This window comes from Rutidosis leptorrhynchoides, chromosome 1 (assembly GCF_046630445.1).
Source record: "Rutidosis leptorrhynchoides isolate AG116_Rl617_1_P2 chromosome 1, CSIRO_AGI_Rlap_v1, whole genome shotgun sequence".
NCBI classification, from domain to species: domain Eukaryota; kingdom Viridiplantae; phylum Streptophyta; class Magnoliopsida; order Asterales; family Asteraceae; genus Rutidosis; species Rutidosis leptorrhynchoides.
The window spans coordinates 602,589,622-602,661,710 of record NC_092333.1 but is presented as its reverse complement, the minus strand read 5'-3'; the positions used below and the strand labels follow the sequence as shown (position 1 = coordinate 602,661,710).

The following is a 72,089-nucleotide window of genomic DNA, read 5'->3' as shown; positions in this document are numbered from 1 at the left end:
ATATCCTATTTCGTCTGCTCTTCTTCTTCTTCAAGCTTCCATCATACATCATCACTAAACATCATAGTTATGATCGTTGTTTTAATATCATCACCCTAATTCGTGAACATCATCATCTTATCAACTATATCATCATGACCTCAACAATCATTATCATCACTATCTATCATCGTTTCCTTGTTATAACCGTATCCAACAGAAATAAAAAAAATAAATAAAATAAATAAATAAATATAAAGCAGTAGCATCATCATCGCTATTGTATCAACTAAAAAGAAAACCGTAGGTATGACAGGAGCTGCACCATTGTGTGATGATAAAAGATTATAGAACGTGAATGAATCATTCCCGTCACTCGATTTGAAGAAAAAAATTAAATAAATAAATATATATATAACCGTAGCTCTTGACGGTATCAGTTGGTGTTTAAATAAGGTTGGGTTGTCTTGTTCACTTAATAACCGGAACGAAAAGTGATTGTTTTAGTGGGTTCACCAAAAAAATATATGAGAGAGATATGGTGGCGACTTTGATGGGTGGTGAATGGTAATCGGGCGAAGGTTGTGAATGGTGGTTCGAAAAAGAATCGTAGGTGGGTTTTAGTTATTCAAGACCGGATAAACTGAAACGATGGTTAGCGAGAGGTGGTGGTTCTCGTGGTTGAAGTTAATGGTGATGATTACGATGGGTGTTCAAACTTGGTGGTGTTCGGTTGTGGTAGTTTATGGTGGTGATGGTTGAAGATTTCCGGGGGTTGAAGATCAAGCGAAGGTTGGGGTGAAGAAGGAAGTTCAAGTGTATATGCTCGTTGATCATAAGCATGTATGTGTATAGATATTCTGTAAACTTAATATTATTAATATCATAGTAATAATTATAATATATTTTAATAATAATCATTGATTTGAATGAACTCAACACAGTATCTCCAATGATAGTTTCAATTATCGCTGGTACATATGACTATTAACTGCCGACACTTTTAGCTCGAATATATATCGTGTCTATTGCTAAACAGTTAACGTATAAAAGTGTTCCTAAAACTCCCAAACTTTTAGATTAAGTGTATTTAATTATTTCACTCATTAACTGTTTGAAACCTGATCAAAAAGGTCCTATGATTATTTATTTTCTGTTCCAATTAATATGTACGGAGTACTAATATTTAAACTAAAAAATGTAAAAATATTTTTAACAAATCTAAAATCTTCGTAATCAAATTACAGTTCAAGTTTTATCTTAATTTTTCATGTACATATATTATATCAATCTTAAAACTAACGAAACGTCAACCGAGTGTCACTGACGTTTACTAATTAGGCTCGAAATCAATTGTTTTTAATATATTCACTTTCTATATGCAAACAGTCTTAAATAGCAAGTTTTAATTACTAAAACAAATATATTATATATATATTTTTAAACAAATAGTTTTAGTATAACTTTATAGATATACAAGTAATATTTATATATATATAATTATATATATCTATATATTTATAAATATAGTTCCCATTACATCGCATATTATTTTACATATTTAATTCTAACAATTAACTCATATATTATTTTAATTAATATTTCAAATTATTATTTATATATATATATATATATATATATATATATATATATATATATATATATATATATATATATATATATATATATATATATATATATATATAAATATACATGTATCTGTTTACAATTAGTTGTTCGTGAATCGTCGGGAATAGTCACAGGGTATTTTAATATATAAAAGAGTTCAAAATCATGAGACTTTAACAATACAGACTTTGCTTATTGTGTCGGATTTATAATGAGATTAAGTTTAAATTTGGTCAAAAATTTTTGGGTCGTCACAGTACCTACCCGTTAAAGAAATTTCGTCCCGAAATTTGAGAAATGTGGTCATGGCTAACAATAAAAATGTATTCATGACGAATATGAGCTGATAAATAGAGTTTTATCATTATTGATTAATATCGATAAAACGATCCGATTATTGTGAAGCGTACGAGTGAAGTTATCGCAAAAGAGTGAAATGAAAAAATAAAGTTCGTCATAACTTTCGACGTATACGTGGTTGAATTTAGAAAATAAGGTGCGTCTTAACTTTTGACGTAGAGGGCTGAATTCCAGAATTTAAGGAATTTAAAGAAAATCTTCGAAATCTAAAAGATTTGATTCTTCGGCGAATAAGAAAATTAAAATCTCTTTAATTAAGTACGGTAATCTGCCTCGATTACTCCTTCTGATATTTCCATTATAAATTAAACTCTTCCGTTCCATTATTCTCATCATTCCTATACTTTCTTTCTTAGTTGATACATCCAAAAGATTGTGAAAATGCTTAATCCCGTTCTGATTCTTGATATTTTCCTAATTATCATTTTTGTCATCCTTCTTTTCAATCTTTCACCAGAAAAATCTGTTTACTTTTACTATTACCTTGGGGTTATAGTATTTCTAATTCTCCCGTGTTTTTATCTTGTTATTCGCATAGATATACACGGTTTGTAATTTCTTGTTTGATGTTGCTCCTATTCTTATTTATATTCCGAAGCTACATGTTTTTGTTTTTCTCTTCCCGACTTCAAGTCAAGCGAATAATGGTCCAGAATTCGTATGTATGAAGTTTCGAATGAACATGACTAATGTTCTAAGAGAGAGATTGTAATAGCACGATCTTGAGTGGTTAAGTTACCAGAATTCAAGAGAAAATATAGAACTATCAAGAAAATGTGTTCTTAATATGTTTATAGATTATATAGAATGTAAGAGTCGTGTAACATAGTACATGATGACGTTATAATCTGTGAATCATCACGTTCCATTTAGAAACTCAGCATGACTTACTGTAATATAATTACGTTGATCAAGTGTCATTATATTATACTAACTCATGCATTAGCTCCCAACATTACTTCAATAATACTCATATTTTAAGCTCGAAAGTTTACAGATTATAGAAACTAACAGTTTCTATATGATGTAACACTGATAGCACTAAGAGATTAATGATTTCAGATAAGAATAGTTATGGAAATATCTTCAGAAATATCGAAGATATTTATGATGATATTTTGGAATTTCTAAGTTCGATGGTTGATGAAGAAAGATTTTCCGCAAGATTTTAACATGGGTACGGAGTAAGATATTCGTTGAAGGTTTCATCGGATCCAGAATTACTTGGGTTCTTTGAATATATGGTATGGTCCTTGTATTTGTCCTTGGTCTCCTTCGTGGTTAGCTCAATCCGTTTTCCAGTTCCAACTTTTCTGAGTTTTTCCAACATACTATTCTTTATCATCAAACTTTCGATGATTAAAGTCGTTTACGGTTGTCTATGATTTCCGCTGCTTCATTCAGCTTTTTCAGCATTCAGAGTATTGATTTGTGACTGAGTGCTTTTCAGAATTTTAGAATGAGAGATCATAATTCTAAGAGATAAATGTCATACATATAACTGTTGATGTAGATATGCTGTGAGTTTTCAAAGTACTGATTGCTGATTCCCGGTAATTGTTATGGAAGTTCTCGTTACAAGATGCGGATGAGTATATGATAGGGTTTCAATGAATAAATATAATGATTTGTCAGAGAGATTTAAGCCAAGAAACAATGAGGTTGCTGATACATCTACTGGTAATATGGTGGAATATAAAAGAATTCTCCGGTATTAAAAGGGTAATTGCATATATATCAGGATTATAGTAAGACTACCTCGAATGAAAAGTCGAAGTTGACTTGCTGGAGCTGTGACAAAATGGGCTAATTTGGAGAGAGATTGTAAAGCTATTTTCGGTAATAATAACGCTAAAGGAATCAGTACATCTACGTGTTAAACGTTTACTCAGGTTCTGATTGTTTTCTGATGTATAACTATACGCATCAATCTTTTCTTCCGTAGATGAAGTGCGGTTGGTTCATCCTCTCGATTGAGGTGTTTTCAAGAATCATGAAAGGTTTGAACGCAGATTGTAATCGTCAAGATACAAATGAAGTTTAGGATAAAATCAAGTGGCAAACTTGAAGAATCGTTTAGTTTCATATGTTATAATCAATATTTTAATTCATTTTAATTATCCAATATTATCAGTCCACAGTCGATAGTCCACAGTTGACAGTCCAATAATTCATATAAAGTTTAATATATAATATTCGAATTAATTAATTCATATCGTGACCCGTGTACATGTCTCAGACTCGATCACAACTCAAACTATATATATTATTGTAGAATTAACCTCAACCCTGTATAGAGAACTCGATCATTACAGCATATAGAGTGTCTATGGTTATTCCAAATAATATATATAGATACGTCGATATGATATGTCGAAACCTTGTATACGTGTCCCGATATTTGAAGTGCGTAAAATAAACAACAGAAATTAAATAACGATAAATAAAATTGCGAGAATTAAAATTGCGATAAATAAAATGCGATAAATAAATTGTAATACGGAATTAACAGTTAGCTAGGAATAGTTAGCTAGGATTTTGTTAGCGTGGATTCTTAGCGAAATTTCTCATAGTTAATTAGTCTGTTTCTAACAAATTTTATTTTATTAAATGTTTTCTTCATTTTGCCACTTGTTGGATTCTGATAGGTCAAAATCCAAATTTAAAATTGAATGAAAATGGTTATTCTGCGGTGAACGGATACGGATACCGGTGGATGTAAGTAGGATAGTGAATGACTGTTGAATCAGATTCGAAGAATGTACAGTGTAACTTATTAATGCGAAATCTAAATATTCCTCGAGTATTACCTACCCGTTAAAATATTTTCACAATTAACACTTTATACGAAAGAATTTTTAATTACAATCTTTATGAAAAACATATATACATACATATTTTCTTCAGATGTAATCATGGATTCATTGAGTTAATATGATATTAAACTCATTTAGTTTTCGGTTGGAACTAGAATAAAAAATCTCTAAAACTTTAGAGATTACATATTCGCCATGTCGAACGAAGATAAATGAGGTAGAACGATACGTAGAACGAAGATCATACTCGAAGTACAGATAGTGATATTGAAGCATGGATTGTTGATGGTACTGTTGGTGCCGGTGATGTTGCTGAAGCTGGTACATTTTGCACCATATTCTCCGAATTGATTTTTCGATCGCGAAGTTCGTTGATTTATTACTCCAGGATGATTTTCGGTCATAACGAGCGGATGAATAAGGTTCAGAATTGTAGATAGAATATAATCTTGTTGAGTTACCCTGGAAATGAGACTGAAAATGGTGTCTCGAACAGGTTCGCCGGTAAACACTTCAGGTTCATTGTCAAGAGGTGAATTCGGTTGGTGGAAGGGATCGTCTTCTTCGCGTCTCCATTGTTTAAGTTGACTACAAACTCATCAAATGAATTGGGGATGACTGATTGATTGATTCATTTCGGTGACACCGCTTTCGGAATTTAGGTGAATATCCATGTCGGAATAGCTGTCGAAATAACTATCAGAATAGCTATCAAAATCTGTGGGACTCGAACTGGTTGTGGGATTCATCTCGTACGATCAGATGAAGGATTTTCGATAAGAAATAGATTATAGGATGTAGATTAGTACCCTGCAATACATAATTTACATATGCATATATAATACTAAAATCCCATAAGTTATGGAGGAATCTACGGAAGCTGTCAGGCAAAGTCTACAGTAACGGATATGCTAAGATATGAATTAGCAGATACGCTAAGATACGAATTTTGTTTATACACTATTCATGCAATCATTGCAGTAAGATGTGTCTAGACTAGGAATGATAAGCAGGTAATATCCTAAGGATGATAAGCAGACGATTTCCGACAAAAATGGTAAGCAAAACTTTTGACATGTAGACACGGTCGAAGTCCAGACTCACTAATGCATCCTAACGACTATCAGTTAGACATACTAATGCAAGACCTGGTTCACTAAGACCACCGCTCTGATACCAACTGCAAAGACCCGTCCTAATCCATCCGGACGAAGTCCATATCGATTATAAACGATTCACAACAGTTGATTTCATCGCGAGGTACTTGACCTCTATATGATACATTTTACAAACATTGCATTCGTTTTTGAAAAGACAATCTTTCATTACATCGAAAGTTGACAACATGCATACCATTTCGTAATATATCTTACTATAATTGACTTAATAATAATCTTGATGAACTCAACGACTCGAATGCAACATCTTTTGAAATATGTCATGAATGACTCCAAGTAATATCTCTAAGATGAGCAAATGCACAGCGGAAGATTTCTTTCGTACCTGAGAATAAACATGCTTTAAAGTGTCAACCAAAAGGTTGGTAAGTTCATTAGTTTAACATAAATAATCATTTCATAATTTTAATAGACCACAAGATTTCATATTTCCATTTCTCATAAACATACGTCCCATGCATAGAGACAAAAATATCATTCATATGGATTGAACACCTAGTAACCAACATTCACAATATACATATAAGAATATCTCCATCATTCCGGGATCCTCCTTCGGACATGATATAAATTTCGAAGTACTAAAACATCCGGTACTTTGGATGGGGCTTGTTGGGCCCGATAGATCTATCTTTAGGATTCGCGTCAATTAGGGTGTCTGTTCCCTAATTCTTAGATTACCAGACTAAAAAGGGTGATATTCGATTCGATAATCTAACCATAGAATGTAGTTTCGATTACTTGTGTCTATTTCGTAAAACATTTATAAAAGCAGCGCATGTATTCTCAGCACAAAAATATAAAGGGTAAAAAGGAAAATGAAACTCACCATACTGTATTTTGTAGTAAAAATACATATGACGATATTAAACAATGCAGGGTTGACCTCGGATTCACGAACCTATATCATTTGCATATATATTAAAACATATAATCGTCATCGAACAAGTTTATATATATATAACTTTATTAGTTATATTATTCTTATATTGAATGTATATATATATATATATATATATGTGTGTCATTTATTCACTTTGTTGTATAAAAATATTAATTTTCATTATGTTATATGTATTAGATATATTTTTAATATATATATATATATATATATATATATATATATATATATATATATATATATATATATATATCATTTGTATATTAATAATAGTAGTTATAATAATACCAAAATAATATTAATAGTGGTAAAAATGATAATAATTATAATATTAATAATAGTAATAATATTAATATAATTATGGTAATGTTAGAAATAATAAATTTGATATTAATTATAATAAAGTTTTAATAATAAAAGATGTGTTATACATAATTATACAATCCATAAATTTATTTAGATTTCCTACGCATTCATATTATTATTTATTGTCATTACTAACGATTTCATCTCTATTTATATCATACTTATCGTACTCATGTTCATAATATCATCCATAATCTTTAATGTTAATAATAACACTAATAATAATAATGATAATAATAATAATATAATGATATTAAATATAATAATATTTCATTTTAACTCATTATTCAATTACAAGTATAATCATTGTTATATATTATCTTATACTAATAATTTTATCATTTTTTCTTTAAATCATAAAACTAATAATTTCGTAATTATTTTATTATGTTATATTTCTATTATCTTTTATATCCTAATTATAATTTTATTCATAAGCATAATAATAATATCAATAATCAATAATGGTAACAATAATAATTATAACAATAATAAAAGTAAAAGAAATAATAAGGTATACCCTTTTAAAGTTCGTTCTAAAAAGAATTGCCCACGACCAGGCTCGAACCCGAGACCTCTCGCTCAAACGAAATCACCCCAACCAGTGGACCATCAGTTTGTTTTTGTATTAAACTTCACTTTTAATTGTTTTAAGACATTAATGCATGAAGCCCCAAATGCCGAGCCCAATTATAGAAACAAAGTCTAGCAGCCCAACAAGCAGTTCGGCCCAATAGCAATTCGATCCAACAGCAAATTAGTTGGCCCAACTTCTATTCAATTGATAATTAAAAAAAAACGCAGCTTGTTAGAATCGAACCCGGGACCTTTTGTCTAAACACAACACGTCCAACCATCCCTCTGCCGTCTCATTTCTGTTTTAAACCCGAATTATAACTACATATCCTATTTTGTCTGCTCTTCTTCTTCTTCAAGCTTCCATCATACATCATCACTAAACATCATAGTTATGATCGTTGTTTTAATATCATCACCCTAATTCGTGAACATCATCATCTTATCAACTATATCATCATGACCTCAACAATCATTATCATCACTATCTATCATCGTTTCCTTGTTATAACCGTATCCAACAGAAATAAAAAATACATAAATAAATAAATATAAAGCAGTAGCATCGTCATCGCTATTGTATCAACTAAAAAGAAAACCGTAGGTATGACAGGAGCTGCACCATTGTGTGATGATAAAAGATTATAGAATGTGAATGAATCATTCCCGTCACTTTGTTTGAAGAAAAAAAATTAAATAAATAAAATAAATAAATATATATATATATAACCGTAGTTCTTGACGGTATCAGTTGGTGTTTAAATAAGGTTGGGTTGTCTTGTTCACTTAATAACCGGAATGAAAAGTGATTGTTTTAGTGGGTTCACCAAAAAAATATAAGAGAGAGATATGGTGGCGACTTTGATGGGTGGTGAATGGTAATCGGGCGAAGGTTGTGAATGGTGGTTCGAAAAAGAATCGTAGGTGGGTTTTAGTTATTCAAGACCGGATAAACTGAAACGATGGTTAGCGAGAGGTGGTGGTTCTCGTGGTTGAAGTGAATGGTGATGATTACGATGGGTGTTCAAACTTGGTGGTGTTCGGTTGTGGTAGTTTATGGTGGTGATGGTTGAAGATTTCCGGGGGTTGAAGATCAAGCGAAGGTTGGGGTGAAGAAGGAAGTTCAAGTGTATATGCTCGTTGATCATAAGCATGTATGTGTATATATATTCTGTAAACTTAATATTATTAATATCATAGTAATAATTATAATATATTTTAATAATAATCATTGATTTGAATGAACTCAACACAGTATCTCCAATGATAGTTTCAATTATCGCTGGTACATATGACTATTAACTGCCGACACTTTTAGCTCGAATACATATCGTGTCTATTGCTAAACAGTTAACGTATAAAAGTGTTCCTAAAACTCCCAAACTTTTAGATTAAGTGTATTTAATTATTTCACTCATTAACTGTTTGAAACCTGATCAAAAAGGTCCTATGATTATTTATTTTCTGTTCCAATTAATATGTACGGAGTACTAATATTTAAACTAAAAAATGTAAAAATATTTTTAACAAATCTAAAATCTTCGTAATCAAATTACAGTTCAAGTTTTATCTTAATTTTTCATGTACATATATTATATCAATCTTAAAACTAACGAAACGTCAACCGAGTGTCACTGACGTTTACTAATTAGGCTCGAAATCAATTGTTTTTAATATATTCACTTTCTATATGCAAACAGTCTTAAATAGCAAGTTTTAATTACTAAAACAAATATATTATATTTATATTTTTAAACAAATAGTTTTAGTATAACTTTATAGATATACAAGTAATATTTATATATATATATATATATATATATATATATAATTATATATATCTATATATTTATAAATATAGTTCCCATTACATCGCATATTATTTTACATATTTAATTCTAACAATTAACTCATATATTATTTTAATTAATATTTCAAATTATTATATATATATATATATATATATATATATATATATATATATATATATAAATATACATGTATCTGTTTACAATTAGTTGTTCGTGAATCGTCGGGAATAGTCACAGGGTATTTTAATATATAAAAGAGTTCAAAATCATGAGACTTTAACAATACAGACTTTGCTTATTGTGTCGGATTTATAATGAGATTAAGTTTAAATTTGGTCAGAAATTTCCTGGTCGTCACAATCCTAATGCTCGAGATCGACATACAAAAGTTATCAAAAGTCATTTCAAAAAGTCAATCTGATTCAATACAATAGTTGAATGATTATGGCAATCGAAACATTTTAGCATTCCACATAGTTTCTTGTAAAATTAAACTATAGTTTTTATAAGGCTTTAAAATATGATAAAACAATAAGTTTTGACAATTGTTCAACAAAGCGAGACGTGCCTTATATAAGGAGTCATTTACTCGGTTGGTAATATTCAAAAATCCATTTTATCAATCTCGTAAACAAGTTGTTTAAATCTTAATTGCAGATTCAAAAGCAATTTCAATTAACGTCAATCATAATTCAGTTGATCATATCTCTTAATCCGTTCATCGAAACTATTCGATATCTAAATGAAAAGTCATTGATTTTTCTCCAGCTTTCCAAAAACATGCATATCATATACCTTTTACTAGTAACATATGTATTTAATTCGTGATTCATCATAAACTGTTTAACGACGAAATTTAGCATACAAGCATGTATAAATATATATACTCGAGCACTAGACATGGATACACAATTAATATATAAAAGATAAAATATGAGTGCTTACGTATCAATATTGAGATTCAATATTGTAGGAAAGTACGTAGACGCAACAGAGATGATAAACACTAGGTTTGATTCACAAATATACCCCCGAACATTACCCATAACCTCCTTGGCAATAACCCATAATTTTCTTAGCTCTATCCCGCTTGAAAACCATTTTAAAAGTGACACGCTCATATCCTCGTAGTAGTATTTTATATATAATACTAATTAATAATATTAATAATAATAAGATTAATAATAATATTAATAATAATAATAATAATAATAATAATAATAATAATAATAATAATAATAATAATAATAATAATAATAATAATAATAATATAAATACGGAGTATGATATATGTGTGTGTGAAGACAGAGACCAGAATGCTCGAGCTTTATAGTGTGACCAGATTTCAGACTTCATGCGATCGCATGGTTTCTGTGTGTTATGGTCATGCGATCGCATGGCCTAGGAATCCAGCTCACATCTGATTTGTAATCTAGTTCGTCGACATATTAATTTATTATATATATAATATATTTAATTTATATAATTAATTATATATTATATTAAATTCACGTGCATAGTTGACTTGTAATTTTTGTTCCGATAAGTCGTATGTTGTCACTCGACTTATGTCCTGGTTCCGGTTTTTCGAACGCCCTTTCGTACGCTGAGAAAACTAGTACTTTTCTTTTCGTGACTCGTACCTTTGTTAAAATATAGTCTTAAATTATCAATAAACTGTATCACTCAAAGTGTATCTTAAACTTTTGAGTGTTTTGGTCATTTACTTCTATAAATCATTGTCTCGTAGTATATACATATACATATATACATTTTCATTTTGAAATAGTGTTTACTGTAGCAAAGTTACTGTAGCAAAGTTTTTTACTGTAGCAAATAGTGATTTTCGAAAACACTGTAGCTTTTCGGGTACTGTAGTAATTCAAAAATACTGTAGCAAATTAGTGTTTTACTGGTTCATCTTAAACGTTTTAGTTAACTTATCTAAATATCAATCGAATCAATAATCGAATGTTACTATCGTTTACTAATAACTTGAAATCATATATATATATATATATATATATATATATATATATATATATATATATATATATATATATATATATATATATGCACATTAAGTTATATATATATATATATATATATATATATATATATATATATATATATATATATATATATTGTTCGTGAATCTTCGAGAACAGTCAAAGAATAATTGATTACATGAATATAGTTCCAAAACTTTCGTGACTCAACATTACACACTTTGCTTATCGTGTCGAAAACATTAAATCATTTAAAGATAAAGTTTAAATTTGGTCAAAAATTTCTGGGTTGTCACAGTACCTACCCGTTAAAGAAATTTCGTCCCGAAATTTGGTTGGGATGGTCATGGATGACAATAAGTATGTTTTCATGACTCATACGAGTTGAAAATTAGAGTTTTATCATCATTGAGTAATATAGATAAAACAATTCGATTTTGTGAAGAGTACGAGTGAAGTTATCACAAAAGAGTGAAATGAATAAATATAGATTCGTCATATCTTTTGATGTAGTCACGATTGATTTCCAGAATTTAAGGAATAGAAAATTTTCATAATCTGAATAAGATTTGATTCTTCGGTAATTGCGGAAATTAGGATTTTCTTTGATTAAATGCGTAATCTGTCTTGATTGCTATGTCTGATATTTTGCTATAAATTGACCTTATCCGTTTCATTTATTTTCACCACTCCTATAATCTTCTTCCTTATTTCATACTTCCTAATAGATTGTGAAAATGCTTAATCCAGTTCTGATTCTTGATATTTTCCTGACTATCGTATCCTTCATTCTTCTTTTTCATCTGCCACCAGAAGAAGTTATTTTCTTCTACTATTACCTTGGGGTTATAATGTTTTTCATTCTCCCGTGTCTTTATATTGCTATACGCATTGATATACAAGGTTTGTAATTTCGGGGTTGTTATCGGGCTTTATATTTTCTATTATATTTCGGAGATTCATGCTTTCATTTTCTCTTCCCAACCTTAAGTCAAGCGAATAATGGTTCAGAATTCGTAGCTATACATTTCGGAATGAACATAGCTAATGTTCTAAGAAAGAAATTGTAATGGCACGATCTTGATTTGTCAAATTACCAAAATATCTGAAAAAGACCGAATCATCAAGAAAAATATTTTATTGATATGTTTAGAGATTAGATAGAATGAAAGAGTTATGTAACATGGTTCATGATGAGGGTGGGATCTGTGAACCTTTATCACGTTCCATTAGAAACTCAGCATGACTTACTGTAATATAATCACGATGATCAAGTGTCATTATATTATACTAACTCATGCTTCAGTTCCCAACACTACTTCAAAAACATCCATTTTTCAAGATTTTCAGAATTTAGAAACTAAAATAGTTTCTTTTATGATGTAACGCAGATAGCACGAATAGGGAATGATTTCAGATAAGAATGGTTTCGAAAAATATCTTCAGAAATATGGAGGATATTTATAATGGAAGATACGATAATATCTTAGAATATTTAAGATAAGATGATGATGAAGAATATTATCCGCAAAGGTTTTAGAGTAAGGAGTAAGATATTTGCTAAGGTTTTCAGTAGACATTGAATCATTTGTATTCTTTGAAGGCAGGTTCAGTCTTTGTGATTTATCCACAACCTCCTTCATACTTTGCTCAATTCATTTTTCAGTACCAAACTTTCTCTTTTTCTGTGCTTTTCCAACACACTACTCTTTATCATCAAACTTTTGACTGTTAAAGTCGTTTACAGTTTTTGCTGCTTCATTAGCATTTTTCCAAAATTCAGAGAACTAGTTTCGCAGTTTGGGGTGTTTTTCAGAAACTTCATATTCGAAGTATGTAAGTCTAGGAGATAGACATTATCTATATATAACTGTTGTCGTAGAAAATGCTGCGAGATTCAAAATACTGATTGCTAATTCCCGGTAGTTGGTATGGCAATTACCGTTACAAGATGTAGATGAGTACATGATAGGGTTTCAATGAGTATAATGATTTTTCGGAAGGTCAAGGATCAATGAAGTTGTTGGTAAATTTACTACTAATGTGGTGGAACATGAAAGATTCCCCAGTAACAAAAACGTATATGTCAAGGTTATAATAAGGCTAATCTGAAAAGTCGAAGTTGACTGGTTGGAAGTGTGATAAAACTGGATACTTTGAAAAGGGATTGCAAGGTTATTTTCGGTAAAAACAACGCTAAAGGATCTTGCACAGTTTTGAAGTCAAAGTATAGCTTTGAAAGATATAGAGATCTAAGAATGATGTCACCGATTCAGAGTTATGACTTGGATTCTGATCCGTCAATATCAGAATATGTAATCGATTTTGCATGAAAATGATTGTATATCATTGTGAAGATAGTGAGTATAGTTAATGATTTTTTTTTTTTGAATCTAAGTTGAAGAATGTACAGTATAATATATTAATTTTGAACTTATATATTTTCCGAGTATTACCTACCCGTTAAAGATTTCACAATTAATACTTTGTACAAAAGAATTTTTATTACCGTCTTTATGAAAATATATGTATGTATATTTTCTTCATATGTAATACAGATTTAATGAGTTAATATCATATTAAGCTCATTTGATTTTCAGCTTGACGTAGAAATGATTAATCTTTAAAATATTAAAGATTACATAATCTTTGCAGAGTATTTCGCTAATATAATCGATACTTCATTATTTATTCTTATTCCTCGGTGAAGGATGTTGATGCTCGTGGAATTTTTGTGAACCTTACAAGGCACAGATGATGTTTTCTGTCGAAAATGAAAATGTAAAATCAATTATGTAATTGAATAATACACTTGGTTTATTATGAAATGGAATTCATTTAGTTGAAACAAAGATTGTAGTTAATGAAGGTTAAGTTGTTATCGAAAGATGTACATTATAGCATATTAGTAATATGAATTATCCGAGTAATATTTACCCCTTAAAATTCATACGTAATAGCTTAGTACGAAAAGATTTATGATAGTTTTAAAATTTATATATAAGATATACATATAAATTCTTTAGAGGAATTGAGTTATTACTTCATAACTCATTGATAGAATATACTCGTTGTTGACTCGTAATAATGTCCACGGTGCTTTCTTGAACTGACGGAGCTTGAGCACTGACTGTGCTGGTGAGGCTAAGGGTTCTATTGATGCTGTTGGTAAAACAAGTCTAGCTTGTACCTTACGCACCATTCTTGTCAGGGTTTCTATTCTTCCTTCTATCATCTCTATTCATCTGATTTACGGTTAGAACTGGGATAAATAATCTCTAAGATTTTAGAGATTACCTAATCGCCGTAGAATATTTCTCCGATGAAGTTATGAATCAATACTTCATCGTTTATTGTTGTTGGTACTCCTTGGTACCTATGGTGCGTATGATGTTGATATCCGAGATGCAGATTGTGATGTTGAGGCGTGTGATAGGGATGTTGTTGTTGGTGGTGGTAATGGTATTGTTGGTGTTGATGATGGTGATACTGGTTATGCTGCTGGTGCTGCTGCTGGTGTTTGTAATCCTTGCACCATATTCTCCAAAGCCACTACCCGAGCGCGAAGCTCGTTAACTTCTTCTATTATACTGGAATGATTGGCGGTTCGGACAAGCGAATGAATAAGATTTAGAATATTGGATATTACGTAGTCATTGCGAGCTATTCTGGAAATGAGGGTGAAAATGGTGTTACGAACGGGTTCGCCGGTAAGTGCTTCAGGTTCTTCGCCAAGAGGTGAATGTGGTGGATGGAAGGGATCACCTTCTTCTTGTCTCCAATGATTAAGTAGATTACGAACCCATCCCAAATTCATCCAGAATAGATGATGACTAATTGGTTGATCCATTCCGGTTACGCTGCTTTCGGAGCTCGAGTGGAAATCCATATCGAAATAGCTGTCGGAATCTGAGGAATTCGAACTAGATGCGAAATTCATCTTACACGGTTTGGATAAAGGATTTTTGATATGAAATGATTTTTGGATATCGGATAATATTCTAATTACATAGAATACCTATATATAATACAAGGGATCCGTAAATTACGGAGGAACTTTCGAAAGTTGTCAGGCAAAGTTTATAGTAACATACATGCTAAGATATGAATTAGCTGATACGCTAAGATACGAATTTTGTCTATACACTATTCATGCAATCAATGCAGTAAGACGTGTCTAGACTAAGAATGATAAGCAGGTAATTTCTGACAAGAAATGATAAGCAAAACTTTTGACATGCAGACACAGTCGAAGTCCAGACTTACGAATGTATCCTAACAACTATCAGTTAGACACACTAATGCAAGACCTGGTTCACTAGGACCAATGCTCTGATACCAACTGTGACGATCGCTCCAAATCCATATAGACGAACACGTCATTCATCGATTTCATTGCGAGGTATTTGACCTCTATATGACACGTTTTGTAAACATTGCATTCTTTTAAAAAGGCACACCATAAATGAATATTTAAATCAAAGGTTTTCGACATCTGATGATTTCTACATATAGACAATCACCGTAAATAATAGTTTACAATAGTACTTCCGTTGACAATGCAGTCAAAATAAGATACATGGTGATGATTTGGTGAATGCAACGTTTCCTTGAAAAATATGCCATGTAAGACTCCATGCACATAGCTTGTCTAACATATAAGCAAACAGCGGAAGACTTCTAGGAAACCTGAGAATAAACATGCTAACAAGTGTCAACACAAATGTTGGTGAATTCATAGTTTTAATGTATCGTATAATCTGTACATAAAGGTGGATCACAAGATTTCAGTTGTTTTATCCAGAAACGTTTATCAAAATATTCTACGAAATTGAGCACCCTGGTAACTAAATTTAACGTATATAATTTATACCCTTTGTATAATCATCTTAATAATACATGCAAACCAACGTGTACGCTTCTCAAATAGCATACGTCCGTTAAAAGGCTAGCGCTCTAGCTCGGACGGGGATATCAAGCCCTATGGATCCATATACTACTACTCGCGCCCACCAGTTCTTATAATTGGCAGTTACTAGTTACCAAAGCTAAGGGATTTTTGGTTCAAACTCAGTATAGAATTTAGTATGTACTTGTATCCATTGTGTTTAAAATAAAGTGCATGTATTCTCAGCCCAAAAATATATATTGCAAAAGCAATTAAAAAGAGAGCAAATGAAACTCACCTTAGCAGCACATAAAGTCATTCACCAAAATGTGACTGAAACTCGGATTACCAAATAATCATAGATCTCAACCTAGAGAACATATGTTGGTCAATAAATGTCTATCAAGCTAGGTCAGATCATAGTGTATCACAATCCTAATGCTCGAGATCGACATACAAAAGTTATCAAAAGTCATTTCAAAAAGTCAATCTGATTCAATACAATAGTTGAATGATTATGGCAATCGAAACATTTTAGCATTCCACATAGTTTCTTGTAAAATTAAACTATAGTTTTTATAAGGCTTTAAAATATGATAAAACAATCAGTTTTGACAATTGTTCAACAAAGCGAGACGTGCCTTATATAAGGAGTCATTTACTCGGTTGGTAATATTCAAAAATCCATTTTATCAATCTCGTAAACAAGTTGTTTAAATCTTAATTGCAGATTCAAAAGCAATTTCAATTAACGTCAATCATAATTCAGTTGATCATATCTCTTAATCCGTTCATCGAAACTATTCGATATCTAAATGAAAAGTCATTGATTTTTCGCCAGCTTTCCAAAAACATGCATATCATATACCTTTTACCAGTAACATATGTATTTAATTCGTGATTCGTCATAAACTATTTAACGACGAAATTTAGCATACAAGCATGTATAAATATATATACTCGAGCACTAGACATGGATACACAATTAATATATAAAAGATAAAATATGAGTGCTTACGTATCAATATTGAGATTCAATATTGTAGAAAAGTACGTAGACGCAACGGAGATGATAAACACTAGGTTTGATTCACAAATATACCCCCGAACATTACCCATAACCTCCTTGGCAATAACCTATAATTTCCTTAGCTCTATCCCGCTTGAAAACCATTTTGAAAGTGACACGCTCATAACCTCGTCGTAGTATTTTATGTATAATACTAATTAATAATATTAATAATAATAAGATTAATAATAATATTAATCTTAATAATAATAATAATAATAATAATAATAATAATAATAATAATAATATAAATTCCCCATACCCCACTTTCGTTGGATTGGGTATTGTTGTTGTTGTAATAATAATATAAATACGGAGTATGATATATGTGTGTGTGAAGACAGAGACCAGAATGCTCGAGCTTTATAGTGTGGCCAGATTTCAGACTCCATGCGATCGCATGGTTTCTGTGTGTTATGGCCATGCGATCGCATGGCCTAGGATTCCAGCTCACATCTGATTTGTAATCTAGTTCGTCGACATATTAATTTATTATATATATAATATATTTAATTTATATAATTAATTATATATTATATTAAATTCACGTGCATAGTTGACTTGTAATTTTTGTTCCGATAAGTCGTACGTTGTCACTCGACTTATGTCCCGGTTCCGGTTTTTCGAACGCCCTTTCGTACGCTGAGAAAACTAGTACTTTTCGTTTCGTGACTCGTACCTTTGTTAAAATATAGTCTTAAATTATCAATAAACTATATCACTCAAAGTGTATCTTAAACTTTCGAGTGTTTTGGTCATTTACTTCTATAAATCATTGTCTCGTAGTATATACATATACATATATACATTTTCATTTTGAAACAGTGTTTACTGTAGCAAAGTTTTTTACTGTAGCAAATAGTGATTTTCGAAAACACTGTAGCTTTTCGGGTACTGTAGTAATTCAAAAATACTGTAGCAAATTAGTGTTTTACTGGTTCATCTTAAACGTTTTAGTTAACTTATCTAAATATCAATCGAATCAATAATCGAATGTTACTATCGTTTACTAATAACTTGAAATCATATATATATATATATATATATATATATATATATATATATATATATATATATATATATATATATATATGCACATTAAGTTATATATATATATATGCACATTAAGTTATATATATATATATATATATATATATAGTTATATATATATATATATATATATATATATATATATATATATATATATATATATATATATATATATATATATTGTTCATTTGAATCTTCGAGAACAGTCAAAGAATAATTGATTACATGAATATAGTTCCAAAACTTTCGTGACTCAACATTACAGACTTTGCTTATCGTGTCGAAAACATTAAATCATTTAAAGATAAAGTTTAAATTTGGTCAAAAATTTCCAGGTTGTCACAATATATATATATATATATATATATATATATATATATATATATATATATATATATATATATATATATATATATATATATTCAATACACTTTATATAGATACTTTTTAAATGATAATCATTATAATATCCTATTTTTATTTTACTGTACATAAATAAATCTTATTAACAACAACATACGATATTTAAAATTATATTTCCCATTATTATATATATATATATATATATATATATATATATATATATATATATATATATATATATATATATACACATATCAAGTTATAATTAATTGTTCGTGCATCGTCGGAACTGGTCGAAGGTCAAATGACTTCATAAAATAGCTCAAAAATTTTGAAATTCAATTTAATAGACTTTGCTTATCATGTCGAAGCCATATAAAGATTAAGTTTAAATTTGGTCGAAAATTTCTGGGTCGTCACTGGGTGAAACTGGTGGTTACCCAAGGCAAATGGGGTTAGGGTGTCCCTACCAATTCACACATTTTGCATCAGAAAATACTGAAACTTAACCCTAAAAGAGAAATCATCGAAAACAGCCAACAACAACAAGAAGAAATATAGAGCTAATCACATCTGAAACAAAAACTCAAGAAATATAAAGCTAAACACATCTAAAACAAAATCTTGCCCACCAAAGTTGCCAACATCCTCTTTTAACCCGTACATAAAGATGCTAAAACACTCTAATTCGGCACCCAGTAGGAGTTTCTCCGTAGACCTAATCTTTCTAAGCGGTGCCAATAACATTCTGCTTCTTTCCTTCGTCGATCACTTTCGTCGTCGGTCAAGTTGTAACACTCGCCTTTCGTTGCCACCTCCGGCCAACAACGTCTCGTTAGTGGTTTAGAGGGTTCTCGTTGGACATATTTCTCTTTGCGTTTGTTCCAATGAGTTTCACTCCACTTTCATTTTTCTTCCTCTTTTTGTATCAGTTTACTAGCCGTAGGTTTTCTTGCATATCTTTCTAGTGGTGGTAGGATTTTCTGGTGGCTGTAACCTCCACCCACGACTGTTTACATGGTGGATGGGGTTACAGTTGCTTATTCTCCTCCTTTCCATCGTTGAGGTCGAGTTTCATTTCTCCAGTGATGTTTCGTTTTTTAAGACTGTCATTCGGTTATCTTCGTTGACTGAAGCTGACTTAGGTAGTTGTAGTCGTTCCCCACCACCGTTCTCGTGGTGGGCCTGGTGGCCATGACTACGATTGTTTTAGTGTCCTCTTGTTCGCCTTTGTTCGCATTTTTTGCCACGACTTTATTCTCGTCAGATCTGACATGGACGACGGATGTCGGTGGTGCACCACCGTGGTGGTGGTGGCCACCGGAGGTTGTGGTTCTGGTTGGGTCCACCACTGTTGATCCTGCCGAAGATCCTGCTGTTTACAGATCTGTCCGGGAAGGTAGTGTTCGGTGATGTGCCTTCTTGTTGGTGGGGACTTACGGTGGTCGGTGATGGATCCTCGTTCTGTTGAATCGATGGATAATTTGATTAACCCATTGGTGTGGGTTTCTGATGGTTAAGGGAGGGCGGCGAGCGACAAGCGACAGTGGTAGGCGGGTTTTGGTTCCTGGTGGAGCTGTTGTAGCTGTGGTTTCCTTACCTAACTCTGTCTTTTTCCGTTTGTACATTCGGGGTTGAGCCATGCAATGATATCCCTGTTAGATATGGCTTTTGCCCTGGGGGTGGGATGGGTGTTTTGTGGATTATTGATGGCTTGTGGCAGTTACGTTTCTCGTTGGTTGTTTAGTTGCGATGGTGAATGACGTTCTCCTTATGTTTGCTTTATTTAGTATGATTGGTACTTTAGATTCTGTTTGTTATAGCTTTAGTTTTGCTTTATAACCTATGTAATCGTGTTTTCACCCTGTTGGTGAACGTTTGTTTATGCTAGTTTAGTTTGACTAGGGTTTGTTTCGGTCTTTATCATATCGGTTTGTATTTGTTGATATTTATATCCGTATTAATGTCGATACGTTATTTGTTTTTCAAAAAAAATAAAAAAATAAAAAAAAAAATTATGGTTTAAAGTAGTATTGACCTTTACCGTTTACTACTACCATGTATTGGACTCAAAGCGCTAATTGGTCAAGTAGTTTGTTGTCGTTATATGGCTCGTAGTGGGGTACCGAGTACGAGTCATGAGTCTGAGTCATGACTCGTGAGTGCAAATGCTCTGGACCGAGTAACCAATCTCCGTCTTCCATCAACAAAAAATTGAATCATATCATAACCCTAATTTTCACAATGCTTTAGGACAAACAACAAAAACGTCAAAATTCATTCATTTTATTTTCACATTTTCAATCCAAATTTATCAATTTAAACAACCATGAGATCTGAATCGAAACTCACCTAAATGAAATCCAATGATTTCATAACCCTAACTCTGCCATTCACAACTCACATTAACAATTTTAACAATAACAACAATGTCGTCAAATTCAGGCCACCAGGTTCATCACCTCCATTCATTTTCATCTAACCATCAACAACAACAACAACAACAACAACAACAACAACAACAACAACAACAATCAACGGCTTTGATCGTTCCACCGCCGTGTCCTCATTTAATTGATTTCAAATCCGGCGGAGGTGCGACGTCGTTTGCTAAGTTATTAGATCACATTCGAGTTAAACCGTTAGGCCACGCGTCTGTACGAAAGGGAAACGAAGTTTTCCGATGCTGCGCGTGTGGATACGCGTCACCACGCCTATACACGTGCGTATCATGTGCTGCTGTTGTTTGTGACTTGCACGTGCCGGATCACGAGCACGAGATCGTGATTGATGTGGATCGAGCCGAGCTGTTTTGTTGTTCGTGTGGTGACCAGGTTTATGATTGTGATTTCGATAGCGCGGTTGTAATGTCGCAGATGGCGACAGCGACGTTGAGCAGATGGAACTTGCTTTGCTCGCCGGCACCCGAAAACCTAAGGAAGCGGCGGCGCGTGGATTACCGTCCATGGACGCCTGATTCGAGAGAAAATGCATTGTTACAGACGAATTCGAGTCTGTTACCTGAAAATGAGAAAGATACATCGTTGGATTTCAACCTTCCTGTTGGATTAAAAGGGTTGAATAATTTAGGGAACACTTGTTTTATGAATTCTGTACTGCAGGCTTTGTTGCATACACCGCCATTGCGGAATTATTTTTTAAGTGACAGGCATAATCGGTTTGTTTGTCAGCAGAGGAATGCAGTGAATCATAATCATAATCATAATCATAATAAGAATGAAAGAAAGACTAAGAGTACACAGAGGTTGTGTTTGGCATGTGATACAGATGCATTGTTTTCTGCGGTTTATTCTGGTGATCGGAAGCCGTATAGCCCTGCGAAGTTTTTATACAGGTCTGGATTAATTGTTTGGAATATAGAGAGCAAATAAATAAAGGTGTAAGGTTTAATAGGAACACATGTTACAATATAAATTTTGTTTAGCTTTTTGTGGTGTATTATGATATCTTAAAGCGGGTCATATGCAAAATTTGTGCCAAATGTAGTCGCTGTCGTTATTAATCTTTTTCTTTTTTAAATGTTGCTGATTGGTATATTTTGAGAATTTGGGAGGATTAATAATAAAACATCTGATTCATTGCTATTGTTTTCTAGTTGGTGGCAGCATGCGGGAAACCTGGCGAGTTACGAACAGCAGGATGCACATGAATTTTTCATTTCCATGCTTGATGGTATCCACGAAAAGGTGGACAAAGATGAGCGTAAACATCATAGTCAAGGTGAACTTATTTTTGATATGTTACTACTTTTTTTTAATGAACTTGCAATATGTGGGTTATAGTATCCATATGTGTAGTGTTGAACACGAATAGAAAATTTAACAATGGTCGTTGGTTTGTTTTGGTTCTCCTAATCCTGCTGAAATATCTATATTATTTATATTTATTGTTATGAAAATAAGGGCAAGTGACTTGGTTAGCTTTAAATGTGGTTGAACTTGGCATGTCAGATTTGGTATAAAAAAGAACTTGTTCATGGATTTGCCTATATTCGTACTCAGCCGATCTTTATTCCTAGTTACATTTACAAGCAGCCTTACAAGTTTCAGCCAAAAAGTGTTTTTCATATTGGTGCTTTTGTATACTGTTATGTGATACCTTGTTGAATGCCCCCTAATGCAGCACTTCTATAGCTGATTGTAAGATTTTTTTCAACATATACACATGAATAGTTGTAGAATTCTCTTCAATCAGAGTCGATTTTTATTTTAACTATATACATGTGAATATAAATATTAACTAGATTCAATTTTTTCTTCTATGCTAATATATTGGTCCCCTTTGAGCCTTAGGATAAATGTTGGTAATCCTTGAAGCATTATATTTATATCGATAATAGTATAGTACTCTTAGACACCTAAGAATAGGAAGGTCATTATCGATAGTCTAGCCCTGATCTTGGACAAGCTTTGATGCCTGTAAGTGCTAACAATTAAGAGTAACAACAGTAATCCAACTGCAGGATTTTAATTAGTGTTTAAATTAGGAAGACTTAATCTGCCAGCTTGCGTACATTTTATATCACTAAGTCCACTCCCAATTCCCAAAGCCTATTTTGGTTCATCTTAGGATTTCTCTCGTGTCACATCACTTCTGTTGCTAATTCCTAGCTGGCCATTGATAGGATCTTTTATCTTTTGATACAGATAATCATCTGGAGCCTGGAGGAAGTCAAAGGTTACCACTAGATGCCAGTCAAGCTAAATCCTTTTTGTATAAAAATATCAAACTTTCTACATAACTTCAACTGGCTGACTTTTTAGGGATGTGGCACAAGATCCTAGTTTTCAGGATTAGTGGTGGATAACACGTCTAACATAAACCAGGGTAATCAACTTTCTGCATTTTTTGAAACTTATTTGTATAACATGGGTCTATGAGTGTTAATGTAACCTTCTATTTAGTTTTTACGTAAAATGCATACTATGCATATCATGAGGATAGTATTTTTCATTAAAATTTCTAAACTTTTGACTCTAATGTTTTTTGTGCAGGTAGTGGAGACTGCTGTATCGCCCATAGAGTGTTTTCTGGAATATTGCGTTCAGATGTCATGTGCACAGCATGTGGTTTTACATCCACCACATATGATCCTTGCGTAGATATCTCATTGGATCTGGCACCTACCCAGGAAGGTTCTGGAAAATCATCTACAAAACCGCTTCATGCATGCAATGGGAATACAGAAACCGTAAACTCGGGGATGTCTACACTTCGGGGGTGTTTGGACCGATTCACGAGACCAGAAAGATTAGGTTCTGACCAGAAGTTTTTCTGCCAACAATGTCAAGTTAGACAAGAATCCCTGAAACAAATGTCTATAAGAAAGCTTCCATTGGTCTCTTGTTTCCACATAAAAAGATTTGAGCACTCTCCAATAAGGAAGATGTCAAGGAAGGTTGACCGCTACCTGCAATTCCCGTTTTCTTTAGACATGTCTCCTTATCTTTCGTCTTCTATATTAAGGAGTCGGTTTGGAAACCGGATGTTTGGTTTTGATAGGGATGGCAACGAACCAGATTCATCCAACGAATCTACTTCAGAATTTGAGTTATTTGCTGTTGTGACACACACTGGGAAACTGGATGCAGGCCACTATTCAACTTATTTGAGGTTAAGTAATCAATGGTACAAGTGCGATGATGCTTGGGTGACCCAAGTGAACGAGAATATCGTGAGGGCTGCACAAGGATACATGATGTTTTATGTTCAGAAAATGCTTTATTACCAGGCGAGCGAGAAAGTTAGTACCTCCTGAAATAATGTAGGGATATGGGAGGATGCAACGTTTGAGGTATTCTTATCTGAGGATGCAACTTATTTGAGGTCGAATTCTTTTGTTTTTTTTGTCAACGCTCAGAGGGATCTTGCTGACACTTGAGTTACTTTTTTACTTTTACTATGTAGAATCACAGCTTTGTTATCCGACTTTTGTTTTTACGGGGGTCGTTTATGTAAGCGAAACATGTTGGTGCGTTCGCAAGAAACTGTATAAACAGAGGAAAGTTTACCATTTTTCTTGAATGATGAAAATGATCAAATAGATGATTTTATGCAACAGTTTTTTTTTTTTTTTTTTTTTTTTTACTACGTTTACCACTTTTCATGTATAAAAAATACATTACATGTGAGAGTTTATAGCTTTAGCCTATAGTCAAGTGTTCAATTCAGTTGTGATTGTATATTAATTTACAAAGATTATTTGTAATCAGGTAAAAAGCTAATATCCTTTTATTTATATCAACAGTACTAATTGAACATAGAATAATTTTTAAAGGTATGAAACTGGACTTGATCTTCAGAAACAAAATGATTATATGATTTATGTATATTTCTTAATAAAAATTCTACATTAACTCTTCCTCAAAATACATTTACAACTATTACCTCCTCCTCTATTGAATTGAATCAAATCAAATCACTTATTGTAACAAACTAATATTTGGAACTGCAAGATAATATGCCTACATGATATTCATTAAAATCAACAAATATCAGCCAACTTCTTCAGGGTTCTCTCTGATCGAACTATCAGATCCCATTCGCCTTAAAAGAACCCTCAAAATCGAGACAGCTGCAACCAACGCTAATTCCAAACGCTCAGAACTACTTGTTTTAATAGACAATTGGCCCATGCTTCGATTGTTCAAATTAGCATTGATCGAAATATTTGTCCCTCGCCCCACCCTAAAATCAGACTCTAAGTTTCCACCCAAAACAGTCTCCTTATTCATAGACAAAACTGTCATTGTAAGGCTAACCTTATCGTTTCGCACAGGGTAATCTCTCCCTCTTATTGTCGCCTGCAAACTTCCACCATAAGCCACTTGTTCACGACCCCCCATTCGACCACCGTTAACCACAAACTTCAATCTCTTACCTAACAAAAAACTATCTTCCACCTTCAAACCCGAATAGTAATTCTTCCCAAAAGACGTCAACGACACACCACATTCTGCAGTATTCCGTTCTAAAACCCTTAACTTTGTGTTACCATGAAGAGTGTATATCAAGTCTTTATCTGACGATTGAACATCCAACGCTGCACTATAAGTGGGCCCACGCGGATCCACAAAAGCTGCACAGCACTCTGACTGTACATTAAAATCCTTTTTATCCTTGCTGACCTGTCCTGCAACCGATGCATACAAGTTGTTTGTTACTTTGGTAGACGATTCTAGGTTTATACCATCGAACCCAACATCATGGTCCCAACCAGTTGGGTCAAGAACAGGCCTAGCAAGCCACTTGTCACTCGTAACTAAAAAACGGTATCTATGTATCGGGTTTTGGGAATCAAAACTAGGCGGAATCGCCATATCCGGTAAAAGAACGGGCTCCACAGGCTCCTCGTTGTTTTCTAAATTTCCATTTTCTGATTCCTTCTCTTTTCGTGCACGTAATTCTTCCTTTAGTTGTTTTTTCAAGTAAAGGGTCTCTCGATAATCTAGCTCATCAAGGTAATCGTTTCTCTGAGTATTTGTCAATTTCTTGAACTGGGATTTTGACAAGATTCGTATAGGAGGTAACTTATCATAATCTTCTTCATCTTCATCTAAATCCGAAAGAGATATAATGTCGATATTGTTTTCTGTTCCATTCGGATTTGAAATACGATGACGGAGAAAAGACGAAAGAAGATGCGGTAAAGACGGAATTTGGTTATTATTTGATACACCCAATTCAATTCTGTCATGAAAACCAAGAATCTTGTTAACATCACCCAAGATTTTAGTGCACAAGCATGACAAAAGGAATTGAGATCTCCAAATCTGCCCGTTTGGAAGAATCTTATCTCCGTTACTGTTCGCTCTACATTCAGGATGATTTTCAACAAATAGAACAGGGTTTTCAAGTTTCGAGTCAGACACCGCCTGGTGAATGTAATGTTGTACGAGATCGGTGCGTTGGGAACAATAGGATTCGTAAGTAACATGGTACCCGGTTAGCACTTCAGGAAGAGGCGAAGAAGAATGAGTCATGACAAGCATCGTGTTGAACCAAATTTCACTACCGAATACTTCAGTTACAAGTTTCAATAGCGGGAAATCACTGTAACCGGTGTTAATCAGATCGAGTCGCTCAAAATACAGAACCATATCCGAAGGGGATTTTTTCATACGTCTCTTGATCTTGTGTAGAATCTTCCGGTTCCTTCCGATATTATTTGGTGACGGAGGCAACAAACCTGGTGTATCGATGAAAGAGATCTTGATTCCATTAACGGTACCCACAATTTCTTGTACACGATCGGTAGCAGGTTGAAATGCATTCGTTCTGGCTTTTGGTTGATTAAGTATAGAATTAATTGTTGAACTCTTGCCAACACCTGTTCTACCGAGGACTAGTATTGAAAATGAGAAATCCAACTCAGGGTTACCGGATGTTTCTTGTTCTAACGCAATCTCTCTAGCTTGACCACTGCTAAGATTAACTCTTTTGAGATCTGATTCTCCTGAGCGTATTAAAGTTGCCAGGTGGATCCGATATAAAACTTTAGCCACCATGAGATCATCTTGGGGGCAGCCAAGACGAAGAAGAAGCCGTAAGAACTTGATTTGAAGCCGCTCGATTTTAGCCAAAGGATCGAGATTTTTTTCCTTATTTGTATGATGATGCTGATGTGGATTTTCGATAGTGACTTGGCGGATAGGTGAAGGATGTGTTGCTTCTTGGCTGGGGACGGAAGGACGTGTTATATCAGCAGATTCTGTTGGTGGAGACGTAGTTGTTTGTGCAGAACCTGACAAAAGAAGAACATCGAGGTCTTTTTATAATTCACGAAATTACAGATTAATAGCTATTAGCAACACGTTCATTTAATATTGAGAATCACGAGTGGGGTAGTTTTTCAGTGTGGAAAGATTTCCACTTCATGCCGTCGTGAAGTGAATTATGGAAGGGCCAGTGCTAAAAGATAAATGTTCTTTTTCACTTTTGCGGTCTCATTGGTTGAAAATTGATTAGTGGGTCCCTTTCCACAATGTATTTCACATTGGACCACTCCCCCACTGCTGAACTCAGTGTTGAAGCCCACACTGAGTTCCATACTGAACCACTCCTTGTGCTCTTCGAGGTGGCAAGATGGGTGGATCAGGCGGGTTATGTTATAGGTCGATACAAGTTCGGGTTGAAACGGGCTAGTTTTAGTAAGGAATAAAAAGGGTCAAGTCAGGTGGTGTTGACCTGTAAACACTTTTTTATCCATCTTATAAATAATCAACATATTATTTTATTAATATAACTAGATAAATTTAATAAAGCAACAATTGGAAGAATCTATATTCGACTTTTAACCCATTTGGCCATTTGAAATGTACCCAATTAGCTACATATACTGTTTGATCCATTTTGACCATATGATACAATCCAGATTGACCCATTTAAACAAAAAGAAACTAATTTGCCATATGTAGCATGTACTAGAAGGATTAACAAACTTTAGTGCCAAATATGGACAAAAAAACCACACCACAAATGACACCAGAGATTGTCCTTGAAACGCCGATAGATAAAACATACTACTGTATAAGACAAGTGCGCAGTAAAAAGTTTATGTCTGTGTGTTGAACATGTATGCAAATTCATCAAAATCAACACGCTGAAACAAAGATATGTCATACCCTGCATGCTGAACTCGTTGGCAGGGTGTTCGCCTTCAAATAAACTATCACTACCAGACAATGGTCTTGCTGAGGCCAATGAGTTTGAAACCAATTGCGACAAAACCCAATCCTTTATACTCATCATGATTCCTGAAAACACAGGTAAACAACCATTAAGCTCCTGAATCTTATAAATAAAGGAATCATACATGTAGTCCAGTGTATATAAAACTGGACTTTAAATAAATAAATTAGATTACAGAGCTGAAAAGAGCGTATAGATCGAGTTTAGGAAAAGTAGAGACACTAGCAGGACATACACATCCATATTGAAGTGAAGTGTGTTGATATATACTAATATACTACATAGAGTTTTTTTTTTTTTCTAACAGCCAACACACACATCCTTTTTGTCCACAACGGAACTCGAACTCACAACCTGAAGGTTGATAAGTTCCCTATACGTTTCAAAATACTTTAGCAATTCATGTCAGAGTCCTGATGAATTCCATCTGTTTCAAAATACGAAAAACAGATCCTAGTTTCACTTCCTTAATTAACACAAAAATTCCCTAAATACGCTTATTTTTTTTACTTCATAACATCAAGAACCTATTTAATCCAGGTCCATATAGTGTAAAACCTTATTATAAGTTTATAACTAATACTCATATGAATGCACCTCAATTGACATAAAATTAGACACTTTAAGTTTCTTGTTCCATTTACAGTTATCAATCTAAGCAACCATAAGACGTATTATTAATATCCATACTTGTATCAAGCATTACGATTAACGTAATCCGCACCCTGACGTGTTTACATTAACTCTACAAACTTTGGCAGTATAATTCCATTACAAGTACAGTTACAACTTACAAGTTACAACCATAAAGCTTTAAGCTTGCATCCGAAACCCAAAAGCAAACACTAACATTAATCAACATCATTACTTTATAGCTTCCCCTTAGCTAAAAATCGAAAGCTTTTAATCCAAACTCAATCACATCACACATTCACACAAAACTTAATTTCGATACAATCAATTAACAATTGAAGCTGGAATTAGTTGAGATACCTGACTTGTAATTTGATTCTTGTAATAAATCTTGTTAATTTAAGCTGGAATTACATCATCACCACAATTTGGACTGGAATTCAGCGAAAAAAACCCTTAAACACAAGGTTAATTTGTGGGTTTATTGATGCGATGATGATGATGATGATGATGATGATGATGATTGAGAGTAGTAGTAATAGTAATTAGTTGTTGAGATACATAGGAAGGAAGTGTGCCCTAAAGAAAGAATTGGATAGGGTTTGTGAGAGAGATAAAAGACGCGTGTGGATGTATGTAATGTTGGCTGTTGATAGAGAAGACCAATTTGGGAATATGGAATTGTGTAGTTTTGTGAAGGCGTGGTCGTTGAGAGGTGTTGTTACTTAGACATTATGATTATTATTACTCTGTATTATATTATTATTTGTTATAATTCAGTAGGGTTATAACTACCTTTAATGGTTATAAGAACAAAGAGAGAAAAAGAGAGAAGAAAGAAAGAAGAAATATTAATATTGATATTTCAAGAGAAATGGTGCACCTTAAATGGTTACCATACATGTCTATTTATAGTATAAAATATTACTATGCAAGAAATATAATAATAATAAAATTAACATCCAATCTAGATATTTTATAACACAATCTAGATATTTTATAACACTCCTTCTTGGATGACAATTTTATTAGAGAATAACTAGTACTGCCTCGTTAAAAACCTTGCTAAAGAAAACTCATTGGGATAAAACTTTAGCGAAGGGAAAAAGAGTGCAGCATAAAGTTGACTCCCCCTCAAGTAGGCAACGCCTGAGTTGTTACATCTTCTGAACATGCCTCATGCCAATATTATGAACGTGTGTTCTGAAAATAGCAGTTAGCAGTACTTTGGTATAAAGATCAGCAGAGTTGTTGATTGAACGTATCTCATTTTAATCTGGTTGTCTTTTACGATATCTTGAGTATATGAGAAAAATCTGAGGTTTTCATCTGAAACTGTATCATCTAAATCTTTTATGTACAAGTTTGGCCCTCGTGATTTGTCTACAGTCTCCTTCATGGTTTGTTCAAACCGTTGTTTCAGTTCCTATTCCCTTTCAGTCTTTTTCTGAGCCTTACCAATATACCATTCTTTTCCATCAAACTTATGACCGTTAAGACCGTTTATAGCTTTAGCGCCTCGTCAGCATTTATGTTTTGTTCTGTCATTTTTAATACTCTTCTTTCATTTGTATTATGTAAGCTGTATTATCTTCATAGATAGTTGTTACGCTTTTATAGCGTTCTAGTCCACAAGAATCAATAATGATTTGTATCATTGATCTTAACTAAAATCATTCCCGAGTAGCTTCATGTAATGCAATCACTTCGGCATGATTTGATGATGTTGCAACAAGTGTTTGTTTTGAGAATGTCATGATATTGCGGTGCCTCCATTTAGGAATACATATCCAGTTTGAGATTTAACTTTATGTAGATCGGATAAATAATCTGCATCTGTATAACCAAACAAATCTTGTTTCGAGTTGTTAGAATAAAATAATTATAAATCAGTAGTTCCCCGAAGGTATCAAACTATTTGTTTGATCCCATTCCAATGTCTTTTGGTAGGGGCTGAGCTGAACCTTGTCAACAAATTAACTGCAAAAGAAATGTCAGATCTTGTATAATCTATAAGATACATAAGAACCTCAATTGCACTAAAATATAGAACTTCCGATCTGTTAAAATTTTCATGATCTTCGCAGGGATGAAATAGATCAGTGTCAATATTGAGTGATCTAACAACAATGAGTTTGTCTTTAAAAAAAATGTTTTAAAATCTTTTCGGTATAAGTTGTTTGATGTACAAGTAAACCATTAGGCATATGCTCAATTTGCAATCCAAGGTAATACTTGGTTTTTTCAAGATCTTTCATTTCAAAATAATTCTTTAGAAGTTGAATGATTTCATAGATCTCTTTATTTGTTCATATGATGTTAAGAACATTGACATAAACAACTACGATCTCATATCCGAACATTGTTTTTGTAAAACATACGTGCAAAATAAGTTTATATTTATACCCTTTTTTTTATCAAGTAGTCATTTAATCGGTTATACCACATACGTCCCGTTTGTATAAACCCACTTAGAAATCTTTGTGATTTAATGGAATATATTCCCTTGGGTTTTACATTAGATGCTTATGATACCTTAACCCTTTAGGTATATTCATATATATCACTATTAAGTGATCCATACAGATAAGTAGTAACAACATTCATGAGATGCATTTAAATAACTACAAGGTTGATTAAGTATCTAATAAGTAATTGTATCCATTACAGGAGGATAATTTTTTCTCCTAATTCATTTCTGGTCTTTGTGGGAAATATTGAGTTACAAGTCTAGTTTTGCCTTGTAACTTCATTTGCACATTTCTTTTCGGATAAAAATTCATTTGTATCCCATACGTTTCACATCTTTAAAAGTGATAACGATTGATCCGAAAACTTTTCTTTTATCGAGCGATTCTAATTCAGCTCTTATTGCTCCTTTCCATTGAGCTCAATCATGTCCATTTTGTATATTCAATGACAGATTTTAGTTCCAGATCATCATCTTTATTCATGATGTCATTGTAACATTATATGAAAATATCTCATAGAGATTTTAGTTTCATTTCGGTTCCATAATATTGCATAATTTATCGCAATTTTAGTATTTACATTTATCAATATCCTCTGCAGAAGGAATATTGATTTGTGGTTCTTCTTGAACACTTTCTCTTACCTCATTATCAGCTGATTTTCTTTTTCGAGGATTTTTATCTTCGGAACCAATTGATCTTCCACGTTTGATGCGTGGCAAAGACTCAACAGTGACATTATTGCCAGCTTTTGGAATTTCAGTTCGAGCTGGAGCATTTATCGCTGGTATATATGATTTAGTCACTTTTTTATATCTGTAAATGCATAAAGTAATTAATTTGCAAGTTCTTGCATATGCATTATTTTTGAACTTTCGTTTCACATTCTTTTGTGCGAGTTCAATATACCTTAATTGATGTTCACATCATGAAGCATCATTTTATTTTTTATTTTTATTTCTCCCCCTAATCTAGGGAACAATGTTTTATTAAAATGACAATCAGCAAAACATGATGTAAAAACATCACCCATCATGGGTTCAATATATCTTATGATTGAAGATGTTTTATATCCAAAATATATTATCATCTTTCTTTGAAGAACCATTTTATTGTGTTGTGGTGATACAATTGGAACATACACTGCACAACCAATGTTTTAAGGTAGAAAATATTTGGCTCTTGGCCAAAATCAAGTATTAAGTGAAAATATTTACGACTTCCACATGGTATAATGCGAATTAATGTCGCAGCATGTAAATTTACATGTCCACATATAAATATTGAGAGATTTGTACTCATTATCAATTGTCTAGTTATTAGCTGTAAGCGTTTATCTATTGATTCAGCTAAAACAATTTTGTGTATGCACATGAGCAACTGGATGTTCAACAACAATCCCTGTAGATATATAATGATCATTAAATGCTTGAGATGTTAACTCACCAGCATTATCAAGTCTCATCCTTTTAATGGTGTAATCAGAATAATGTGTTCTCAATTTAATAATTTGTGCAAGAAACTTTGCAAATGCCATATTACGGCTTGATAACATACAAATATGAGACCATCCGCTAGATGCGTCTATTAGAACCATGAAATATCAAAATGGTTCACATGATGGATGAATTGGTTCATATATCTTACCTTAAATTCTTTCAAGAAACATTTGTGATTCTTTTTCACAATATACTTTTCATTAATCACCATATGTGCTTTCCATTAATCACCATATGTGTTTTTTTTTTTTTTTATAAATCACCATATGTGTTTTTTTTTATCATATATCCTTTTCACCATATACGCTTTTAATCATATGCGCTGTGTTTTTCACCATATGCGCTTTTAATCATATGCGATTTTCATCATATGCGTTGTGCTTTTCATCATATTCGCTTTTTATCATATGCGCTTATCATATGCGATGCGCTTTTTATCATATGCGCTTTTTTTATGTGAATAGTAAATTAATTAATTTCGTTTTACTATTCATATGAATTAATTTAGATTTACTATTTTGTTAATTGAGTAATATATATATACATCATATACTTGTGACTCCGAAGGCTCAAATGAATTTGACCATATAGTTATACGTTGTACCTTGCACATTAATTTTCAGTAGAAGCTTTAGATGCATATTATTTTCAGTAGAAGCTTTAGATGCACCTTTTTTTTTTAATCACCAAATACCACAAACACTTTGTTTGCGTTTGTTCATAGTCATCAATGAAAACCATTTTCTTTAATTTTATTTTATACAATAAAATTAACGCATCATTATTCTTTTCAAAAACAATAATCTATTGTTATTGTTCACTTGTGCCATGTTTAAGAACAAAAGTCAACAACCTCTGTCTTGTTTGTTGTGGCAACCAAAAACAACCTTTGCTTTTGTTACCGAGAATCCAAGACCAAAAAACAATTAATTTTTAATTAATCTTTTATCAAAACCATAAATGATTTTATTGATCTACGTTGATATGGCCATAAAGAATTGACGGCTGACCTACTTTTGTAAGTGTATTTCGGCTATCATCCCGAAAACGCACAACAACATTTTTTTTTTTTTTTATGAACTATTTGTTTCATATCTAGCTTAGGCAATTATTGTGAACATTTGGTCCCTATAAGAGCATTTATTTTTTAGACTTTTAGTTGATTTGTACTTGTCACAATTAGGGATAGCACCCGCGGGTCGTGGATGCGGATCCATTGGATCCATCACCCGTACCCGCGGATTTTTTTTAAGAGACATCCAATTGAACCCTTGTTCGTTGAAACAATTTGACTATATTTTTACTCCCCATTATTAAACGGGCCATTTTGATGCACACTCTTAAAAAAATAATTTGTTTTTTAAGTTTTATTATTCAACCTCCTTTTTTCAACGGTCACGTTTTTAACAAAACATTTGACAAGTTTGGAAAAAAGTTTTTTATTGATTATCATCAAAAGTTTTCTATTGTCACTCTACTGGATGGAATTATGGCATACAACCAAAATTGCAACCCAACACTTGATTAGTGATTCGTGATCGTTTGAGATATCTTTTAATTACACTAAGCTTTTCGTGCTGATAACGTGTTATAATTCAGTAGGCTTATAACTACCTTTAATGGTTATAAGAACAAAGAGAGAAAAAGAGAGAAGAAATATTGATATTGATATTTCAAGAGAAATGGTGCACCTTAAATGGTTACCATACATGTCTATTTATAGTATAAAATATTACTATGCAAGAAATATAATAATAATAAAATTAACATCCAATCTAGATATTTTATAACACAATCTAGATATTTTATAACATTATTATTATTATTATTATTATTATTATTATTATTATTATTATTATTATTATTATTATTATTATTATTATTATTATTATTATTATTTATTATTATTATTATAATAATAATAATAATAATAATAATAATAATAATAATAATAATAATAAACTTAAAAGTTTTAAAACTTACAAAAAATTAGTGGGAAGCCTAGAGACAATCTGGGCCCCCACACCTCTAGCAATAGCAAAACCTATCCTAGTAAAAATATGAGCAGCAGCACCGGCACCAATATCTTGCGCCATCGAACTCTTCTGAACCCGCTTTAGCAAAGAAACAGCCTCATTCTCTAATTCCCCAAGGGAAGAAAATGAGAAAGGAATGAAACCATAACCAATCGCCAGACAACTAGATTCGTACTTGACCCGCTTCCGACGAGCCGCATCAATCACAGCACGTCCAGGGACAAAGTCAGAAAGCCCAGACCGTGTCAAAGGAGAAGATCCTGTCAAGTCAACACAAACATCGCGACCACAATCCCAGGAATAAAGTAACACATCTGCAGGTCTGAGGGCCCTGTCGTTCCCTCCAGACAACCCAATGTCAACCTCCTTTCTCGCTGAAATCCCAGATCGATAACAAACATCAACAAGGGAATCCCGGACAATATTATGTCGATGTTTAATACCCACCATACCAGCACAAGACACCGCGTGATCCCCGAAAATATCCCCATTAAAAACCCTTGAACAGGCATAGCATGCCGTCGAGATAGAGAACAATGGAACACCTAACCGGTAGCACAACACACATCGGTAAGTCTTTGCGTTCATCGTCTGACCCAACCCCAAAATAGGGACTGCCCTTAGCCAAGCAGAGGTGTGATCACTCTGCTGTGATTTCCATAAGGCCGATTGTCGGGGAGATAACGAAAAAGTGGATTCTGCAGAAGCGGTAACCTTTGTGAAATAAACATCTGCCAATTTCTTCATGAGTATTGGGGCAGCGACCTCACTCGGATTACCTAAAATATCAAACCCAACTGTTTTATTAAACAGACCCAATGCATCTTCAAAAGCACGACCAAGACCAACAATACTTTTATTATTATTATTATTATTATTATTATTATTATTATTATTATTATTATTATTATTATTATTATTATTTATATTTATATTTATATTATTATTATTATTATTATTATTATTATTATCAGTAGTATTAATATTATTATTATTAGTATTATACATAAAATATTACGACGAAGTATTGCTCAAATGATTTCAAACCGAGTTTTCAAATGAGTCAAAGCTAAGGGAACTATGGGTTATAGCTATGGAGGTTATAGGTAATGTTCATGGGTATTGTTCGCAAGTCAAACCTAGTGTTTATCATCTCCGTTGCGTCTACGTACTTTCCTACAATATTGAATCACAATATTGATACGTGAGCATTCATATCTTATCTTTTATACATTAATAGTGTATCCAGGTCTAGTGCTCGAGTATATATGTTTATACATGCTTGTATGCTTTAATTTTGTCGTTAGATAGTTTATGATGAAACACGAATTTGATACATATGCTACTGATATAAAGTATATGATATGCATGTCGTTGGAAAGCTATCGAAAAATTAATAATTTTTCATTTAGAAATCGCGTGATTTCGATGAACGGATTAAAAGATATGGTCAACTGAATTATGTTTGACGTTAATTGAAATTGTGTTTGAAACTGTAAACTAAAATTTAAACAACTTGTCTATGAGATTGATAAATTGGATTTTTAGATATTAGTAATCGAATAAATGAATTTCTATATAAGGCACGTCTCGTTTTGTTGAACAATTGTCAAAGTTGACCATTTTATCATGTTTTAAAGCTTTATAAACACTATAATCTTATTCTACAAGTATTGAAAAAACTATGAGAAATAATAAAATATTTTCGATTGCCATGATAATTCAAATATAATATAACTCCTGAAATAAGTAATATTTTGAGTTTGATAAACTATAAATTCGTTTAATTATCAAGACTTATACTATGTTAATAAACATGTATAGATTTAAAGATCATATTGGGTCAAGTTGACTTTTTGAGATGACTTTTGTTAACTTTTGCATGTCGGTCTCGAGCATTAGGATTGTGATACACTATGACCTGACCTAGCTTGTTAGACATGTATTGACCAACATATGTTCTCTAGGTTGAGATCTACGGTTATTTTGCATTCCAAGTTTCGGTCACATTTCAGTGAATGACCTTATGTGCTGCTAAGGTGAGTTTATAGATCTCTTTTTAATTGCTTTTGCAATCTATATTTTTGGGCTGAGAATACATGCACTTTATTTTAAACGCAATGGATACAAGTACATACTAAATTCTACACCGAGTTTGAACCGAAAATCCCTTAGCTTTGGTAATTAGTAATTGCCGGTTATAAGAACTGGTGGGCGCAAATAGTTGTATATGGATCCATAGGGCTTGACATCCCCGTCTGTTCCAGGTATAGAAACCCTAGCTTGAACTATAAAACAGACGTATACTATTTGAGGTTAGTACACGTTGAATTGCGTGTATTGTACATGTTGGTTGCATGTATGTTAGAACAGGGGTACTTATTATAACGTTAAAGTTTAGTTACCAGGGTGCTCAATTTCGTAGAATATTTTGATAAACGTTTCTGGATGAAACAACTGAAATCTTGTGATCCACCTTTATATACAGATTATGCGCAACATTAAAACTATGAACTCACCAACCTTTGTGTTGACACTTTTAAGCATGTTTATTCTCAGGTTCCTAGAAGTCTTCCGCTGTTTGCTTATATGTTATACAAGCTATGTGCATGGAGTCATACATGCTTTATTCGAGAAAACTTTGAATTCACAAAATCATCACCATGTATCTTATTTTGACTGCATTGTCAACATATGTAGTATTGTAAACTATTATTTACGGTGATTGTCTATATGTAGAAATCATCAGATGTCAAAGACCTTGGAATTAGATATTCATTTATGGTGTGCCTTTTCAAAAGAATGCAATGTTTATAAAACGTATCATATAGAGGTCAAAACCTCACTATGAAATCAATGAATGATGTATTCGTCCAAATGGATTTGGACGGGTCATCACAGTTGGCATCAGAGCTTGAGGTCATAGGGAACCAGAATTTGCATTAGTGTGTTTAACTGGTAATTGTTAGGATGCATTAGTGAGTCTGAACTATGACCGTATCTGTTTTTACCGAGTTTTGCTTATCATTTCTTGTCAGAAATTACTTGCTTATCGTTCCTAAGTCTAGACGCGTTTTCTTGCATTTATTGCATAGATAGTGTACAGACAAATTCATATCTTGGCATATCTGTTACTGTAAACTTTGCTTGACATCTTCCGAAAATTCCTCCTTGATTTATGAAATTTTGGTATTATATATACATATGTAAATTATGTATTGAAGAGTACCAATCTAAATTCTATAATCTATTTCATATCAAAAATCATCTCCCTAATTATACAAGATGGATCCCGTATCTAGTTCAAATTCATTAAACTCCGACAGCTATTCCGATATGGAATTCGACCTGAGCACCGAAAGCAGCGTAACCGGAATGGATCAACCAATTAGTCATCATCTATTCTGGATGAATTGGGGATGGGTTCGTAGCTTACTTAATCATTGGAGACAAGAAGAAGGTGATCCCTTCCATCCACCACATTGCCCTATTGGCGAAGAACCTGAAGCACTTACCGGTGAACCTGTTCGTAATACCATTTTCTCTCTCATTTCCCGAGTATCTCGTCACGATTATATACTATCTCAAATTCTAGATCTTATTCGTCCACTCGTCCGAACCGACAATCACCCCGGTGTAATAGAAGAAGTCAACGAGCTTCGCGCTTGTGACGACCCGGGAATTTCCGACCAAATTTAAACTTTATCTTATATGATCTCGACACGATAAGCAAAGTCTGTAATGTTAAGTTTCAAAAACTTTGAAATTATATTCATGTATTCAATTACCCTTCGACCATTTTCGACGATTCATGAACGACCACATGTAAACATATATATATATATATATATATATATATATATATATATATATATATATATATATATATATATATATATATATATATATATATATATATATATATATATATATATATATATATATATATATATATATATATATATATATATATATATATATACATACATACATACATAAATATAATAATTAAGAATATAAATTGATATAGTATATGATTCAATTGTAAAAACTAAACTGTAAAATAGTAAGCGATATAATAAAGTTATTATAAATTTATATATATATATTGATAATGCTAAAAACGAACATATATTTCATAGCATTATTCCTCAATAAAGACAAGCTTTTAGTTACAATTGTTCTATTTACAAGTGATATTCGTTTAAATAATAAAAGATGAAGACAAAAGACAGATTCGACAAATTGAAGACGCTAACGACCAAAAAGCTCAAAAGTACAAAATACAATCCAAGAGGTTCCAATTATTGATAAGAAACGTCTCGAAATTACAAGAGTACAAGATTCAAAACACAAAGTACAAGATATTAAATTGTACGCAAGGACGTTCGAAAATCCGGAACCGGGACCAGAGTCAACTCTCAACGCTCGACGCAACGGACTAAAAATTACAAGTCAACTATGCACATAAATATAATATAATATTTAAATAATTCTTATAATTATTTAATATATTATATTTATTTATAAAACCGTCGGCAGAAGAAAACAACCAAATATGAGCCTCCCCAGCTGGCCATGCGATCGCATGGCCTGGAAGGCATAAATCCATGCGATCGCATGAGCCCCAGTTCCAGCCCACATGCCTATAAAAATCGAGCTTTGGTGCACCACAAAACAATATATCTTTCTCTTCTCTCCATTCATACGTAATATTTATATTTATAATTTATATTTTAATTTTAATTTTAATTATAATTCTAATAATAAGGGTATGTTAGCGAATATTGTAAGGGTGTAAGTCGAAATTCTGTCCGTGTAACGCTACGCTATTTTTAATCATTGTAATTTATGTTCAACCTTTTTAATTTAATGTCTCGTAGCTAAGTTATTATTATGCTTATTTAAAATGAAGTAATCATGATGTTGGGCTAATTACTAAAATTGGGTAATTGGGCTTTGTACCATAATTGGGGTTTGGACAAAAGAACGACACTTGTGGAATTTAGACTATGGGCTATTAATGGGCTTTATATTTGTTTAACTAAATGATAGTTTGTTAATGTTAATATAAAGATTTACAATTGGGCGTCCCTATAAGTTACCATATACACTCGATCGGACACGATGGGCGGGGTATTTATATGTACGAATAATCGTTCATTTAACCGGACACGGGAATGGATTAATAGCCACTAGAATAATTAAAACAGGGGTGAAATTATGTACAAGGATACTTGGTATAATTGATAACAAAATATTAAAACCTTGGGTTACACTCAGTCGACATCCTGGTGTAATTATTAAATAAAGTATTAAAATCTTGTTACAGTTTAAGTCCCCAATTAGTTGGAATATTTAACTTCGGGTATAAGAATAATTTGACGAGGACACTCGCACTTTATATTTATGACTGATGGACTGTTATGGAAAAAAACCAGACGGACATATTAAATAATCCAGGACAAAGGACAATTAACCCATGGGTATAAAACTAAAATCAACACGTCAAACATCATGATTACGGAAGTTTAAATAAGCATAATTCTTTTATTTCATATTTAATTTCCTTTATTTTATATTTAATTGCACTTCTAATTATCGCATTTTTATTGTTATTGTATTTAATTGCACTTTTAATTATCGTACTTTTTAATTATCGCAAGTTTATTTTATCACACTTTTATTATTCGCAATTTCATTATCGTTATTTACTTTACGCTTTAATTTAAGTCTTGTATTTATTTATTATTTTACATTTGGTTTTAACTGCGACTAAAGTTTTAAAATCGACAAACCGGTCATTAAACGGTAAAAACCCCCCTTTATAATAATAATATTACTTATATATATATTTGTATTTTTATAAAAGTAAACTAATATAGCGTTAAGCTTTGTTTAAAAAGATTCCCTGTGGAACGAACCGGACTTACTAAAAACTACACTACTGTACGATTAGGTACACTGCCTATAAGTGTTGTAGCAAGGTTTAAGTATATCCATTCTCTAAATAAATAAATATCTTGTGTAAAATTGTATCGTATTTAATAGTATTTCCTGTAAAAATATAAGCTATTTTATATACACCTCGCAAAACATAAAGTATTTTTGGAGCCGTTGCTGGGGACCAATCTAGCTTAAAAGCCGGAAGCGCAACGCTAATAAAAAAAAAAGAATTTTTAGTTTACTTTTATTAAAATTCGTTTTTATAAAAATACGTTTTAAATATTCGAAAATATAAAAAGAAAAACAAAAATATAAATATTTTTTTTTTAGAGTTTGGTAAATATTTAAGTTTTATAAAGTTTCTTTATTTCTATTTTTTTTTAGTTTGTAAAAATATAAGTTTTATTTAATTAATAAATATATTTTATATTTTACAGCAAAAACAGAAAAAAAAATAATTAATTCGGCCCTAACACTGTAGCAGCCCAGCTCTTGGCCCGAAACCCTAGCCCATGCGATCGCATGGCTGGGCAACTGAGGACTCATGCGATCGCATGAGCCCATCTGACACGCCAGACTGCAGCCTGCATTAATTACGGATAATAATAATAATTATTATATTTAAACCCTAATTAGGGTTATATATAATATATATTAATTTAGTTTTTATTATTAATTTGTATTTTTAGTTTAATTAGTTTATTTAAATTGTAAAATTAATAGTTTATTAAAATAAATAATATAAAAATAATATTTTTATAAAAATTGTACTTTTTACAACTTTTTGTATATTTTTATATTTTGTCCCTTTTTAATCGTTTTAGCGTAATATTTGTATTTTTAGCTCATACTTAGTTTTAAATATAGTTTTTGCCATAGTTATTTTTACTTCTAGATTTTTAGGCTTTGCCGTAGAATTCCTTAAGTGCTTTTTCTTTAGACTAAGATTTAAGTGCTTTAGAATTTTGCGACGCCTTTTTAAGTTTTAGTTTCTTTTTAAGTTATTTCCATTTGGGATATAGTTTTTCCTGTAAGCTTTAATATTTTTAGACGACTTTTACCTATGCATCAATTATCATTCCAATTAGTAATCTCAATTTGCGATTATAATTTTAAGTTAGTTGTAGTAATAAGGTTAGGTTAGTCAAGTGTTTTAAGTTTTATAAGTTTCTTTTATTTTTCCGTCACCTTTTATTTTTCAACCATTTTTCTTTTTCGACCTTTTTCGACGAGCTCTTTTTCTTTCTTATTTCTCGCTATTCTAGTTTTAGGACATAGATTTTTATTCTACTTCTTATCTAAATTTCTTAAAATTACGAAAATTTATTTTAAGTGGTTAAATTGATAGACATCAAAATTTTCTGGTTCGTAGTAATAGTTGGATTTGTATGTGGACCGGGTTATTGGAGCCAAACAGTCCTCAATTATATTGAGACCAAACGAATCCTGCCCCTCTGCTGCATCTTTTGGCTATTCGAAACGTGGGCAAAATCAGAAAAGTCTATTGATTGGATAACTTATTATAATTTTTCTTTCCTTTTAAAAACTAATAGGATATTCAGTGAATGCACCGAGCAAGACGTTCACCACCTTTTGTACGTTCACCACCTGTAACTAGATCAAGACATTTAGCAAATATTACCACCGTTGATTTTTCTTTAGAAACGTCATCCAGTCGACCAAGTACTTCAGTTCAAATTTCCGATAATCCATTTTTTGAACCCGACCTCACAATTGAGAATCCGGAGAATATTCAAGAACGGTTCGTAGATCCTGAACCACTAAACTTTTCCCCGGAACCACCAATCATTCAAACAGAGATTGTTGAGGAACGAACCATTAAATCAGAATCCTCTAGTGATTCCGATTCAACAAATTCAATTATGGAGAATCTGGAACCTTTAAGTATGGAAGACCGAATGAGAGCTAAACGCACTGGCCAAGGTCACGCAATTACTCATCCAGACATTAATGCGCCAGATTATGAAATCAAAGGACAAATTCTACACATGGTGACTAATCAATGCCAATTTAGTGGTGCGCCGAAGGAAGATCCAAATGAACATCTACGTACCTTTAATAGGATCTGCACACTATTTAAAATCCAAGAAGTAGAGGATGAACAGATATATCTCATGTTATTTCCCTGGACTTTAAAGGGAGAAGCCAAAGATTGGTTGGAATCGTTACCTGAAGGGGCGATTGATACATGGGACGTTTTAGTTGAAAAATTTCTTAAACAATTCTTTCCTGCATCTAAAGCCGTAAGACTTCAAGCAGAAATTGTTACGTTTACACAGAAGCCAAATGAAACTCTATATGAGGCATGGACTAGATATGGAAAGTTATTAAGAGGATGTCCGCAACATGGTTTAGACACCTGTCAAATAGTACAAATATTCTACCAAGGATGCGACATCACTACAAGAAAAGACATAGATATAGCAGCTGGTGGTTCTATTATGAAGAAAACCGAAACTGATGCTTACAAAATTATTGATAACACTGCTTCCCACTCACATGAGTGGCACCAAGAAAAAGATATCATTAGATCATCTAAAGCAGCTAGAGCCGATTCTAGCCATGACTTAGATTCCATTTCCGCAAAGATAGATGATGTGAAGAGACGAATGGAAAAGATGACTAAGGATATTCACTCAATACGAATTAGTTGTGAGCAGTGTGGAGGACCACATTTGACAAAAGATTGTCTCAGTATTGAATTAACAATGGAACAAAGAGAGAATATTTCATACATAAACCAAAGGCCTGGAAATAATTATCAGAATAATTATCAACCACCAAGACCGATTTACAATCAAAACCAGAATTATAACTGAAATATTCCATACAACAACCAACAAGGTCCTAGCAATCAACAAGTATCCAATAATACTTACAACCAGCAAAGACCTAATTTTCAAAACAAACCACCACAACAAACCGATGATAAAAAGCCGAATTTAGAAGATATGATGACGAAGCTAGTTGAAACTCAAACGCAGTTTTTCACATCTCAGAAACAAACTAATGAACAAAATGCTCAAGCATTTAGAAATCAACAAGCTTCTATTCAAAATCTGGAACAAGAAGTAAGTAACCTAGCAAGGTTAATAGGTGAAAGAAAATCGGGAAGTCTACCTAGTGATACAAATGCTAACCCCCGGAATGAAACAGCTAAAGCCATTACCACAAGAAGTGGTACAACACTTAAACCACCTGAAATACCTGTAATTTCTGATGAAGCTATTCCTACTCTACAAGAACCACAACCTGATCAAGATAAGGAAAAAGAACTGGTAGTTGAAAAGGTTAATGAAGATAACACAGCTAAGGATAAACCTTATGTTAAACCATACCAACCACCACTTCCTTACCCGAGTAAAATGAAGAAAGAGAAACTTGAAGCCGAGCAATCCAAATTCTTGGATATGTTTAAACAGATAAATGTAAATCTTCCTTTCATTGATGTGATTTCAGGAATGCCTAGATATGCTAAATTCTTGAAAGATCTAATCTCAAATAGAAAGAAAATGGAAGAACTCTCGGCTATTACCATGAATGCTAATTGTTCAGCAGTGCTGTTGAATAAGATACCAGAAAAACTATCTGATCCAGGAAGTTTCACAATTCCATGTTTTCTGGGTAGTCTTAGTTTAATAGAAGCATTGGCAGACTTAGGTGCTAGTATAAATCTAATGCCGTATTCACTATACGCTAAACTAGACCTTGGAGAATTGAAACCAACCAGAATAAGCATACAACTAGCCGATAGATCAATAAAATATCCTAGAGGGATAATGGAGAACATGCTAGTTAAAGTTGGTACTTTAGTATTTCCAGTAGATTTTGTTGTTTTGGACATGGAAGAAGATTCTCAAGTTCCTCTCATATTAGGAAGACCATTCTTAAACACGGCTAAAGCAATGATAGACGTGTTCGGTAAGAAACTGACCCTAAGTATAGAGGATGAGAGTGTTACCTTTTCAGTTGATAGAGTAATGCAACAACCACAATCTGCAGATGATACATGTTATTATATTTAAACTATAGATGCACATGCAGAATTATTAGAAGAATTTCCAGAATTACAAGGAACAGGAGAATGTTCTTTAGGAGAAGGTAATGAACCAATTGATGAAGCTGAAATATTAGCTACACTTATAGCTAATGGATATGAACCAACAACAGAAGAAATTCAAATGCTAAAAGAAGAAGACAGATATCGATATAAATCATCGATAGAAGAACCACCGAAATTAGAGTTAAAGCCACTTCCAAACCATTTGGAATACGCTTATTTACATGGTGAATCTGAATTACCTGTAATAATATCGTCTTCTCTTACTGAAAATGAGAAATCATAACTCATTTCTGTGTTGAAATCTCATAAACCAGCCATTGCATGGAAGATTCATGATATTAAAGGAATAAGTCCTTCATATTGCACACATAAAATTCTTATGGAAGAAGGTCATAAAACGTATGTGCAACGCCAACGAAGACTAAATCCTAATATGCAAGATGTAGTTAAAAAAGAGATTATTAAACTACTAGATGCAGGTTTAATTTATCCAATTTCTGATAGTCCATGGGTAAGCCCAGTTCAATGCGTGCCTAAGAAGGGTGGCATGACTGTCATTACAAATGAGAAAAATGAGCTTATTCCTACTAGGACTGTAACAGGATGGCGTGTATGTATTGATTATAGAAAATTAAATGACGCCACCAGAAAAGATCACTTTCCCTTACCTTTCATAGATCAAATGTTGAAAAGATTAGCCGGAAATAGTTACTATTGTTTTCTAGATGGATTTTCCGGATATTTTCAAATTCCAATATCACCCGAAGATCAAGAGAAAACCACATTCACGTGCCCTTATGGTACTTTTGCTTACAAACGCATGCCATTTGGACTTTGCAACGCCCCTGCAACCTTTCAAAGGTGTATGATGGCGATTTTTCACGACATGATAGAAGAATGCATGGAAGTTTTCATGGATGACTTTTCAGTCTTCGGTGATACATTTGAATCGTGTCTAGTTAATCTTGAACGAATGCTTATTAGATGCGAACAATCAAATCTAGTACTTAATTGGGAGAAATGCCATTTCATGGTTAAAGAAGGCATCGTTCTTGGACATAAAATTTCAAAAGAAGGAATTGAAGTGGATAGAGCTAAAGTAGATGTAATTGCTAAACTTCCACATCCCACCAATGTTAGAGGAGTTAGGAGTTTTCTAGGGCATGCCGGTTTTTACCGACGTTTCATAAAAGATTTTTCTAAAATTGCCACTCCTATGAATAAACTCCTAGAAAAGGATGCTCCATTCATCTTTTCAGATGAGTGTATCAAATATTTTAATATTCTTAAAGAAAAACTCACTAATGCACCGATCATGATAACACCAAATTGGAATCTACCATTTGAACTAATGTGCGATGCAAGTGATTTTGCAATGGGAGCCGTTTTAGGACAAAGGATTGAAAAACGATTTCAACCTATATATTATGCTAGTAAAACGTTACAAGGAGCACAAACGAACTATACAACTACTGAAAAAGAACTCCTTGCTATTGTCTTTGCTTTTGAAAAATTTCGATCATATCTCGTTCTAGCAAAAACGGTGGTCTATACCGACCATTCTGCTCTTAGATACCTATTTTCGAAACAAGATGCTAAACCAAGATTAATCCGTTGGATCTTACTCTTACAAGAGTTTGATATTGAAATCCGAGATAAAAGAGGAGCAGAAAATCTCGCCGCTGATCATCTTTCTCGTCTTGAAAATCCCGAATTAGAAGTTCTAAATGAATCGGCCATACAAGACAACTTTCCTGATGAATATCTATTGAAGATAGATTATAATGAAATCCCATGGTTTGCAGACTATGCAAACTACTTAGTTTGTGGATTCCTTGAAAAAGGATTATCGTACCAAAGATGAAAGAAATTCTTCAGTGATATAAAACACTATTTTTGGGAAGATCCACATCTGTTTAAAAGTTGTCCAGATGGAATAATACGCCGATGTATATTTGGAGATGAAGCTAGTAAAATTTTAAACCATTGTCACACAGGACCAACTGGAGGGCATTATGGGCCACAACTAACAGCAAGAAAAGTTTATGATGCTAGATTCTATTGGCCTACAATTTACAAAGACGCACACCTTCTTTGCAAATCCTGTGATGCTTGTCAAAGGGCCGGAAAAATAAGTCAACGTGATGAAATGCCACAAAATGTCATCCAAGTATGTGAAGTATTTGACATTTGGGGTATTGACTTTATGGGTCCATTTCCAAAATCTCATAATAATCTATATATACTCGTAGCCATTGATTATGTATCTAAATGGGCGGAAGCACAAGCTCTCCCAACTAACGATGCACGAGTTGTAGTCAACTTTTTAAAACGTCTTTTTGCAAGGTTTGGAACACCGAAAGCTTTAATAAGTGATCGGGGTACTCATTTCTGTAATAATCAACTTGAGAAAGTTCTTAAAAGATATGGAGTAACTCATAAAATCTCCACCGCATATCATCCACAAACAAGTGGACAAGTTGAAAATACCAACCGAGCTTTAAAACGTATTCTAGAGAAAACCGTAGGATCAAATCCGAAGGAATGGTCCATTAAATTGGAGGATGCACTCTGGGCTTTTAGAACAGCCTACAAAACTCCAATTGGAACCACACCTTTTAGACTTGTTTATGGAAAAGCATGTCATCTTCCAGTAGAAATTGAACACAAAGCATTTTGGGCTTTGAAGACATGTAATCTTGATTTACATGAAGCTGGACGTCTACGATTAAGTCAACTAAACGAATTAGAAGAATTAAGACATGAAGCATACGAAAATTCGTTAATCTATAAAGAAAGAACGAAGAAATGGCATGATAAAAGAATCAGAAGTTCAAAAGAATTTAAGGAAGGAGACAGAGTTCTTCTTTTCAATTCACGATTCAAGCTATTTCCTGGAAAATTGAAATCAAGATGGTCTGGACCATTCATAGTCAAAAGAGTTTTTCCATACGGAATGATAGAATTAATAAATTCAAATGGGATTGAATTTAAAGTTAATGGTCACAGAGTTAAACACTACATAGATAGTCCGATGGAAGTCGACAACGAAGTTAATCACAATTTCGACACCACAGCTAACTAAGTGTGGGGAGAATCAAGTCTTTAAAGGATAATATGTATTTCTGTTAGAGTGAGATTGTCTGTTTTTGTGTAGTTCTCGAAAATGGAACCCTAATGGTCTTTCCCTAGCAGACCCTAAAGAACTAGTCTTCTACCCCCATTCTGAATTTTTAATTTTTTTTAGGTTTTTACGAAATGAAGACTGCCTGTGAACTAAACCATGGTCTAATGCTACACACTTTGATCACTAAAAGTAATAATGACACACTTCTGAGTGAAATAGTATCAGTAATCAGAGAAAGAATGGACGGAGTTAGAAAAGAATCCAGATGCGAAGATAATAAGTTACAATTTGGTAAAGGAAAATCAAAATCCGCAGCGAAAAGAAGAGCACGACACCTAGAAAGATGTCACAAATGCGGAAAATGGTCACATGGAGGTAAATGTTCAAATAATCAAACCTATTCAAACACCGAATTTGTTACTTTATGCAGAGACGGACCGTTCATATGTTTAGAAGAAAAGACACTGAATGCTCGAGGTTACGCCTATGTAGCTATGGAAAACCAATTAAACCGACTATCTTATGAATGGGATAGATCATATAACTAAGAAATCTATTTCACAGGTATGTTTGTACAGTTTTTATTTTTTTATTTTTTAACCTTTTGATAATAAACGCTAATTTATTGGCTATAAAGTATTAAATTGGTATTGAATAAAATTAGGTTTGGCGACCGAAATTATTGATATCATTCAAAAATTTATTACATCACTGCGAAATTTAACGTTTATTCTTAAGGTATAAATATCTTTAATCAATCAACCCAAAATATTTCAAAAATTCGTCATGAGTTAAATTAGGTCTTGGAACCGAAATTACTTTACCGAAAAGAGGGGCGTATATTTTTGATAATATTTGATTGATTAAAGTGGGATAAAAAGCCAAAAAGATTTTTAATTTTATTTTTACCATATTTTTAAAATTAATATTTAAATCTTAAATTAATATTGTAAACTTTGTAAAAACAATATATTTAAAATTGTAAATACTTGAAAAATTAATATAAGTTTGATGAGAATTTATAATATGAATTTTTAAATTAAGTTTGGTGTGAATTTTTAATTTTTAAAATATGAATTTTTAATTTTATGCATTTCAAATTTTAAGTTTGGTGTGAATTTTTAATATTAATTTTGAATTTTATATTTAAGTTGTGTGAATTTAAAAACAAAAATTTACTTTATCTCATTAAGTTAAAAATATGATTTTTAAAATTCGTCGTAAGTTGAAGACTAGGTCTTTAAACCGAAATTGCTTTACCCGAGGGAGGGACGAGAACTTTTATTATCATTATTTTTAATCTTATTGAATTAAAGTATGCCAAAAATATTTAAAAAACCCAAAAATCTTTACTTTTAAAAAACCGCGCTTTGATTTGACAAATTTTAAAATTTTGTCGAGGGACAGACTAGAACAACGATCCGAAATGCCCTCGCTCCTAAAGGAAACCAAATTTTTAAAATTTAATTAACTATAAGTTTTATAAAGTATAAGGTTTTATATATATAAAAAAAAAAAAAGTCAGAAATCACTGTAGCCGGCACCCCATGCGATCGCATGGGGTTTGCACTTGGAACCCATGCGATCGCATGGGGACCAAATGCAGGTCAGAAACAAATACAACAGCGGGTCTGTTCTTCACACAAAACACACACATACACCCGAAGAAACTCTCAAATCTTCACCAAATTTCGCCAAAATTCACCGTAATTCGTCATTTTTCTTGCTCTAATCATGCCTAGATTCTCATTCTTCAGCAAATTGGTAAAAATTACACCCCTAAACTCTATAAATTCCTAGTTTTTGTGATAATTACCAATTTTTTACCTAATGCAATTTTGTTAATTTCTAATGTAATTAGTGTTAAATTGTTAGTATTTTATGCATGTATAACCTAGATTGATACTAATTAACATGATTTGAAGCCAAAAACTTCAAAATTTTTAGAAATCTAGGGTTTGTGTTCTTGAGCAATTTGGGGCTATTTGATATAAACAGGTTATGGCCGATTTTTGTCATGAATTATTGCTAAATTGAGTAGTGTAACATGTTTAGATAGTTAAATGATCCAAACAATGATTCTAAACATGATTTTTGGAGATTAAAGTGGACTTTTTAAGTCCAAAATTCATGAACTTGATTAATTTGATATATTTGCCATTTGAGACTTGTTTAATTATTAGTAATGAATATTTTGACATGTTATTTGAGTTAAATGCTTATGAATTTTGTATACATTTTCATATGTGCTTATTTGAAAAGTGTAGAATTGTGAAAAATTGTGAAAATGTGTATAAGTTTAATTTTGATTTAACATGTTATAGTGATTGTTTTAAGTTGTTATTTTGCTAACACTAATGCATATTTGGATGCACAAATTTTGTGTTTAATGTGTTTTGCAGAAAGCCGATACTGGAGGTTCAGGAGCATCATCATCTAGACGACCAGCACCAGCACCAGCACCAGAACCAGAAATGCAACACGAACAAGAACCACAACAGGAACAACAACAGCCTGATCAGCACATACCTTATTATGATCCGGTACAGTTTGTTGATGAATTCATAGTATTCCCAATGAGGCCTCCAGTAGAATTCCCAACGATTCCTGAGCACACTCTACATCCTAATCTGAGATTTGATAGAAGATGGAGAGATTACGAGACATATCAAAGGAACAAATTCAAATTGGTAACAAAAAATGTAGAGGTGCCAAGGGTAATTGATTGGGCCCCTTTGGAAACGGTCCATCTAGCTGACCGTGTTAGACAGCTTTTAGTTCAAAGGTGTGGCAGTTCTTCTTTTACAGATTGGGAACGTCTTTTCACCATTCGTAGACCTGTATATAAGGAATGGTGTGTTGAGTTGATGAGTACTGTATCACTTGATACAAATATAGTTAGAATAGATGATAGAAGATTTCTTAGGTTTATCCTTGGCGGTAGGATGTACAGAATGTCCATGATGGACATGGCCAGGGCCTTACAGATATATACTCCTGGTGAGTTGCTATTACCCGATTGTACAAACTTGATTCATTATGGTGAACGGGTAGATAGTAACTTTGATGCTGATGCCATTTGGAGGCGTATGTCACATTTTGATGTTTTTACACGAGCAGGAGGACACTCCTATACACATATTGACAGAGCCGAGCTTCGTATTATTCATAGATTTTTGGCTAACTCGATTACACAAAGAGGTCATAATAAAGAAAAAATTACCTTATATGATTTATTCTACCTAAAGTGTATTCGGGATCCTAGAAGCTTTGTCAATATCCCTTACTGTGTTGCTTTTTATTTATCTAAAATGGTAGAGGGAATGCAGGACGGGAGTATAATAGGAGGAGGTATTTTTGTTACTCTCATTGGAGAGTATTTAGGTGTTGATAGGAACCAAGGGGGTCCATTACAGATTTGTAGAGAACAGGTTGAGCCCTTAGGATTGAAAGTTTATGTGGGTGCTAAGGTATTGAAAAGTATGCGTAACTAGGCAGTACCCTATGAGGGATCTCATCCTCAGGTAGAGAGAGGCTCAAACGAGGAAATGGAGGAGGCAGAAGACATTAGGGATGTCTTTCGAGATGCTATTCTTGACGTCCACGTTCGTATAGATGAGGAAGCAATGACGAACGCGGCAAGACATAGTATGTATGAGCAGTGGAACTCCGAGCGAGTATACGAGGATTATAGGCGACGCCAACACGATAGCTGGTTAGTTCATCAGCACCAAATCATGAGCCAGCTATCATATCAGGTACCAAATAACTATGTACCTACTCGACCTGCTCATTTTCCGCCACATAGCCCCGATATCCGACCACCCTTTAACCGGTATGACTATAACCAAGCCTATCAGAACACCTATAACCAACAATGGAACCCACCCGATGAGATGAACTGGAACCCCTATCCAGACTGATTTAGTTCCATTTGGTTATTTTTATGATTTTTATGTTTTTATCTTTTGACTTTTTCATGTTTAAACTTATGTTATTGGATATATTTGTGTAATTTTTATTATTTTATTATTATTGTGTACTAATATTTCATATTTAGAATTTGAAAGTGGGATATTAAGTCCCATTTCAAATTGCCATGCATAATTATATTTGTATGTATGTATTTCAAAGACTGGCATTAAGTTCAGCAAAAGCTACTAATTTTGACGACAAGATGACAAATAAATGTGATGTAACAACAGACGAAATGAACAAATGATATGCACCATTTATCATTCAGCAAACAAACGCCAATATGTTTGGAAACTTTGGTAAAATTTAATCATTTCTACGCTAATCACCCTCAATAATTTAAATTGTACTGATTTCTTGCAAATGAGGGCATTGCAAGATCTTAAGTGTGGGAAGGGGTTAAATTCTTTCGGATTTTTAAAATTTTTATCTTTATACACTTGGTTACCATTAAAAATACTAGTAACGTAGTAGTTGTATTAGAATCTAGTGCTCTCTGATAATAAAGAACAGCCCTAGTCTTATATACTGACTACCCAATTCTAGTAAAATTTTTCAAAATTTTCAATTAAATGAACTCAAAATCATGTTTATACATATTTATGAACGATAAAACTAGGTTTTAATACCGAAATTATTGTTACCTCAGAAAGGACATAAATTGAGAAACAAACTAAAATGTTAAAATTCATTTAAAATGGAATAGAGGACGATAAAAAGGAAAATAAAAGCCAAGTGTGGGAAAATTTATCAAGTTATCTTAAACATATGTCACATATATCTGTAACAAATAACTGAAAATACTTTTGCTTTGGACTAAACTAAACTGTTTTACCTGATTTACTGTAAGAAAGATGGATCTACACGATGAATCAATTCCATCATTAAAAGGAAGTAAAGTCTTCCGAAAAAGACACGCGCTTCTTGATTTAAGTCAGGAAGTTGTCGTCCAGACCAGCTGTAGGTTGACGAAAAATCTAGAAAAGTCATCACTAAAATCAGCAGGAAATCCACGGACCTCAGCATTAAACAGGGTCGCCAAGTGGTCAGATTTATCCTAACCATGAGAAGGATTTATCTCGTAAAATGGGGGGGGCACCGTGCAAATTAGCTGGATAAGACTAACAAATCAGATCCCCAGAAAGGATAATCTCCTTAAAGATTAAAAATCAGCTTTTAAGCCTGATATTACTCAATCCTAGAGATTGACCTTAAAGATTGAGAATTCAAACTCATGGAATTCAATGATATCTAAACTCGAGCTTGAACGAGAAAATATTTTGATCAAAATTACAAACCGATTTGTTTTCTGAAAACCCTATTTTCAATGCGTTCATTACCATTGAACGTAAAATCCTAGGAATTCACCTGGAATTCATTAGGTCACCTGAACAAAATCGGGTGTCAATCGTAAGAACGGTGGTTGCATAGCATTGTCAAAGACAGGACCTTGTGCCAGACCGAAAAATTATAAGGGTGAGCTTTACTATTGCTCCTACAAAGGATAGTAATTGCGTCCGACACGTTATAGACCATAATTAAAAGCATGTCAGGGGACATTGCCTTAACAGTTGCTTGTTCAACGCTTTCCTTTACAACCGGACGGTAGTTTATCGAAAGGTAATATACGGGACAAGTAAACTGGACGTGTTGCTTTCCTAATACAAGGTTAGCAAGTGAGTGACACAAAACCGCAAGTTTTGAGCTAAAATTTTCAAATCTGAAACCCACGAAACCCACAAAAATATTTTGCAAACACCGGTGAAGGGTTATTCCGGAAAACTTATCTAGGGTAAAAGCTAGATTGAATTTTCAAAAGATCAATTATTTTCATAAAGATCCAATTTCCTTAAGGATCTACATTTTCATAGTCATGTGGGACTGTAAACCGCCTTTCAAATGTGCACTTTGCTTTGGAAACCGAAAGTAAATCGGCTATTTGATTACAAGTGTCGTTGACCTAAACCCGAGGCAACTGTGGATGACACACCCACCTTTAACCATGGTTCTATCGTTACTATCATTGTTTATACCGCCGTATAGAAATCACTGATGTACAAAGTGTGAAGAATAAAGAAGTGATTCTAGTATTTCAAGACGATATTGCTTGAGGACAAGCAACGCTCAAGTGTGGGAATATTTGATAATGCTAAAAATGAACATATATTTCATAGCATTATTCCTCAAGAAAGACAAGCTTTTAGTTGCAATTGTTCTATTTACAAGTGATATTCGTTTAAATAATAAAATATGAAGACAAAAGACAGATTCGACAAATTGAAGACGCTAACGACCAAAAAGCTCAAAATTACAAAATACAATCCAAGAGGTTCCAATTATTGATAAGAAACGTCTCGAAATTACAAGAGTACAAGATTCAAAACACAAAGTACAAGATATTAAATTGTACGCAAGGACGTTCGAAAATCCGGAACCGGGACCAGAGTCAACTCTCAACGCTCGACGCAACGGACTAAAAATTACAAGTCAACTAGGCACATAAATATAATATAATATTTAAATAATTCTTATAATTATTTAATATATTATATTTATTTATAAAACCGTCGGCAGAAGAAAACAACCAAATATGAGCCTCCCCAGCTGGCCATGCGATCGCATGGCCTGGAAGGCATAAATCCATGCGATCGCATGAGCCCCAGTTCCAGCCCACATGCCTATAAAAATCGAGCTTTGGTGCACCACAAAACAATATATCTTTCTCTTCTCTCCATTCATACGTAATATTTATATTTATAATTTATATTTTAATTTTAATTTTAATTATAATTCTAATAATAAGGGTATGTTAGCGAATATTGTAAGGGTGTAAGTCGAAATTCTGTCCGTGTAACGCTACGCTATTTTTAATCATTGTAAGTTATGTTCAGCCTTTTTAATTTAATGTCTCGTAGCTAAGTTATTATTATGCTTATTTAAAATGAAGTAATCATGATGTTGGGCTAATTACTAAAATTGGGTAATTGGGCTTTGTACCATAATTGGGGTTTGGACAAAAGAACGACACTTGTGGAATTTAGACTATGGGCTATTAATGGGCTTTATATTTGTTTAACTAAATGATAGTTTGTTAATGTTAATATAAAGATTTACAATTGGGCGTCCCTATAAGTTACCATATACACTCGATCGGACACGATGGGCGGGGTATTTATATGTACGAATAATCGTTCATTTAACCGGACACGGGAATGGATTAATAGCCACTAGAATAATTAAAACAGGGGTGAAATTATGTACAAGGACACTTGGTATAATTGATAACAAAATATTAAAACCTTGGGTTACACTCAGTCGACATCCTGGTGTAATTATTAAACAAAGTATTAAAATCTTGTTACAGTTTAAGTCCCCAATTAGTTGGAATATTTAACTTCGGGTATAAGAATAATTTGACGAGGACACTCGCACTTTATATTTATGACTGATGGACTGTTATGGACAAAAACCAGACGGACATATTAAATAATCCAGGACAAAGGACAATTAACCCATGGGTATAAAACTAAAATCAACACGTCAAACATCATGATTACGGAAGTTTAAATAAGCATAATTCTTTTATTTCATATTTAATTTCCTTTATTTTATATTTAATTGCACTTCTAATTATCGCATTTTTATTGTTATTGTATTTAATTGCACTTTTAATTATCGTACTTTTTAATTAACGCAAGTTTATTTTATCGCACTTTTATTATTCGCAATTTCATTATCGTTATTTACTTTACGTTTTAATTTAAGTCTTGTATTTATTTATTATTTTACATTTGGTTTTAACTGCGACTAAAGTTTTAAAATCGACAAACCGGTCATTAAACAGTAAAAACCCCCCTTTATAATAATAATATTACTTATATATATATTTGTATTTTTATAAAAGTAAACTAATATAGCGTTAAGCTTTGTTTAAAAAGATTCCCTGTGGAACGAACCGGACTTACTAAAAACTACACTACTGTACGATTAGGTACACTGCCTATAAGTGTTGTAGCAAGGTTTAAGTATATCCATTCTCTAAATAAATAAATATCTTATGTAAAATTGTATCGTATTTAATAGTATTTCCTGTAAAAATATAAGCTATTTTATATACACCTCGCGAAACATCATATATATATATATATATATATATATATATATATATATATATATATATATATATAAATTTATATATATATATATATATATATATAAATTTATAAACCCCATATTATAAATTTATATATATATATATATATATATATATATAAATTTATAAATTTATATATAATAAACCCCTTATTATAAATTTATATATATATATATATATATATATATATATATATATATATATATATATATATATATATATATATATATATATATATATATATATATATATATATATATATATGGCTTCGAAGTTAGTAACAGTCAATTGTCAGTCGATTGATATTGAACAAAGTTAAATAAATGAATACTTATAAGGACACAATATATAATTTTAAGTTATTATATAAGATATTTACATAACTTCTATACATAATGATTATTGCTATATTACAGATATATATGTATATATATATATAAATGAAGAAATTAGAATATTTCAATATATGTAAATATTTGTAACTATATATTAAATATTAAAAATATGTTATAGTACATGTTTAATAAATTGAAATATTAATATATTAAATGAAATTGAAAGTTACAATATAATTGTTATATTAAGATCCTTATTATTTTCATTATAAATATTGATATCAGTATTTATATTATTAACTTAATATATAGATATAAGATTTGTTAAGCATAATTTATTATATCAATATCAATATTATTATTGTTATCTTTATTATTATCATTATTATTATTAATATTATCATATTAGTATTATTATCATTATTCTTAAAAATTAGTATTATTATTTCTACCATCAATATTATTACTATTATTAATGTTATTATTAACATTATTATTATAAAAAAAATTGTATCGTTGTTCTAAATATTAATATTATTATTAATAACATTATTATTATTATCGATATTATTATTATTATTATTATTATTAACAATATTATTATTAATACATGTATAATCATTAATTATTAAAAATTAAAATAAAATAAAATATAAGGATAGATAATTACGCGTAATTATGTTTCCCTATCAGTTCTTTTTATTTTTTATTTAATTGTTTCTGTCATTCTGTTAGACCTGTGATACTGATCGAGACATAGCAACCCTACAAGAAATTGATCAACTATTGAACTGAATCAATTATTTGGATTTTAATATAAATTCTCTTCTATTTTGATAAGGAAAACGTGAAACGTATAGAAAAAAAACGGATATTTTTTTCTTTTCTCTTTTTCCTCTATCTGCGTTTATTTTTTTAAATCTTGATATCGAATCGTTTATGAAAATGTAAAATTGTATTTGTGTTGGGAATCCTTAAACCGAACTATCTGCAAAATCTGAAACCTTAATTCGCAAAATCAAAGACGAATTTTGGAGTCAATGTTTTTAAATTAAAAAGTCAACTTTTGTTCTTCAATCGAATTCGAACTTACTGTGATGATTCAGGTTAAATTGACGATACCAATAGCTTCTAGGATTGATTTTCAAGGTAACTCGTGTTTTAATCTTTTTCTAAAACATTACCAAAAGTGAAATCGTTATTTTATTTTTTTCTTCAATAGCAGCGAACTGTTTCTGTTTTCATATATTTTTTCGTTTCTTTATTTATCTGTTTAATCACGACCTTCCAATTAGTTAGTTAAGTTTCGAGTTCATGTTCTAATTAAAACTCTTAATTCACTATTTTAATTTGGTGATGGGCTATGGTCGATTGGTATTTCAACAGAAGAAGAAGATGAACAAATAAGGGTACGGGTTAAATGAATTGGTGATGGTATTAAAACAGATAAACGAATACGATTCAATGGTTAAGGAGTGTTGGGTGTAACCGAGAGGTTGTGGGTTCGAGTCCCGTCACGGGCTGTCTATTTTTTTTAGCCTATTTTGAGGTAGTTATTTATCATTATCATTATTATTATTATTAGTATTATTATTATTATTATTATTGTTGATATTGATATTGTTATTTTTATTATAAATTATGATCGATATGATATACTAAGATTAAAAATACAATTAATATTATCACTAATATTATTATCATTACAAGTATTATCCTTAAACATTATTATTTTGACTATGGTTATGATTATGAATTGAATATAGTTAGGTGTTTTGACTATGGTTATGATTATGAATTGAATATAGTTAGGTGAATATATGAAGTGAATATAGATATAAACATAGGTATTAATAAAAGATAATATTTTGAATACGAATATTAACAATAAGGATAAAGTATATTAAAATAAGTATAATTATATGTGACTCTTTTATCAGTACGATTATTATTATTATTATTATTATTATCATTATTATTAATATTTTGAAAACAATACAAATTATTATTATTTTCATTAACATTAGTATTTTGTAAGTATTATTAAGATTATTATAAACTGTACCCTTTAAATATTATTATTATTATTATTATTATTATTATTATTATTATTATTATTATTATTATTATTATTATTATGATTATGAATATTATTATTATTACTATTATGAAAATAATAAAACTTATTAATATTTTCGTTAATATTAGTATTAGTATCATTTTAAAATTATTAGTATTATTAATATTGACGTAAGTATTGTTATTAATTTTAGCACTTTCGTTAACATGAATATCATTAACAAGTACTATTATTATTGAAAATTAATATAATTATTACTAAAAGTATCATTACTTTAAATCTATATTTTTATAAAAACTATTATTAATACTATCACTAATATTATTAGTACTATGAAAATTATTATTATTATCAGTATAATTATTCTAGTGTTATTATAACTAGTATTTTCTAAACAAAAGAGTAATTACATAAAACATATGTAATATACAAATTTAATTATATTAATATTTTTATATATAAAATGAATACATTTAAATAAATAATGAAATATATATAAGTTATTAATATAAAAATTATATCACTAATAATAATATATATTTATTCGATTACGATTATATATATTAATGAATACACAAATGATATAGTTTCGTGAATCCGAGGCCAACCCTGCATTGTTCAGTATCGTCGTATGAATATTTTTACTACAAAATATCGTATTGTGAGTTCATTTGCTTCCTTTTACTCTTTACATTTTTGGGACTGAGAATACATGCGCTGTTTTTACAACTGCTTTATTAAATGCTTCTAAAATATATTTTAAATTGCGAATACAATGCTTTTATAAATGTCTGACGGGATAGACACAAGCAAAACATTCCTCGAATGAATTATTATGCAGACAGAAGTTCTGTGGATTATTATTGAATTAGTTGGACTTGATAATTGCCACTAATTGTTGTGAATATTTTCCCCTGATTATTATTGCTTGGTAACCTAAGAATTAGAATCGGGTATGGCCCTAATTCACGCGAATCCGAAAGGTAGCTACCGGGTTCAACACCCCCACCCAGAATGTTCACTAGACGGAAGAGCTAGTGGGCGTGGTGTTTAGTACTTCGAGGTTTATATATTTATATAGACGAGATGTTCTGTTTTGGGGATATTATTGATGCGCATTATATGTTAAGGTCGGTTACCAAGCCAAGCAAAGAAAAGCGAATGTTATGTATCGAGAGAATGATTTTATACAAAGGTTATGTGTATGTTATTTGGTACACGAGATATGTGTACGGTTACTAAGATTTATGAAAAATGGTTTCGTACACGAGATAGGTGTACTGTATTTAAATCTTGTGGTCTATCAAAATGATGAATTTTATTGCTTATGATAAACTAATGAACTCACCAACCTTTTGGTTGACACTTGAAAGCATGTTTATTCTCAGGTATGAAAGAAATCTTCCGCTGTGCATTTGCTCATTTTAAGGATATTACATGGAGTCGTTCATGGCATATAGAGGTCAGAACCTCGTAATGGGACCATCTGTTAAAGACGTCGTCCAGGTGGATTAGGACGGGTCACTACACGTGGTATCAGAGCGGTGGTCTTAGCGAACCAGGTCTTGCATTAGTGTGTCTAACTAGTAGTTGTTTAGATGCATTAGTGGGTCTGGACTTCGACCGTGTCTGCATGTCAAAAGTTTTGCTTATCATTTCATGTCGAAAATTACCTGTTTATCATTCTTAGGAAATCACTTGCTTATCATTCTTAGTCTAGACACATATTACTGCATTGACTGCATGATTAGTGTATAGACAAAATTCATATCTTAACGTATCTGCTAATTCGTATCTTAGCGTATCTGTTACTGTAAACTTTGCCTGACATCTTCCGAAAATTCCTCCGTAATATACGGGATCTTCTGTACTATACATAAGTATTCTATGTAATTAGAATATCATCTGATATCCAAAAATCATTTCATATCGAAAACCCTTTATCTAACCGTGCAAGATGGAACTCGTAACTAGTTCAAATTCCTCGAATTCCGACAGCTATTCTGAAATGTCCCATTCTTATTGATTAAAAACGTTCCATATTAATTGATTTCGTTGCGAGGTTTTGACCTCTATATGGGACGTTTTTCAAAGACTGCATTCATTTTAAAACAAAACATAACCTTTATTTCATCAATAAAGGTTTAAAAAGCTTTACGTAGATTATCAAATAATGATAATCTAAAATATCCTGTTTACACACGACCATTACATAATGGTTTACATTACAAATATGTTACAACAAAATAAGTTTCTTGAATGCAGTTTTTACACAATATCATACAAGCATGGACTCCAAATCTCGTCCTTATTTAAGTATGCGACAGCGGAAGCTCTTAATAATCACCTGAGAATAAACATGCTTAAAACGTCAACAAAAATGTTGGTGAGTTATAGGTTTAACCTATATATATCAAATCATAATAATAGACCACAAGATTTCATATTTCAATACACATCCCATACATAGAGATAAAAATCATTCATATGGTGAACACCTGGTAACCGACATTAACAAGATGCATATATAAGAATATCCCCATCATTCCGGGACACCCTTCGGATATGATATAAATTTCGAAGTACTAAAGCATCCGGTACTTTGGATGGGGTTTGTTAGGCCCAATAGATCTATCTTTAGGATTCGCGTCAATTAGGGTGTCTATTCCCTAATTCTTAGATTACCAGACTTAATAAAAAGAGGCATATTCGATTTCAATAATTCAACCATAGAATGTAGTTTCACGTACTTGTGTCTATTTTGTAAATCATTTATAAAACCTGCATGTATTCTCATCCCAAAAATATTAGATTTTAAAAGTGGGACTATAACTCACTTTCACAGATTTTTACTTCGTCGGGAAGTAAGACTTGGCCACTGGTTGATTCACGAACCTATAACAATATATACATATATATCAAAGTATGTTCAAAATATATTTACAACACTTTTAATATATTTTGATGTTTTAAGTTTATTAAGTCAGCTGTCCTCGTTAGTAACCTACAACTAGTTGTCCACAGTTAGATGTACAGAAATAAATCGATAAATATTATCTTGAATCAATCCACGACCCAGTGTATACGTATCTCAGTATTGATCACAACTCAAACTATATATATTTTGGAATCAACCTCAACCCTGTATAGCTAACTCCAACATTCACATATAGAGTGTCTATGGTTGTTCCGAAATATATATAGATGTGTCGACATGATAGGTCGAAACATTGTATACGTGTCTATGGTATCTCAATATTACATAATATATAATACAAGTTGATTAAGTTATGGTTGGAATAGATTTGTTACCAATTTTCACGTAGCTAAAATGAGAAAAATTATCCAATTTTGTTTTACCCATAACTTCTTCATTTTAAATCCGTTTTGAGTGAATCAAATTGCTATGGTTTCATATTGAATTCTATTTTATGAATCTAAACATAAAAGTATAGGTTTATAGTCAGAAAAATAAGTTACAAGTCGTTTTTGTAAAGGTAGTCATTTCAGTCGAAAGAACGACGTCTAGATGACCATTTTAGAAAACATACTTCCACTTTGAGTTTAACCATAATTTTTGGATATAGTTTCATGTTCATAATAAAAATCATTTTCTCAGAATAACAACTTTTAAATCAAAGTTTATCATAGTTTTTAATTAACTAACCCAAAACAGCCCGCGGTGTTACTACGACGGCGTAAATCTGGTTTTACGGTGTTTTTCGTGTTTCCAGGTTTTAAATCATTAAGTTAGCATATCATATAGATATAGAACATGTGTTTAGTTGATTTTAAAAGTCAAGTTAGAAGGATTAACTTTTGTTTGCGAACAAGTTTAGAATTAACTAAACTATGTTCTAGTGATTACAAGTTTAAACCTTCGAATAAGATAGCTTTATATGTATGAATTGAATGATGTTATGAACATCATTACTACCTTAAGTTCCTTGGATAAACCTACTGTAAAAGAGAAAAATGGATCTAGCTTCAACGGATCCTTGGATGGCTCGAAGTTCTTGAAGCAGAATCATGACACGAAAACAAGTTCAAGTAAGATCATCACTTGAAATAAGATTGTTATAGTTATAGAAATTGAACCAAAGTTTGAATATTATTATTACCTTGTATTAGAATGATAACTTACTGTAAGAAACAAAGATTTCTTGAGGTTGGATGATCACCTTACAAGATTGGAAGTGAGCTAGCAAACTTGAAAGTATTCTTGATTTTATGTAACTAGAACTTGTAGAATATATGAAGAACACTTAGAAATTGAAGATAGAACTTGAGAGAGATCAATTAGATGAAGAAAATTGAAGAATGAAAGTGTTTGTAGGTGCTTTTGGTCATTGGTGTATGGATTAGATATAAAGGATATGTAATTTTGTTTTCATGTAAATAAGTCATGAATGATTACTCATATTTTTGTAATTTTATGAGATATTTCATGCTAGTTGCTAAATGATGGTTCCCACATGTGTTAGGTGACTCACATGGGCTGCTAAAAGCTGATCATTGGAGTGTATATACCAATAGTACATACATCTAAAAGCTGTGTATTGTACGAGTACGAATACGGGTGCATACGAGTAGAATTGTTGATGAAACTGAACGAGGATGTAATTGTAAGCATTTTTATTAAGTAGAAGTATTTTGATAAGTGTATTGAAGTCTTTCAAAAGTGTATAAATACATATTAAAACACTACATGTATATACATTTTAACTGAGTCGTTAAGTCATCGTTAGTCGTTACATGTAAGTGTTGTTTTGAAACCTTTAGGTTAACGATCTTGTTAAATGTTGTTAACCCAATGTTTATAATATCAAATGAGATTTTAAATTATTATATTATCATGATATTATCATGTATGAATATCATTAAATGTCTTTACAACGATAATCGTTACATATATGTCTCATTTAAAAATCATTAAGTTAGTAGTCTTGTTTTTACATATGTAGTTCATTGTTAATATACTTAATGATATGTTTACTTATCATAGTATCATGTTAACTATATATATATATCCATATATATGTCATCATATAGTTTTTACAAGTTTTAACGTTCGTGAATCACCGGTCAACTTGGGTGGTCAATTGTCTATATGAAACATATTTCAATTAATTAAGTCTTAACAAGTTTGATTGCTTAACATGTTGGAAACATTTAATCATGTAAATATCAATCTCAATTAATATATATAAACATGGAAAAGTTCGGGTCACTACAGTACCTACTAGTTAAATAAATTTTGTCCCGAAATTTTAAGCTGTTGAAGGTGTTGACGAATCTTCTGGAAATAGATGCGGGTATTTCTTCTTCATCTGATCTTCACGCTCCCAGGTGAACTCGGGTCCTCTACGAGCATTCCATTGAACCTTAACAATTGGTATCTTGTTTTGCTTAAGTCTTTTAACCTCACGATCCATTATTTCGACGGGTTCTTCGATGAATTGAAGTTTTTCGTTGATTTGGATTTCATCTAACAGAATAGTGAGATCTTCTTTAGCAAAACATTTTTTCAAATTCGAGACGTGGAAAGTGTTATGTACAGCCGCGAGTTGTTGAGGTAACTTAAGTCGGTAAGCTACTGGTCCGACACGATCAATAATCTTGAATGGTCCAATATACCTTGGATTTAATTTCCCTCGTTTACCAAATCGAACAACGCCTTTCCAAGGTGCAACTTTAAGCATGACCATCTCTCCAATTTCAAATTCTATATCTTTTCTTTTAATGTCAGCGTAGCTCTTTTGTCGACTTTGGGCGATTTTCAACCGTTGTTGAATTTGGATGATCTTCTCGGTAGTTTCTTGTATAATCTCCGGACCCGTAATCTGTCTATCCCCCACTTCACTCCAACAAATCGGAGACCTGCAATTTCTACCATAAAGTGCTTCAAAAGGCGCCATCTCAATGCTTGAATGGTAGCTGTTGTTGTAGGAAAATTCTGCTAACGGTAGATGTCGATCCCAACTGTTTCCAAAATCAATAACACATGCTCGTAGCATGTCTTCAAGCGTTTGTATCGTCCTTTCGCTCTGCCCATCAGTTTGTGGATGATAGGCAGTACTCATGTCTAGACGAGTTCCTAATGCTTGCTGTAATGTCTGCCAGAATCTTGAAATAAATCTGCCATCCCTATCAGAGATAATAGAGATTGGTATTCCATGTCTGGAGACGACTTCCTTCAAATACAGTCGTGCTAACTTCTCCATCTTGTCATCTTCTCTTATTGGCAGGAAGTGTGCTGATTTGGTGAGACGATCAACTATTACCCAAATAGTATCAAAACCACTTGCAGTCCTTGGCAATTTAGTGATGAAATCCATGGTAATGTTTTCCCATTTCCATTCCGGGATTTCGGGTTGTTGAAGTAGACCTGATGGTTTCTGATGCTCAGCTTTGACCTTAGAACACGTCAAACATTCTCCTACGTATTTAGCAACATCGGCTTTCATACCCGGCCACCAAAAATGTTTCTTGAGATCCTTGTACATCTTCCCCGTTCCAGAATGTATTGAGTATCTGGTTTTATGAGCTTCTCTAAGTACCATTTCTCTCATATCTCCAAATTTTGGTACCTAAATCCTTTCAGCCCTATACCGGGTTCCGTCTTCCCGAATATTAAGATGCTTCTCCGATCCTTTGGGTATTTCATCCTTTAAATTTCCCTCTTTTAAAACTCCTTGTTGCACCTCCTTTATTTGAGTAGTAAGGTTATTATGAATCATTATATTCATAGATTTTACTCGAATGGGTTCTCTGTCCTTCCTGCTCAAGGCATCGGCTACGACATTTGCCTTCCCCGGGTGGTAACGAATCTCAAAGTCGTAATCATTCAATAATTCAATCCACCTACGCTGCCTCATATTCAGTTGTTTCTGATTAAATATGTGTTGAAGACTTTTGTGGTCAGTATATATAATACTTTTGACCCCATATAAGTAGTGCCTCCAAGTCTTTAATGCAAAAACAACCGCGCCTAATTCCAAATTATGCGTCGTATAATTTTGTTCGTGAATCTTCAATTGTCTAGACGCATAAGCAATCACCTTCGTTCGTTGCATTAATACACAACCGAGACCTTGCTTTGATGCGTCACAATAAATCACAAAATCATCATTCCCTTCAGGCAATGACAATATAGGTGCCGTAGTTAGCTTTTTCTTCAATAACTGAAACGCTTTCTCTTGTTCATCATTCCATTCAAATTTCTTCCCTTTATGCGTTAATGCAGTCAAGGGTTTTGCTATTCTGGAAAAGTCTTGGATGAACCTTCTGTAGTAACCAGCTAGTCCTAAAAACTGGCGTATGTGTTTCGAAGTTTTCGGGGTTTCCCACTTTTCAACAGTTTCTATCTTTGCCGGATCTACCTTAATACCTTCTTTGTTCACTATGTGACCGAGGAATTGAACTTCTTCCAACCAAAATGCACACTTTGAAAACTTAGCTTACAATTCTTCCTTCCTCAATACTTCTAACACCTTTCTCAAATGTTCACCGTGTTCTTGGTCATTCTTTGAGTAAATAAGTATGTCATCAATGAAAACAATGACAAACTTGTCAAGGTATGGTCCACACACTCGGTTCATAAGGTCCATGAACACAGCTGGTGCATTAGTTAAACCAAACGGCATGACCATAAACTCGTAATGACCGTAACGTGTTCTGAATGCAGTCTTTAGAATATCATCTTCTTTCACCCGCATTTGATGATACCCAGAACGTAAGTCAATCTTTGAATAAACAGACGAGCCTTGTAGTTGATCAAATAAGTCATCGATTCTCGGTAGTGGGTAGCGGTTCTTGATGGTAAGTTTGTTCAACTCTCGGTAGTCGATACACAACCTGAATGTACCATCTTTCTTCTTGACAAACAAAACAGGAGCTCCCCACGGTGATGTGCTTGGTCGAATGAAACCACGCTCTAAAAGTTCTTGTAATTGGCTTTGCAGTTCTTTCATCTCGCTGGGTGCGAGTCTGTAAGGAGCACGAGCTATTGGTACAGCTCCTGGTACAAGATCTATTTGAAATTCAACGGATCGATGTGGAGGTAATCCCGGTAATTCTTTTGGAAATACATCGGGAAATTCTTTTGCAATGGGAACATCATTGATGCTCTTTTCTTCAGTTTGTACTTTCTCGACATGTGCTAGAACAGCATAGCAACCTTTTCTTATTAGTTTTTGTGCCTTCAGATTACTAATAAGATGTAGCTTCGTGTTGTCCTTTTCTCCGTACACCATTAAGGGTTTTCCTTTTTCTCGTATAATGCGAATTGCATTTTTGTAACAAACGATCTCTGCTTTCACTTCTTTCAACCAGTCCATACCGATTATCACATCAAAACTCCCTAACTCTACTGGTATCAAATCTATCTTAAATGTTTCGCTAACCAGTTTAATTTCTCGATTCCGACATATATTATCTGCTGAAATTAATTTACCATTTGCTAATTCGAGTAAAAATTTACTATCCAAAGGCGTCAATGGACAACTTAATTTAGCACAAAAATCTCTACTCATATAGCTTCTATCCGCACCCGAATCAAATAAAACGTAAGCAGATTTATTGTTAATAAGAAACGTACCCGTAACAAGCTCCGGGTCTTCCTGTGCCTCTGCCGCATTAATATTGAAAACTCTTCCGCGGCCTTGTCCATTTGTGTTCTCCTGGTTCGGGCAATTTCTAATAATTTGGCCCGATTTTCCACATTAATAACAAACTACATTGGCATAACTTGCTCCGACACTACTTGCTACAACCACAGGCTCTGGAACAATTGAGCTAGTATCTGGGATTGGGATCTTAGGGCACTGAGAACCCCTTGCATGCAATGATGTGGTGGTGAACCTCAAGTACTTCCCGATCATCACTAGCGCAGCGGATCACCATTACTCGTTCCGACACCATTTGTTCCTTTCGTTCTATTAACCCCTGATCCGTAGACCTCACACTTCGCCGCGCTATGACCATTTCTTTTACACTTGTTGCAAAATTTGGTGCAGAACCCCGAGTGATACTTTTCACACCTTTGGCATAGCTGCTTCTGATTGTTGTTGTTGTTGTTGCGGTTATTATTGTTGTTGGGATGATTGTTGTAGTTGCTGTTGTTGTTGTTGTTGTTGTTGGGCCGTTTGTTGTAGTTGCGATTGATGTTGCGATTGTTGGGATAATTGTTGCGATTATTTTTGTAATTGTTGTTGTTGTTGTATTAGTGATTCTTATCACCGTTTTCCTCCCACTTTCTTTTGACTTGCTTCACATTGGCCTCTTCAGTAGTCTGTTCTTTAATTCTTTCTTCAATCTGGTTCACTAGTTTGTGAGCCATTCTACATGCCTGTTGTATGGAGGCGGGCTCATGTGAACTTATATCTTCTTGGATTCTTTCCGGTAATCCTTTCACAAACGCGTCAATCTTCTCTTCCTCATCTTCGAATGCTCCCAGACACAATAGGCACAATTCTGTGAATCATCTTTCGTACGTGGTAATATCAAATCCTTGGGTTCGTAACCCTCTAAGTTCTGTCTTGAGCTTATTGACCTCGGTTCTGGGACGGTACTTCTCGTTCATCAAGTGCTTGAATGCTGACCACGGTAGTGCGTACGCATCGTCTTGTCCCACTTGCTCTAGATAGGTATTCCACCATGTTAACGCAGAACCTGTGAAGGTATACGTAGCGTACTTCACTTTGTCCTCTTCAGTACACTTACTTATGGAAAACACCGATTCGACCTTCTCGGTTCACCGTTTCAATCCGATCGGTCCTTCGGTTCCATCAAATTCCAAAGGTTTGCAGGCAGTGAATTCTTTGTAGGTGCATCCTACACGATTTCCTGTACTGCTAGATCCAAGGTTATTGTTGGTATGTAGCGCAGCCTGTACTGCGGCTATGTTTGAAGCTAGAAAAGTACGGAATTCCTCTTCATTCATATTCACGGTGTGTCGAGTAGTCGGTGCCATTTCCTTCAAAATAGTCAAATGGAACAAGTTAATCATACAGAATATTAAGAGTAGTTAATAGTATTTCGTAGCATAATATGAACTCATTTATAAAAGCCTTTTCTTCATATTAGCATTTTATAAGTTTAAATTCGGGTAGTACCTACCCGTTAAGTTCATACTTAGTAGCTAATATACAATTCAACTACTACAATTCTATATGAAAAACTGGTTATAATAATATTTCGCGTTCAAACTTTTACACAATAATTTACAAACTTACAATGCCGCTTATTTTACATATAGCATGAAATATAGCACACAATAAATTTGATACAAGATGGTTGTGAAGATAATTCTAGCTAGTACACAAGTCGTTCAGCAAAGGTAATAAAGACACGTAATTCATACGTCCAGAAACAAGTCATGCATTCTGGTTTTACTAGGATTACTTCCCATCCTTGGTCTTGTGGAACATAACCGTTATGGCCGTTGATAAGACAGCGTGTTGTAACGTCATCAAAGGGACGAGGGTTACGTAATGTCCAACAGTCCCGTAACAATCTAAAAACCTCATTTCTTACCCCAATTACCGACTCCGTCACTTGTGGGAACGTTTTGTTTAATAGTTGTAGCCCGATGTTCTTGTTCTCACTTTGGTGAGAAGCGAACATTACTAATCCGTAAGCATAACATGCTTCTTTATGTTGCATGTTAGCCGCTTTTTCTAAATCACGAAGTCCAATATTCGGATATATTGAGTCAAAATAATTTCTTAACCCATTGCGTAAAATAGCATTTGGGTTCCCCGCAATATATGCGTCAAAGTAAACACATCGTAACTTATGGATTTCCCAATGTGATATCCCCCATCTTTCGAACGAAAGCCTTTTATAAACCAAGGCATTCTTGGAACGTTCTTCGAATGTCTTACAAACTGATCTCGCCTTAAATAGTTGTGCCGAAGAATTCTGACCGACTCTAGACAAGATTTCATCAATCATGTCTCCGGGTAGGTCTCTTAAAATATTGGGTTGTCTATCCAGTTTGTGTTTTTATACTGTAAAATAGACAAGAGTTAGATTCATAAAAAAAATACTTATTAATACAAGCAATTTTTACATATATCATAAAGAATAAGCACACTATATTACATATATTACACCACACGAATACAACTATCTTATTCCGACTCGCTTGTTTCTTCTTCTTCGGTTTTGGTTCGTTTTGCCAAGTTTCTAGGGATATATGATGTTCTCCTAATACGAGCCGTCATTTTCCACATTGGTTTAGAAAAACCTGGTGGTTTAGAGGTTCCCGGGTCATTGTTACAACTTAAGGACTTCGGGGGTTGACGATACATATAAAGTTCATCGGGGTTGGAATTAGATTTCTCTAGTTTTATGCCCTTTCCCTTATTATTTTCTTTTTCCTTTTTAAATTCAGTTGGGGTAATTTCTATAACATCATCGGAATTCTCGTCGGAATCCGATTCATCGGAGAATTGGTAATCCTCCCAATATTTTGCTTCCTTGGCGGAAACACCATTGACCATAATTAACCTTGGTCGGTTGGTTGAGGATTTTCTTTTACTTAACCGTTTTATTATTTCCCCCACTGGTTCTATTTCTTCATCCGGTTCCGATTCTTCTTCCGGTTCCGACTCTTCTTCGGGTTCCTCTTCGGGAACTTGTGAATCAGTCCACGAATCATTCCAATTTACATTTGACTCTTCATTATTATTAGGTGAGTCAATGGGACTTGTTCTAGAGGTAGACATCTATCACATAATATCAAACGCGTTAAGAGATTAATATATCACATAATATTCACATGTTAAAAATATATAGTTTCCAACAAAATTTGTTAAGCAATCATTTTTCAAGTAAACACGGTCGAAGTCCAGACTCACTAATGCATCCTAACAAACTCAATAAGACACACTAATGCAAAATTCTGGTTCTCTAAGACCAACGCTCGGATACCAACTGAAATGTCCCGTTCTTATTGATTAAAAACGTTCCATATTAATTGATTTCGTTGCGAGGTTTTGACCTCTATATGGGACGTTTTTCAAAGACTGCATTCATTTTAAAACAAACCATAACCTTTATTTCATCAATAAAGGTTTAAAAAGCTTTACGTAGATTATCAAATAATGATAATCTAAAATATCCTGTTTACACACGACCATTACATAATGGTTTACAATACAAATATGTTACAACAAAATAAGTTTCTTGAATACAGTTTTTACACAATATCATACAAGCATGGACTCCAAATCTCGTCCTTATTTAAGTATGCGACAGCGGAAGCTCTTAATAATCACCTGAGAATAAACATGCTTAAAACGTCAACAAAAATGTTGGTGAGTTATAGGTTTAACCTATATATATCAAATCATAATAATAGACCACAAGATTTCATATTTCAATACACATCCCATACATAGAGATAAAAATCATTCATATGGTGAACACCTGGTAACCGACATTAACAAGATGCATATATAAGAATATCCCCATCATTCCGGGACACCCTTCGGATATGATATAAATTTCGAAGTACTAAAGCATCCGGTACTTTGGATGGGGTTTGTTAGGCCCAATAGATCTATCTTTAGGATTCGCGTCAATTAGGGTGTCTGTTCCCTAATTCTTAGATTACCAGACTTAATAAAAAGGGGCATATTCGATTTCGATAATTCAACCATAGAATGTAGTTTCACGTACTTGTGTCTATTTTGTAAATCATTTATAAAACCTGCATGTATTCTCATCCCAAAAATATTAGATTTTAAAAGTGGGACTATAACTCACTTTCACAGATTTTTACTTCGTCGGGAAGTAAGACTTGGCCACTGGTTGATTCACGAACCTATAACAATATATACATATATATCAAAGTATGTTCAAAATATATTTACAACACTTTTAATATATTTTGATGTTTTAAGTTTATTAAGTCAGCTGTCCTCGTTAGTAACCTACAACTAGTTGTCCACAGTTAGATGTACAGAAATAAATCGATAAATATTATCTTAAATCAATCCACGACCCAGTGTATACGTATCTCAGTATTGATCACAA

General features: G+C 32.6%; 2 protein-coding genes across 2 annotated transcripts; one reads left to right on the top strand and one right to left on the bottom strand.

Moving 5' to 3' along the window:
- Positions 1-21,263: 21,263 nt before the first annotated feature.
- LOC139884321 (ubiquitin C-terminal hydrolase 22-like) lies at positions 21,264-25,013 on the top strand. The gene is made up of 3 exons (XM_071868369.1): positions 21,264-22,350; positions 22,612-22,736; positions 24,011-25,013. The coding sequence occupies exons 1-3, from the start codon at positions 21,425-21,427 to the stop codon at positions 24,772-24,774; spliced, it is 1,815 nt and encodes a 604-aa protein (XP_071724470.1). The 5' UTR covers positions 21,264-21,424; the 3' UTR covers positions 24,775-25,013.
- A 282-nt stretch (positions 25,014-25,295) lies between these two features.
- LOC139884311 (translocase of chloroplast 90, chloroplastic) lies at positions 25,296-30,005 on the bottom strand. The gene is made up of 3 exons (XM_071868359.1): positions 29,700-30,005; positions 28,640-28,771; positions 25,296-27,759 (listed from the first exon to the last, which is right to left on the bottom strand). The coding sequence occupies exons 2-3, from the start codon at positions 28,764-28,766 to the stop codon at positions 25,511-25,513; spliced, it is 2,376 nt and encodes a 791-aa protein (XP_071724460.1). The 5' UTR covers positions 28,767-28,771; positions 29,700-30,005; the 3' UTR covers positions 25,296-25,510.
- Between the last annotated feature and the right edge of the window lie 42,084 nt (positions 30,006-72,089).

Bases quoted from the DNA above. Each gene is read 5' to 3' on its own strand.
- LOC139884321 (XM_071868369.1), top strand. From the start codon at position 21,425: ATGTCGTCAAATTCAGGCCACCAGGTTCATCACCTCCATTCATTTTCA. The intron at 22,351-22,611 runs GTCTGGATTAAT...ATTGTTTTCTAG, and splicing joins CCTGCGAAGTTTTTATACAG to TTGGTGGCAGCATGCGGGAA. The intron at 22,737-24,010 runs GTGAACTTATTT...TTTTTTGTGCAG, and splicing joins GCGTAAACATCATAGTCAAG to GTAGTGGAGACTGCTGTATC.
- LOC139884311 (XM_071868359.1), bottom strand. From the start codon at position 28,766: ATGATGAGTATAAAGGATTGGGTTTTGTCGCAATTGGTTTCAAACTCA. The intron at 27,760-28,639 runs GTATGACATATC...TTCTTTTGTCAG, and splicing joins CAACGAGTTCAGCATGCAGG to GTTCTGCACAAACAACTACG.